The sequence below is a fragment of the Scyliorhinus torazame genome, chromosome 5 (assembly GCF_047496885.1).
Source record: "Scyliorhinus torazame isolate Kashiwa2021f chromosome 5, sScyTor2.1, whole genome shotgun sequence".
Taxonomy (NCBI): Eukaryota; Metazoa; Chordata; class Chondrichthyes; order Carcharhiniformes; family Scyliorhinidae; genus Scyliorhinus; species Scyliorhinus torazame.
In genome coordinates this window covers 90,534,780-90,606,868 of record NC_092711.1, presented here as the reverse complement: position 1 = coordinate 90,606,868, position 72,089 = coordinate 90,534,780, and the positions used below count along the sequence as shown (strand labels likewise).

At 47.9% G+C, this 72,089-nt stretch overlaps 1 gene segment (V, D, J or C); it reads left to right on the top strand.

The window, feature by feature from the left end:
- Nucleotides 1-32,967: 32,967 nt before the first annotated feature.
- On the top strand, nucleotides 32,968-65,830 carry LOC140418908 (Ig heavy chain C region-like). The segment is given in 5 exon segments: nucleotides 32,968-33,030; nucleotides 61,731-62,030; nucleotides 62,230-62,541; nucleotides 63,393-63,701; nucleotides 65,393-65,830. Coding segments are annotated over 5 exon segments (1,356 nt in total).
- The last annotated feature ends 6,259 nt before the right edge of the window (nucleotides 65,831-72,089 follow it).

Below are 72,089 nucleotides of genomic sequence, written 5' to 3'. Positions count from 1 at the left end.
CCGGCTCCAGTGTATCAATAACAGAGACTGCCGGGCCCGGGGTCAGACTGGGGTCTGGTATAATAATAATCACAGAGACCGGCTCCAGTGTATCAATAACAGGGACTGCCGAGCCCGGGGTCAGACTGGGGTCTGGTATAATAATAATCACAGAGCCTGGCTCCAGTGTATCAATAACAGAAACTGCCGGGCCCGGGGTCAGACTGGGGTCAGGTATAATAATAATCACAGAGACCGGCTCCAGTGTATCAATAACAGAAACGGCCGGGCCCGGGGTCAGATTGAGGTCTGGTATAATAATAATCACAGAGACCGGCTCCAGTGTATCAATAACAGAGACTGCCGGGCCCGGGGTCAGACTGGGGTCTGGTATAATAATAATCACAGAGACCGGCTCCAGTGTATCAATAACAGAGACTGCCGGGCCCGGGGTCAGACTGCGGTCAGGTATAATAATAATCACAGAGACCGGCTCCAGTGGATCAATAACAGAGACTGTGGGCCCGGGGTCAGACTGGGGTCAGGTATAATAATAATCACAGAGACCGGCTCCAGTGTATCAATAACAGAGACTGCCGGGCTCGGGGTCAGACTGGGGTCTGGTATAATAATAAGCACAGAGACCGGCTCCAGTGTATCAATAACAGAGACTGCCGGGCCCGGGGTCAGACTGGGGTCAGGTATAATAATAATCACAGAGACCGGCTCCAGTGTATCAATAACAGAGACTGGGGGCCCGGGGTCAGACTGGGGTCAGGTATAATAATAATCGCAGAGACCGGCTCCAGTGTATCAATAACAGAGACTGCCGGGCCCGGGGTCAGACTGGGGTCAGGTATAATAATAATCACAGAGACCGGCTCCAGTGGATCAATAACAGAGACTGCCGGGCCCGGGGTCAGACTGGGGTCAGGTATAATAATAATCACACTGACCGGCTCCAGTGTATCAATAACAGAAACGGCCGGGCCCGGGGTCAGATTGGGGTCTGGTATAATAATAATCACAGAGACCGGCTCCAGTGTATCAATAACAGAGACTGCCGGGCCCGGGGTCAGACTGGGGTCTGGTATAATAATAATCACAGAGACCGGCTCCAGTGTATCAATAACAGAGACTGCGGGGCCCGGGGTCAGACTGAGGTCAGGTTTTCATAATAATCACAGAGACCGGCTCCAGTGTCTCAATGACAGAGACTGCCGGTCCCGGGGTCAGACTGGGGTCAGGTATAATAATAATCACAGAGACCAGCTCCAGTGGATCAATAACAGAGACTGCCGGGCCCGGGGCCAGACTGCGGTCGGGTATAATAATAATCACAGAGACCGGCTCCAGTGTATCAATAACAGAGACTGGGGGCCCGGGGTCAGACTGGGGTCAGGTATAATAATAATCACAGAGACCGGCTCCAGTGTATCAATAACAGAGACTGCCGGGCCCGGGGTCAGACTGGGGTCAGGTATAATAATAATCACAGAGACCGGCTCCAGTGTCTCAATGACAGAGACTGGGGGCCCGTGGTCAGACTGGGGTCAGGTATAATAATAATCACAGAGACCGGCTCCAGTGTATCAATAACAGAGACTGCCGGGCCCAGGGTCAGACTGGGGTATGGTATAATAATAATCACAGAGACCGGCTCCAGTGTATCAATAACAGAGACTGCCGGGCCCGGGATCAGACTGGGGTCAGGTATAATAATAATCACAGAGACCGGCTCCAGTGTATCAATAACAGAGACTGCCGGGCCCGGGGTCAGACTGGGGTCAGGTATAATAATAATCACAGAGACCGGCTCCAGTGGATCAATAACAGAGACTGCCGGTCCCGGGGTCAGACTGGGGTCTGGTATAATAATAATCACAGAGACCGGCTCCAGTGGATCAATAACAGAGACTGCCGGGCCCGGGGTCAGACTGGGGTCTGGTATAATAATAAGCACAGTGATCGGCTCCAGTGTATCAATAACAGAGACTGCCGGGCCCGGGGTCAGACTGGGGTCTGGTATAATAATAATCACAGAGACCGGCTCCAGTGTATCAATAACAGAGACTGCCGGGCCCGGGCTCAGACTGGGGTCTGGTATAATAATAATCACAGAGACCGGCTCCAGTGTATCAATAACAGAGACTGCCGGGCCCGGGGTCAGACTGGGGTCTGGTATAATAATAATCACAGACACCGGCTCCAGTGTATCAATAACAGAGACTGCCGGGCCCGGGGTCAGACTGGGGTCTGGTATAATAATAATCACAGAGACCGGCTCCAGTGGATCAATAACAGAGACTGCCGGGCCCGGGGTCAGACTGGGGTCAGGTATAATAATAATCACAGAGACCGGCTCCAGTGGATCAATAACAGAGACTGCCGGGCCCGGGGTCAGACTGGGGTCTGGTATAATAATAATCACAGAGACCGGCTCCAGTGTATCAATAACAGAGACTGCCGGGCCCGGGGTCAGACTGGGGTCAGGTATAATAATAATCACAGCGACCGGCTCCAGTGTGTCAATAACAGAGACTGCCGGGCCCGGGGTCAGACTGGGGTCAGGTATAATAATAATCACAGAGACCGGCTCCAGTGGATCAATAACAGAGACTGCCGGGCCCGGGGTCAGACTGGGGTCAGGTATAATAATAATCACAGAGACCGGCTCCAGTGTATCAATAACAGAGACTGCCGGGCCCGGGATCAGACTGGGGTCAGGTATAATAATAATCACAGAGACCGGCTCCAGTGTATCAATAACAGAGACTGCCGGGCTCGGGGTCAGACTGGGGTCTGGTATAATAATAATCACAGAGACCGGCTCCAGTGTCTCAATGACAGAGACTGGGGGCCCGGGGTCAGACTGGGGTCAGGTATAATAATAATCACAGAGACCGGCTCCAGTGTCTCAATGACAGAGGCTGGGGGCCCGGGGTCAGACTGGGGTCAGGTATAATAATAATCACAGAGACCGGCTCCAGTGGATCAATAACAGAGACTGCCGGGCCCGGGGTCAGACTGGGGTCAGGTATAATAATAATCACAGAGACCGGCTCCAGTGGATCAATAACAGAGACTGCCGGGCCCGGGGTCAGACTGGGGTCAGGTATAATAATAATCACAGAGACCGGCTCCAGTGTATCAATAACAGAGACTGCCGGGCCCGGGATCAGACTGGGGTCAGGTATAATAATAATCACAGAGACCGGCTCCAGTGTATCAATAACAGAGACTGCCGGGCTCGGGGTCAGACTGGGGTCTGGTATAATAATAATCACAGAGACCGGCTCCAGTGTCTCAATGACAGAGACTGGGGGCCCGGGGTCAGACTGGGGTCAGGTATAATAATAATCACAGAGACCGGCTCCAGTGTCTCAATGACAGAGACTGGGGGCCCGGGGTCAGACTGGGGTCAGGTATAATAATAATCACAGAGACCGGCTCCAGTGGATCAATAACAGAGACTGCCGGGCCCGGGGTCAGACTGGGGTCAGGTATAATAATAATCACAGAGACCGGCTCCAGTGTCTCAATGACAGAGACTGGGGGCCCGGGGTCAGACTGGGGTCAGGTATAATAATAATCACAGAGACCGGCTCCAGTGTATCAATAACAGAGACTGCCGGGCCCAGGGTCAGACTGGGGTCAGGTATAATAATAATCACAGAGACCGGCTCCAGTGTATCAATAACAGAGACTGCCGGGCCCGGGGTCAGACTGGGGTCAGGTATAATAATAATCACAGAGACCGGCTCCAGTGTATCAATGAACAGAGACTGCCGGGCCCGGGGTCAGACTGGGGTCTGGTATAATAATAATCACAGAGACCGGCTCCGGTGTATCAATAACAGAGACTGCCGGGCCTGGGGTCAGACTGGGGTCAGGTATAATAATAATCACAGAGACCGGCTCCAGTGTATCAATAACAGAGACTGCCGGGCCCGGGGTCAGACTGGGGTCAGGTATATTAATAATCACAGAGACCGGCTCCGGTGTATCAATAACAGAGACTGCCGGGCCTGGGGTCAGACTGGGGTCAGGTATAATAATAATCACAGAGACCGGCTCCAGTGTATCAATAACAGAGACTGCCGGTCCCGGGGTCAGACTGGGGTCTGGTATAATAATAATCACAGAGACCGGCTCCAGTGTATCAGTAACAGAGACTGCCGGGCCCGGGGTCAGACTGGCAGTTTTAAAGGAAAATGCATGTTAGCATTCATGTTGAGTGGGCTAGGAAACAAGGGCAGGGATGCACTTCTGATGTATAAGGCTCGGGACACATCCCATTTGGAATATTGTGAGCAGTTTTAGTCCCCGTATCTAAGGAAGGATAGTAAGAAGTTTTACAACACCAGGCTAAAGTCCAACAGGTTTGTTTCGATGTCACTAGCTTTCAGAGCGCTGCTCCTTCCTCACCTGAACACAAGAGTAAATTCGTAATTCTGACCAAAACAGAGATTTCCATTAATATCATAGAATTTACAGTGCAGAAGGAGGCCATCCGGCCCATCGAGTCTGCACCAGCTCTTGGAAAGAGCACCCGACCCAAGGTCAACACCTCCACCCTATCCCCATAACCCAGTAACCCCACCCAACACTAAGGGCAATTTTGGACACTAAGGGCAATTTATCATGGCAAATCCACCTAACCTGCACATCTTTGGACTGTGGGAGGAAACCGGAGCACCTGGAGGAAACCCACGCAGACACAGGGAGGATGTGCAGACTCCGCGCAGACAGTGACCCAAGCCGGAATCGAACCTGGGACCCTGGAACTGTGAAGTAATTGTACTATCCACAATGCAACCGTGCTGCCCACGGTTAACGTTTGGAAATTGCAGTGCACCGGTGTTCCCATGTAGACATGTCCCTCAAGCCCAGTTCATTACTGGGACGTTGGTAAAATATTCAACTCAATATTGCCCACATGATAGCAGAGCAAACACCAATGCCATACAACTAATTAACAAGAATTAACATAATCTCCAAATCAACAATGATTCTATTGTACAAACAAGCAAATATATACAATAATTTTAATATCTAGACAGACAACAGGAACATGGTCTGGTGTAATATGAACAGAGACAGGTCCTGCTGTGATGGAAAGAGACAAATTCGTGTGGAATATAAAAGAGGCCGAACTTAATGTAATATCATCCAATGTATGGTTTTAGCGTTGTATTAATTGAGTGCAGCACAAACAGAACAGTGTAGCATAGACAAGGACAGGGTTTACTTAAATATAAATAAAGACAGGGTCTCATTCAACACGAGAATAAACAGATTTGATGTAATACAGTGCATAGAAAATAGAGCAGGAGTGGACCATTCGGCCCTTCGAACCTGCTCCGCTATTCATTCTGATCAGGCCTGATCATCCATCTCAGTAACCTGTTCCCACTTTCCCCCATATCATTTGGTCCCTTCAGAATTTTGATCCCCAAGAGCTTTATCGAACTTCCTCTTGAAAACATACGATACTTTGGACATAACCTCGTTCTCTGGTAGAGGATACCACAGATTCACGACTCCCAGGGTGAAGATATTGCTCCTCATCTCAGTTCTAAATGGTTTACCCCGTATCCTGAGACTATGACCCCTGGTTCTAGCTTCCACCCCCCCCCCCCCCCCCCCCGCAATCGGGAACATACTTTCTGCATCCGCCCTGTCTAATCCTGTTACAATTTGATAGCTTTATAATCAGAGGGGGAAATTAATATATCAGAAAATAGTATCTGCTGATTTCTGACCCTCCTGCCAGTGAACGACGTTTCTTCCTAATTAATCAAACAAAATCCTTCAGAATTTTGTACGTCTTTACCACGCCTGCCCAGAAACTGTGAGGTTCTTAAGAAAACAATCCCAGCTTCCAACCTCTCTGACCGTGCAGCTGATGCAGTGGGAAGATCAAGTTGTATATATTTTTCTGACTTGCTTGTGTTCAGATGCTATTTTTGGAATTATTGACATTTTATATGGAGCCAGTGGAATTCCCATTCACCATTACCATCGTGTCAGAATAATACACAAGACTAATAAAGGACCAGCCTCTGAAAATTAAATTAAAGAGTTTGAACTTTAGATACACTAAGCAATATTTCAGAATGTAATGTCAAAAGCAAACCATGATAGGTTAACAGTGTTCTTTTAGTAGAATCAATATCACCTCTCACAACAGGTACTTGAGCCCATGATCCAGACAAACAAAGAACAAAGAACAAAGAAATGTACAGCACAGGAACAGGCCCTTCGGCCCTCCAAGCCCGCGCCGACCATACTGCCCGACTAAACTACAATCTTCTACACTTCCTGGGTCAAATGAAAATCGCTTCTTGTCACAAGTAGGCTTCAATTAAGTTACTGAGAAAAGCCCCTAGTCGCCACATTCCGGCGCCTGTTCGGGGAAGCTGGTACGGGAATTGAACCGTGCTACCGGCCTGCCTTGGTCTGCTTTCAAAGCCAGTGATTTAGCCCTGTGCTAAACAGCCCCTATCTGTGATCCGATGCAGGAGCGTTTTATGTTCAGTTGCTCCATCTTTTGGATGTGATGATATCACAATCTTAGTGGTGTTTCGCAACATTATTACTAGACTGGTAATCTGGAGACCTGAGCTATTACTCCAGAGGCAGGAGTACAAATTCCACCAGGATATACTGCAATGATTTGAGCAGTTTTGGACTCCTTACCTAAGGATAGATATTTTGGAGGCAGTGCAGAGAAGGTTCATTAGGTTAATCTCGAATACGGATGGATTTTCATAGGCAGCTAGAATTTCACAGCACAGAAAGAGGTCGTTCGGCCCATCGTTACTGCGCCTGTCATCAAATAGAGGAGAATCCGGCCCTGGATGGTCTTGAAGCACAGACCTTTCGATTTACAGCCAAACACGTTGACCAATTGCACCAAAGAGACTCACATGAGTAAGTAGGTCCTTTGGAAGATGAGAAGGGAGATTTAATAATAGGAGACAGGGAAATGGCTGAGGAGCTGAACAGGTTTTTTGGGTCAGTCTTCACAGTGGAGGACACAACTAACATGCCAGTGACTGATGGAAATAAGGATATGATAGGTGAGGACCTTGAAATGATTGTAATCACTAAGGAGGCAGTATTGGGCAAGCTAATGGGGCTAAAGGTAGACAAGTCTCCTGTCCCTGATGGGATGAATCGCAGAGTGTTAAAAGAGATGGCTAGGGAAATTGTAAACGCACTAGTGATAATTTATCAAAATTCACTAGACTCTGGGGTGGTCCCAGAGGATTGGAAAGTAGCAAACGTGACACCACTGTTTAAAAAAGGAGGTCGGCAGAAAGCGGGTAATTATAGGCCAGTGAGCTTAACGTCGGTTGTAGGGAAAATGCTGGAATCTATCATTCAGGAGGAAATAGCGGGGCACCTGGAGGGAAATTGTCCCATTGGGCAGGCGCAGCATGGGTTCACAAAGGGTAGGTCGTGTCTGACTAATTTGTAGAATTTTTTGAGGCCGTTACCAGTGCAGTAGATCACGGGGAGCCAATGGATGTGGTATATCTGGATTTCCAGAAAGCTTTTGACAAGGTGCCACACAAAAGGTTGCTGCATAAACTAAAGATGCATGGCATTGAGGGTAAAGTGGCAGCATGGGTAGAGGATTGGTTAACTAACAGAAAGCAGAGAATGGGGATAAATGGGTGTTTCTCTGGTTAGCAACCTGTAACTAGTGGGGTCCCTCAAGGATCAGTGTTGGGCCTGCAGTTGTTCACAATTTACATAGACGATTTGGAGTTGGGAACCAAGTGCAATGTGTCAAAGTTTGCAGACGACACTAAGATGAGTGGTAAAGCAAAAAGTGCAGAAGATACCAGAAGTCTGCAGAAGGATTTGGATAGGTTAGGTGAATGGGCTAGGGTCTGGCAGATGGAATTCAATGTTGCCAAGTGTGAGGCTATCCATTTTGGGAGGAATAACAGCAGAATGGATTATTATTTAAACGGTAAGATGTTAAAACATGCTGCTGTGCAGAGGGACCTGGGTGTGCTGGTGCACGAGTCGCAAAATGTTGGTGTGCAGGTGCAACAGGTGATTAAGAAGGCTAATCGAGTTTTGTCTTTCATTGCGAGAGGGATGGAGTTCAAGACTATGGAGGTTATGCGGCAATTGTCTAGGGTGTTGGTGAGTGCGCATCTGGAGTATTGTGTTCAGTTTTGGTCTCCTTAGCTGAGAAAGGACATATTGGCACTGGAGGGAGTGCAGAGGAGATTCACTAGGTTGATCCCAGAGTTGAGGGGATTAGATTATGACGAGAGGTTGAGTAGACTGGGACTGTACTCACTGGAGTTTAGAAGGAGGCGGGGGGATCTTATTGAGACATATAAAATTATGAAGGGAATAGATAGGATAGACGCGGGCAGATTGTTTCCACTGGTCGGGGAAAGCAGAACTAGGGGGCATGGCCTCAAAATAAGGGGCGGTAGATTTAGGACGGAGTGTAGGAGGAACTTCTTCACCCAAAGGGTTGTGAATCTCTGGAATTCCTTGCCCAATGAAGCAGTTGAGGCTCCTTCTTTAAACGTTTTTAAGAAAAAGATAGATGCCTTTCTAAAGAATAAAGGGATTCGGGGATATGGTGTACGGGCCGGAGAGTGGAGCTGAGTCCAGAAAGATCAGCCATGATCTCATTAAATGGCGGAGCAGGCTCGAGGGGCCAGATGGCCTACTCCTGTTCCTAATTCTTATGTTCTTATGTTCTTATGTAAGGCCTACACGCATTGGAGTTTAGAAGAATGAGAGGCGAACTTACTGAGATATTTGGTATTCTCAGGGCGCTTGACAGTGTGGATGCTAGAGGTTGTTTCTGCTTGTGGGTGAGTCTAGGGCCATAGGGCACAATCTCAGAGTAAGGTGTCACTCATTTCAGACGAGGATGAAGAGGAATTTATTCTCTCTGAGGGGAGTGATTCTATGGAATTCTTTCCACAGAGAGTTGGAGAGGCCGGGTCAATAAATATGTTCAAGGCTGAGACAGTCAGATTTTTCATCAGTAAGGTAATCAAGGGTTATGCGGATAAGGCGGAAACGTGGAGTTGAGGATTTTATCAGATCAGCCACGATCTCATTGAATGCCTGGTCACATTCCATGGGCCGAAAGGCCAACTGAACATATAACATACAGTGCAGAAGGAGACCATTCGGCCCATCGAGTCTGCACCGACCCATATTAAGCCCTCACTTCCACCCTATCCCCGTAACCCAATAACCCCTCCTAAACTTTTTTGGACACTACGGACAATTTAGCATGGCCAATCCACCTAACCTGCACGTCTTTGGACTGTAGGAGGAAACCGGAGCACCCGGAGTAAATCCACGCAGACACGGGGAGAACGTGCAAACTCCGCACAGACAGTGACCCAGAGGGGAATCAGACCTGGGACCCTGGCGCTGTGAAGCCACAATGCAATCCACGTGTGCTACCGTGATTTCCCTACTGCTGCTCCTCCCTCTTATGGTTTTATGGCACCTGGGGGAACTTTCAATTAAATAAATTAATAAATCAGAAATAAAAATCGACGCGTCATTCATAATGCTCATGAAGTTATCGAAATTTCCCAAAGCTCAGCTGGTTCACCAACATCCTTCAGGAGAAGAAATGTTCGCTCCTTACCATGTCTGGCCTATATCTGACTAGTTCAGCAGTGATGTGGTTGACGCTTATCTACCTCTGGTATTGCCGAACAAACAAGTCAGCCGAAGAGAAGCTGCTACATAAACTCAAATGTGAATTCAACCGTCCAATGTGCCCCTTATCTAAAAAGTGGTTCACATCCGGCTTCTCAGGATGGACAGTTAATGCTGACTTTGCCAGTGAGGGTCATAGGCCGAGAATGAATGTTAAAAACTGTGTAAAGTGCTGCAGATTCCGGAAATCTCAAACAAAAACAACAAAAAAGGCTGCTCAGCAGGTCAGTGAGCATCAGCAGAGAGAGAAACAGATTCACATTTCAGGTGGACCACCTCATTGACATAATTCTAAAGAGTAGAGCTGGTTTTCCCAGTATCCTCGACCAATGTCCGTTCTTGAACATAAATCGCAGATTAGCTGGTCACTTATCACATCTCAGTATGTGGGCACTTGCTGTGCACACATTCCCTGCTCCGTTTACAACATTACAGCAGTGATTAAATTCAGCAAAATATATCAGTGAGTTTTAAGGGCGTTGGGATGTCCTGAGGTCGGGTAAAGGGTTTTACAAAAGCAAGCTCTTTCCAAATGTTAACATTTTAAAACGCAAGTTGTAATATGTTGAAAGATCTGAGATTACTGTGACTATCGGTCACTCCTCTGCCTGATGTTTTAATTTATCTAGTTTAAATCGGTTACTATTTCAATCAAATTAATATTCAGTGGAATATCAGCCTGGTTAAAGAGGCTTCATTAATTGAGGCATCAGAACTTTCAGAATGAATACTTAATTTAAATGTAGTTTTTATTTCAATTAAGTAGTATCTGTTCTAATGGAAGTTTCTATATATTTTAACCAACCGTCAATATTCTTAAAATAAACCGCTATTTGGAGTTGAAACTAATCAATGTGACTGTGTTTATCTCGTTTTGCTGTCATGGACATTTCATTGTGACCAGTGAGGTGTTTATGTAAATAAACACAGAAATAGAAGTCCCAGATTAGATTGTGGACTGACAAAAACATAACAACTATTTCCCCACCGACACAGCACAGAAATAGAGGCAAAGATGTAAATAGATCAACGGATTCCAGTCGTGATTGTTTTTGGATATTTGTTTCTTCATCAGTTATATGAGAAAAATACCATGATGAACTCCATGTTCAGAATTCGTAAAGATTCCCTCCAATCTCGAAATATATTGACATGCGAAATGTGTTCGTAGAGTTTTCCTGTATCTGATATCTGTGCCTTTCTCCTAACTGGTTCTGTCTCATGTCTCTCCACAATGGGCCATTGCCTTTAATCGACATCATGAAGTCATATTCTCTCAGCCCAATCTCACCCCATTGGCTTCCAACAAAATGGATCGAATCCAATGAATTGGAATACATAGAGGGGGTTTACCCTAAAGTGTGGTTGGAGCATTCAATTACCTTGTCGTGTTTAATGAGAACTGTAGAGACATATTTACCCTGTATCTAACCTGAGCTGCACAGAGTGGTGAGCATTTGATGTGGCAGTGCCGAAGGATCTTTCCCTATATCTAACCAGGCTGACAGAGATAGATAGTTTCTTTATTAATAATGGGATCAGGGGTTATGGCGAGAAGGCAGGAGATAGGCGATCAGAAACATAACAGTCATGATTGAATCCGGAGCACACTCGATTGGCCGAATGGTCGAATTCTGCTCCTGTGTCTTATGGTTTTATGGTAGGAAGACCATCTCTGGACAATCTTACAACAGATAGGTGCTTCATTGCCATCGCAGATATGGTGGGTGAAGGGCATCTTTCAGTATTGTAAACCGCTAACTCTCCATGACTCTATGACAAGGTCTAAAACGATTGTCAATCATACAGGGTGGAGATTAACCTAAACTAATCCAATAATATTTTTGTCACAAGTAAGGTGACATTAACATTGCAATGAAGTTTCTGTGAAGAAATCCTAGTCGCCACATTCCGGCACCTGTTTGGGTACACAGACGGAGAATTCAGAATGCCCAAATTACCGAACAGCATATCTTTCGGGACTTGTGGGGGGAAACCGGGGCGCCCGATGGAATCCCACGCAGACACGGGGAGAACGTACACAGTTGGGACTCTGGCGCTGTGAAGCAACAGTGCGACTGCGATTGGATCTAGTGCAGTGATTACTGATGCAAGGTCTAGACTAGCATAAACCGAGAAAGGTTCTGGTGCAGAAATCACTGATACAAAGGTTGATTACCCTTAAATGATATAGGATACAGAGCAGTGATTATTGATTCAGTGTCTGGAATATTATAAACTGAGGTAGGGTCTATTGCAGTCATTCCTGATGTAGGGTCTATTGCAGTCATTCCTGATGTAGGGTCTGGATTAATATATGTGTAAAGAATAATTAGGTCAGATGATTAAAATCTTGGTCGACGAGGCAGGTTATATGGGATGATTTTATTAAGGGAATTGAGGTAAAGAGGAGTACGGAATGCATAGCAGAGATTAGGGCCGAGATGCATGAAGACATCGCAAAGTGAAACAATTAATTCTGAAGATAACATTACGCTGTGATCGATTACAGTTGCAAAACTTAAGAAGAATATTTAAATAAACACCTACACGAACGGTCAATACCTTTTTGCAGAGAATTCACTTGCTCTTCTTAGCCAGATGAGAGTTCTATGATTGGGTGGACATTTATACTGTGGGTGCCAATCTGGGGATTCTGTGAGAGCACTGATCTGTCTAACATTGCCAGTGTATCAGATGATTGGTGAATGTAAAACGAGGCAGAAAAATAATCCACGCCATAAAACAACTTTCCAATGGATAGAGTGTAACACAAGAGTAAATTCATCATTTTGAACAAAACAGAGATTTCCATTACCTTTTGGAAAGTGCTGTGCACCGGTGTTCGCATGTAGACCTGTCCGTCAAGCCCAGTTCATTACTGGGACGTTGGTAAAATATTAAACTCAATATTACCCACATGATAACAGAGCAAGTACAAATTTCATAGAACTACTTATACGTATTAACAAAAATGAATATAATCTCCAAATCAACAATGATTGTACTCGTACAAACATGCAAATATATACAATCATTCGTTATACCGAGACAGGCAACAGGAACATGGTCCGATAAAATATCAATAGAGTTAGGCCCTAGTATGATGTAAAGAGACAAATTCCTGTGGAACATAAAAGAGGCGGAACTTAATGTAATATAATCCTATGCATGGTCTAATGTAGTATTAAATGCGTGTAACAGAAACAGAACAGTGCAGTATAGACAGGGACAGGGTTTACTTTAATTTAAATAAAGACAGGGTCTCATTCGGCTTGAGAACGGATTTGATGTAATATAGTGACATAAAAAATAGAGCAGGAGTAGCCCATTCTGCCCTTCGAGCCTGCTCCGCTTTTCCCCGTTTCATTTGGTCCCTTTAGAGCTTTGATCCCCAAGAGCTATGTCTAACTGTTTCTTTAAAACATGCAATACTTTCGACTCAACTTCGTTCTGTGGTCGAGAATTCCACAGGCTCACGGCTCCCTGGGTGAAGGTATTGTTCCTCATCACAATCCTAAATGGTTTATTTCGTATTATTAGATGGTGACCCCTCGTTCTAGCTTCCCCCACCATCGGGACCATCCTTTCTGTATCTGCCCTGTCTGGTCCTGTTGCAATTTGATCGGCTTATAATTAGAGGGGGGGGGGAAATTAATTAATATCTAATTAATCAGTGTCCTCTTTTTCTGACCCTCCTGCCAGTGAATCAAGTTTCTTCCTAATTAATCAAACAGAACAATTCTTAATTTTGAACATTTTTACCAGGCCTTGCCATAACCTGCTCGGTTAAAGGAAAACAGTCCCAGCTTCCAACCGCTCTGATCGTGCAGCTCATGCAGTGGGAAGATCAAATTGTACTTATGTTTCTGCCTTGCTCTATTTTTGGAATAACTGATATTTTGTATGGAGCCAATGGAATCCGATTCACCATTCGCATCGTGTCAGCATAAGACCCAAGACTAATAAAAGACCAGCCTCTGAAAATTAAATTGACCCATGTAAGACTGGACCCTGAGTTTGAACTTTAGATTCCCCGAGCAATATTTCAGAATGTCAAAAAGCAAACCATGATAGGTTAACAGTCTTGTCTCAGTAGAATCAATATCACCTCCCACAACAGCTACCTGAGCACAGGATCCAGACCTGTGATCCAATGCAGGAGTGTTTAATGTTCAATTGTTCCACCTTTTAGATGTGATGATATTACAGTCTTTGTGATAGTCTCGCAATATTATTACAAAACTGGTAATCTGGAGGTCTGAACTAATACTCCAGACACAGGAGTACAAATTCCACCAGGGCATATTGTAATGTTGTGAACAGTTTTGGTCTCCTTATATAAGGATAGATATTTTGGAGGCAGTCCAGAGAAGGTTCTTCAGGTTAATCCCGAGTATGGAGGGATTTTCAAAGCTAGGTAGCATTTCACAGCACAGAAAGAGGCCTTTCGGCCCATCGTTACTCTACCTGTCAGCAGAAAAAGAAGAATCTGGCCTTCAATCACAGGCCTTTCGGTGAACAGCCAAACACGCTGACCAATTGCACCTCAGAGACTGACATGGGCAGAGCTTAAGTCGGTTAGGCCGACACGCATTGGAGTTTAGAAGAATGAGTGGTGAACTTTCTGAGATATATAGTGTTCTTAAGGGGCTTGACAGTGGAGATGCTAGGGGTTGTTTCGGTTTGTGGGAGAGTCTAGGGCCATAGGCCACAATCTCAGAGTAAGGTGTCGCTAATTTCAGACGAGGATGAAGAGGAATTTCTTCTCTCAGAGGGTAGCGATTCTGTGGAATGCTTTGCCGTAGAGAGTTGGCCTGATCAATAAATATGTTCAAGGCTGAGACAGGCAGATTTTTCATCAGTAAGGCAATCAATGGTTACGGGGATGAGGCGGCAAAGTGGAGTTGTGGATTGAAAAAAATATATCTCTTTATTAAAGTTTTTTAACACACTTTTTCTCCCTAACAAACAATAACAATAAGCATTCCATAGAATCACTACCCACTGAGAGAAGAAATTCCTCCTCATCCTCGTCTGAAATGACCGGCACCTTACCCCGGTAACAAAAGAGCAAGAAATCACGCGGAGCAAGATATACAGGACAAGATGATATATTTACATAGCTTTGTACACTGGCTCTCTCGCGTACGTGCCAGTTTCCCCAACCCTTCATGTTAACTCTTGCTCGTCCACCCTCCCAGGCAGTCCCCCCTTCCCCCCCTCCCCCCCCCCCCCCCAGGCAGCTACCCCCCCCTCCCCCTCCCCAGGTTGCTGCTGCTGCTGACCGACCTTCCTCTAACGCTCCACGAAATAGTCTAGGAACGGTTGCCACCGCCTGTAGAACCGCTGCGCAGACTCTCTCAAGGCGAACTTAATTCTATCCAACTTTATGAACCCAGCCATATCATTTATCCAGGCCTCCACGCTGGGGGGCTTCGCCTCCTTCCACATTAGCAAGATCCTTCGTCGGGCTAATGGGGATGCAAAGGCCAGAATGCCGGCCTCTTTCACCTCCTGCACTCCCGGTTCGTCCACTACTCCAAATAGTGCTAGCCCCCAGCTTGGCTTGACCCCGATTTCGCCACCTGAGATATTGCTGCTGCCACTCCTCTCCAGAACCAATCCAGTGCCGGACATGACCAAAACATATGGACATGGTTCGCCAGGCTCCCCGAGCACCTTCCACATCTGTCCTCTACCCCAAAGAACCTGCTCAACCTCGCCCCTGTCATGTGAGCTCTGTGAACCACCTTAAATTGTATCAGGCTGAGCCTGGCACACAAGGAGGAGGAATTAACCCTACCTAGGGCATCAGCCCACAAACCTTCCTAGATCTCTTCCCCCAACTCCTCCTCCCATTTACCCTTCAACTCTTCTACCAGCGCTTCCCCCTTTTCTTTCATCTCCTGGTGTATTGCCGACACCTTGCCCTCCCCAACCCATACACCCAAGATCACGCTGTCTTGAATTTCTTGTGCCGGGAGCAATGGGAACTCCCTCAACTGTCGCCTCACAAAAGCCCTCACCTGCATATATCTAAAGGCGTTTCCCGGAGGTAACTCAACCTTCTCCTCCAGTGCCCCTAGACTCGCAAACGTCCCGTCAATGAACATGTCCCCCATTCTTCTGATCCCCGCCTGATGCCAGCTCTCGAACCCCCCGTCCATCTTCCCCGGGACAAACCGGTGGTTACACCTGATCGGGGACCACACCGATGCTCCCAATGCACCCCTGTGCCGTCTCCACTGGCCCCAGATCCTTAGTGTTGCCGCCACCATCGGGCTCGTGGTATACTTTGACGGTGAGAGTGGCAGTGGTGCCGTCACCAACGCCCCCAGGCTCGTTCCTTTACAGGACGCCATCTCCATCCTCTTCCATGCCGTCCCCTCTCCCTCCATAACCCACTTGCGGATCATCACCACATTTGCTGCCCAGTAGTAGCTCCCCAGGTTTGGCAGCGCCAACCCTCCTCGGTCCCTACTGCATTCCAGGAACCCTCTCCTTACCCTTGGGGTCTTGTTCGCCCACACAAACCCCATAATACTCCTACCTACTCTCTTAAAAAAGGCCTCAGTGATCACGATGGGAAGGCACTGAAACACAAACAGAAACCTCGGAAGGACCACCATTTTGACCGACTGCACCCTACCCGCCAGCGAAAGCGGTAAAATGTCCCATCTTTTGAAGTCTTCCTCCATTTGCTCCACCAGCCTCGTCAGATTCAGTTTAGGTAGGGCCCCCCAACTCCTGGCTATCTGGATCCCCAGATACCGAAAACTCCCCTCTGCTCTCCTCAGCTGTAGGTCCCCTATCCCTCTTTCTTGGTCCCCCGCCTGTGATACAAAGAACTCACTCTTCCCTTCATTGAGCTTACAGCCCAAAAAGTCCCCAAACTCCCTTAGAGTCTGCCTGACCTCCAACATCCCCTCCATTGGATCCGCCACGTACAGCGACAGGTCATCCGCATATAGCAAGACCCGATGCTCGTCTCCACCTCGGACCACCCCCCTCCATTTATTAGACTCCCTCAATAACATGGCCAATGGTTTGATCGCCAATGCGAACAACAGAGGGGACAGGGGGCACCCCTGCCTCGTCCGTCGGTACAGTTGAAAGTACTCCGACCTCCGCCGGTTCGTCACGACACTCGCCACCGAGGCTCTGTAAAGGAGCTTAACCCAACTGATAAACCCTCCCCCGAACCCAAAGCTATGCAGCACCTCCCAGAGGTACTCCCACTCTACTCGGTCAAAGGCCTTCTCTGCGTCCATAACTACCACTATCTCCGCCTCTCCCTCCACCGATGGCATCATCATCACGTTTAAGAGCCACCGCACGTTACTGTTTAATTGTCTGCCCTTTACGAATCCCGTCTGGTCTTCATGGATCACCCCCGGGACACAGTCTTCGATCTTCGTGGCCAGCACTTTTGCCAGCAACTTTGCATCCACATTAAGGAGCGAGATCGGCCTGTACGATCCACATTGCTGTGGGTCCTTGTCCCGCTTTAGGATCAAAGAAATTGTCGCTTCCGACATTGTCGGAGGCAGTGTCCCCTCCTCTCTTGCCTCATTAAAGGTCCTCACTAATAGCGGGGCCAACAGGTCTACGTACTTCCTGAAGAACTCCACCGGGAACCCGTCCGGTCCCGGGGCCTTCCCCGCCTGCTCAGCTCCTCCAACCCAAATCGGCCTCCCCAAACCCTTGCTCAGCTCCTCCAACCCAATAGGTGCCCCCAAACCAGCCACCTCTTGCTCCTCCACACTCGGGAATCTCAGCCAGTCTAGGAATCGTCTCGTCCCCTCTTCCCCCGCTGGGGGCTGGGATCTGTACAGCTCTTCATAGAAGGCCTTAAATACCTCGTTTATTTTCGTCGCACTCCGAACCGTGGCACCCCTTCCATCTCTGACTCGCCCTATTTCCCTCGCTGCCATCCTCTTACAGAGCTGGTGTGCCAGCATCCGACTAGCCTTTTCCCCATACTCGTAGGTCGCCCCCTGCGTTTCCTCCACTGTGCCTCTGCCTTCCCTGTGGTCAACAGGTCAAACTCCGTCTGGAGCCGTCGTCTTTCCCCAAGTAATCTTTCCTCCGGGGCCTCTGCGTATCTCTTGTCCACTCTCAAAATCTCCCCCACTAACCTCTCCCTTTCCATGCCCTCTGTCTTCTCCCTATGGGCCCTAATGGAGATTAGCTCTCCCCTGATCACCGCCTTCAACGCCTCCCATACCACCCCCACCCGCACCTCCCCATTGTCGTTGGCCTCCAAGTACCTTTCGATACACCCCCTCACCTTCCCACACACCACCTCGTCCGCCAGCAGTCCCACATCCAGCCGCCACAGCGGGCGTTGGTCCCTCTCCTCTCCCAGCTCCAGTTCCACCCAGTGCGGGGCATGGTCCGAAACGGCTATGGCCGAATACTCCGTCCCCTCCACCCTCGGGATGAGCGCCCTGCCCAGAACAAAAAAATCTATCCGGTAGTAGGCTTTGTGTACATGGGAGAAGAAAGAAAATTCCCTGGCCTGTGGCCTTGCAAACCGCCATGGGCCCACTCCCCCCATCTGATCCATAAACCCCCTAAGTACCTTGGCCGCCGCCGGCCTCTTTCCAGTCCTTGATTTGGAGCGGTCCAGTGCTGGATCCAACACTGTATTGAAGTCCCCTCCCATTATCAGGCCTCCTATCTCCAGGTCTGGAATGCGCCCCAACATGCGCTTCATGAATCCTGCATCATCCCAGTTCGGGGCGTATACATTTACCAACACCACCCACGTCCCTTGCAGCCTACTGCTCACCATTACATATCGCCCTCCATTGTCGGCTACAATAGTCTTGGCCTCAAATGACACCCGCTTTCCCACCAATATTGCCACCCCTCTATTCTTCGAGCCCAGTCCCGAGTGGAATACCTGTCCTACCCATCCCTTTCTTGGCCTGAACTGGTCCGCCACCTTCAGGTGTGTCTCTTGGAGCATGGCCACGTCTGCCTTCAGTCCCTTTAAGTGCGCAAACACTCGAGCCCTCTTCACCGGCCCATTCAGGCCCCTTACATTCCACGTTATCAGCCGGATTGGAGTGGCTCTCACATTCCCCCCCCCCGCCCCCCCCCCACCCCTCCCGCCCCCTCCCCCCCCCCCCCTGCCGACTAGCCATCTCCTTTTCCGGGCCAGTCCCGTGTGACGCCTCCCTCGCCCTCCAGTCCCCCAGACGGGGAACCCCCGGCCCGACCACCTCTTCTGTGTCCCATTCCCTTTCGGCCAGTGCAGCAGCAACCCTTCCCCCCCCTTCCCCCCTTCCCCTCGCTCCCGCTAGACCCCTGTCTAGCTTTTTTGCTCCCCCCATGTCACTCCCGTAAGTCAGCTGACACCTGCTGACCCCGGCTTCCCCCGCCATCCCATTGACCTCCCCGTGTGGGACTCCCCCAATCTATCTGCGTTCCTTCATTCCCCTTCCCGCCTTTCTTCCTGCGCGTGGGAAAAACCCCTCGCTTTCCACAGCCCACTCCGCCCCCTCTGGCGCAGATCCTGTCGCGGCCTTGTCTCTCTCCCCCAGGCCATGTAACAATCCTGCGTGTGGTTGACCCCCTATATACACCAACCATCACACATCAAACCTCAAACATTCCCCCCACCCTCACAAACCCTCAGTTAGAGTCCAACTTTACGGTTTGAATAAAGGTCCACGCCTGTTCAGGCGTTTCGAAGTAATAGTGTTGGTCCTTGTATGTGACCCACAGTCGCGCTGGCTGCAGCATTCCGAATTTCACTCCTTTTTGGTGCAGCACCGCTTTGGCCCGGTTGAAACCCGCTCTCCGCTTTGCAACCTCCGTGCTCCAGTCCGGGTATATTCGGATCTCTGCATTGTCCCACTTACTGCTTCGCTCCTTCTTGGCCCATTTCAGGACCCACTCTCTGTCCGTGAACCGGTGAAACCTCACCACCATCGCCCTTGGTGGCTCATTTGCCTGGAGCTTCCTCGCCAGCACCTGGTGTGCCCCGTCCAACTCCAGCAGCCTCGAAGGGGCCTCCTTGCCCATCATCACCCCGAGCATCGTGCTCGCATATGCCCCGGCATCGGCCCCCTCCAATCCTTCAGGGAGACCCAGGATCCGCAGATTCTTTCTCCTCGACCTGTTCTCCAGGTCTTCGAGTCTTCCCGCCCACCTCTTGTGTCGCGCCTCATGCTGCTCCACTCTCACCGCCAGGCCCAAGAGCTCGTCCTCGTTCTGACTGACTCTTTTCTCTACCTCCTGGATCTTAAAATCGTGGGCCTTCTGGGTGATCCCGAGTCCTTCAATTGCCGAAAGCATAGGCGCCAGCATCTCCTTGCGCATCTCCTCGCGCTGCTCCTTGAAGCAGCGCTTGATGAACTCCTGCAGCTCCCCTTTGTCTCTGGCCGCCGCCATTTTGTTTTCTTTCCCTCGCTTCTCCCGCTGCTCCAGTGCCGATTTTTTGGCCTTTACACTTCTGGTCCCTTTCATGGAAGTTAGAGGCGGACCTCTCTCTTCCCTTCCCCACGGGTTGACGTCAAAAAAAGTTCCATTGGGGCTCCTCTAGCGAGCCCGAAAGTCCGTGGTAGCGGGAGCTGCCGAATCGTGTGGCTTAGCTCCGCATAGCTGCAACCGGAAGCAGTTGTGGATTTTATCAGATCAGCCACGATCTCATTGAATGGCAGATCATATTCCATCAGCTGAATGGCCAACATCTGCTCCTCCCTCTTATAGTTTTATGGTAGCTGGGGGAAATAGCAATTGAATGAATTAATAAATCAGAAATAAAAATCATCCTGTCATTCATAATACTCATGAAGCTATCGAAATTTCGCCAAGTCCAGCAGATTCACCAATGTCCTTCAGGAGAAGAAAGCTTCCCTCCTTAATCTGTCTGTCCTATATGTAACTCTCGTTCAACAATGATGGGTTGACTATTAACTATCTCTGATATTGCCGAGCAAGCAAGTCAGTTGATGGGACGATGCTCCAGAAAGTCAAATGTGAATTAAACCGCCCGAAGTGCACCTTATCAAAAAGGTGGTTCACATCCGGCTCCTCAGGATGGACAGTTAATGCTGACTGCGTCACTGATGGCCTTATGGCGAAAATAAATCCAAAACTGTTCAAAGTGCTGCAGATTCTGGAAATCTAAAACTAAAACAACAAAAAAGGCTGCTCAGCAAGTCAGTGAGCATCAGCAGAGAGAGAAACAGATTCACATTTCAGGTGGATTACCTCATTGACATAATTCTAAAGAGCAGAGCTGCTTTTCCCAGTATGCTAGACCAATTTCCGTTCTTCAACTAAAATCACAGATTAGCTGGTCACTTATCACATCTCAGTTTGTGGGAGCTTGCTGTGCACAAATTCCCTGCTCTGTTTCCAACATTACAGCAGTGACTAAATTCAGCAAAAATATATCAGTGAGTTGTAAGGGCGTTGGGATGACCTGGTAAAGCGTTTTACAAAAGCAAGCTCTTTCCAAATGTTTACATTTTAAACTGCAAGTTATAACATGTCGAATGATCTGAGATTAATGTGACAATAGATCACTCCTCTGCCTTACGTTTTAATTTAAATACTTTAAACTGGTTAATATTTCAATCAAAGTAACATTCAGTGGAAAAGTAGCTGGTTAAAGGTGCTTTATTAATTGAGGCTTCATAACTTTCAGAATGAATACTTAATTTAAATCTATTTTTCTTTCAATTAAGTAACATCTGTTCTAATGGAAGTTTCTATTCACTTTAACCAACTGTCAATATTCTTAAAATAAACCACTATTTGGAGTTGAAACTAATCAATACGTGAATATGTTTATCTCGTTTTGCTGAAATGCACACTTAATTGTGACCAGTGAGGTGTTTAGGTAAATAAACACAGAAATAGATATCCCAGTTTAGATTGTGGACTGAGAAAAACAAAACAAATATTTCCCCACCAACACAACACTGAAATAGAGGCAAGGATGCAAATAGATCAACGGATTCCAGTAATGCTTGTTTTTCCACATTTTGTATTCATCAGTTATATGAGAAAAATTTCATGATGATATCCATGTTCAGAATTAGGAAAGATTCCCTCTAATCTCTAAATATAAGGACCTGTGAAATGTGTTTGTAGAGTTTTTCTGTATCCTATCTCTTTCTCTGCCTTTCTGATAACTCTCCACGATGGGTCATTGTGCTTAATCGACAACATGAAGTCAACATGTGGCCAATACATTCTCTCAGCCCAATCGCACCCCATTGGTTTCCAACTAAATGGATTGAATCCAATGAATTGGAATACGTAGAGTGAGTTTAACTCTAAAATGTGGTTGGAGCATTCAATGATCTTGGAGTGTTTAATGAGAACTGTAGGACAATTTTACCCTATCTGGGCTGGGCCTGGTGGCGAGGATTTGATGTGGCAGGGCCGGAGAATCTTTCCTTGTACTTCACCAAGCTGCCGTGACCTTGGAGCATTTGTTTACCCAGGGTGGAGCCAGCTTTACTTGCATGTAACCTGCACTAAACCTGCCCTGTGAGTGTTTGTTATGAATGTGCACAGGGAGATTTACTCCGTATCTGAACTCTGCTGGACCTGACCTGGGTGAGTTTGATGGAAGAATGCAGAGGTTTCTTTACCCCGTAACTAACCCCACTGTCAACCTGGCTTGGGGATCTCGGAAGGAAGAGTGCAGAAGAGCTTTTACCTGGTATAGAACCCTTGATTTCCAGGCCTTTAATGTGTCTAAGCGAGTTATGTAGAGGGAATTTCATTCCACATAATAATAATCGCTTATTGTCACAAGTAGGCTTCAACTAAGTTACTGTGAAAAGCCTCAAGTCGCCACATTCCACCGCCTGTTGAGAGAGGCCAGTATGGTAATCGAACCCGCACTGCTGGCATTGGTCTGCATTGCAAACCAGCTATTTAGCCCGCTGTGCTAAACCAGCCCCTCATGCAATCTGCAACTGCTCTGGGAATGTTTGATGGGGACAGTATGATTGAAGAAGTCCTGGCGACATCTTGCCTCCAACCAATGATGCAACTGTCCTGCGAGTGTTTGAAGGGTCAGTAGGCCCTGCCTCTGTATTGTACCAGGCCGTGAACCCACCTCTGTTTATATTATACTACCTCATACCCGTGTCAGTTGATATTCAATAAGGATCTGTTTCTGATTGTTCATATTAAACTAGGCCACCAATTAGAGGACATGCCTTGATCAATAAGGAGTTCAGGGGTTATTGGAAGAAGGCAGGAGAATGGGGATTTGGAACATATCGGCCAGGATTTAATGGCGGAGCAGTCTTGATGGGTCGAAAGGCCTAATTCTGCTCCTATATCTTATGGACACATGGAACCTGTTTGTCTCTGTTTACATTAACCTAGAACCTGACTCTGTTTCTATTAATTTAAACCTGTCTCTGTATTAAATTAGACACAGCCTCAGTTCTGCATTGGGCCATATCTCTGTTCATATTACATTGGGCCCGGCCTCAGTATTTGCTGCGGTAAACCATGCACAATAATGTCGAAAGTGGCTGGGGTGGAAATTGTGAAGATAAAGAAAAACTGAGGTAACAGTAATAATGTAAAATTCTTCAGCGAGCAATGCTGATCTATGCCCAGATAAACGTTGCCATCTGTCTTGTCAGCACCCTAGTTGTGTGCACATACAACCGCAGATCTCCCTGATCTTCTTGCAGCCATTTCAAATTGTGCAACTTAACTTCTATTGCCTGGGCCTAGTGCAATAAACTAAGGGAATGGACCAGTTGTAATTGTGCAACATAAGCAAAGGACCATTAGATAAATAACTGAGTACTTAATGTTACAGCAACATTCATTCTCTTCACAACGGCCACACAGTAGCTGCAGTGTGTAACATCGACGGGATGCACTGCAACAACTCGCCAAGAATTCTTCAACAGCACCTTCCATACCCGAGACCTCCGAGAATCACAAGGGCAGCAAGCACATGGGAACACAATGCTCTGCATCCTCCTACACATACAGCTCTCTGGGGCAGAAATTGGTCTTGGGCATTGGCAAAGAAGAAATTCCAACTGAAATCTAATTCCGCTAACTGCACTGAAAATGAATATCAAATGTTGCATCGCACACACTGTAGACACTATACATCCCGTTTCAGGCTGTTGCCATATACTGATTTCTTGTCCAAAATATGTATTTAATATATTATATTTCCATCTCAAAGACATGTGGAATAATGTGCCCATAGTTAAAAACAGAGGCATCATCTGGTGCATTAATAAAAGTGAGCAGGTCTCGGAAAAAATAGGCAGATTCAGGATCAAATATAAAATCCCTATAGGGCAGAAGGTCACTCGGTCCATAGCATCTGCACCTACCTATGAAAGATCACCCTCCCCATCCCCTGCCCTTGCACCATGACCTGCGCAATGTAGAATGGCCAATAAACTTAACCGACTCATCTTTGGACTATGGGAGGAAACCGGAGCACCCGGAGGAAAGCCACTCAGACACAGGGAGAAAGTGCAATCTCGGCACGATAGTCAAGAATTGAACCCTGGAGCTATGAGGCAGCAGTGCTAACCTCTGTGCCACCATGCTGCCGGCACCATAAGCAGAGACTGGGTCTAGTGCAATCTAAACTGAGTTCTGGTCTAGCGGAGTGTCGACTGATACAAATTGAGACATAAACAATGCAGCAATAAGAAGGATATTGTACAATACAAGAATAACAGGCAGGGCCTATTGTTATATAAACAGGGACATGGGCAGGTGTAGCATTAACTAAGGCAGGATTGACTTTATTAGAATCTAACTATCTAGTAGAGTAATAACTGAGACAGAACCACATGTGATGCAAACAGAATGTTGTTCCAGTTTACGATGCACAGATAAACGTTCTGATGCAATAACGATTGTGACGCATTTCTTGCCAGATTAACCTAGACATGGGTCAGTGCGTCATAATTTATGATTTGTAATATAAACAGGGTGTGGGCTGGTATATTAACAACTGATATTCAGCCGAGTGCAGGAAAACTGAGACAGAGCCTGTTGCAATATGATAGAGACACGGCCGAGTGTAATGTAAACAGAGGCGGGGGCTGGGTGAATGTAAGCTGAGAGATATGTTTAAAATGATTTAATAGGATCTTGGCGTCACCAGTAACGTCAACATTTGATGCCAATTCCTAATTGCCCTTGAGAATGAGGTGCTGAGCCCTCTTATTGAACCATTGCATTCCATCCTCAGCAAGTGCACCCACAGAGCTGATAGGAAAGGATTCCAGGATTTTGACCAGTGACAGTGAAGGAACAGAAACATAGTTCCCATCAAGATGGTTCCCATCAAAAAAAAAAAAGAAAAAATTCTATGGTGTGTGGCTTGGCGGGGAACTTGCAAGGCCTGCTGTTGCCATGCATCAGTCGGGCCTGGTCCTTTTAGATGGCTGGGTTTGTGGGTTTGGAAGGTGCTATAGAAGGAGGCAGTTGCTGCAGTAGATCCTTGAATATCGTTCACGCTGCTAGAATTGTACACCCGTGATTCACGGAGTGAATGTTTAAGCTGGTCGATGGGGTGTTGTCGAGATGGCTGCTTTGTCCTGGATGGCGTCGCGATTCTCTCGTGTTGCTTGAGGGGCACATGTGAGACAAATGGAGGACATTCAGTTAAACTCCCGACTTCTGCCTTACGATGATGGATCTGGGTTAGGAAGTCAGGAGGTGAAATACTCACCGCAGAATTTCCAGCCACTGAGCTGCTCTTGTAGCCATATTATTTAAAAGAGTCTTCCAATTCAGTTATTAATCAATGATAATCCAGAGGATGTTGATAGTGGGGGATTCAATCACGGTAGTGTCATTTAAAATCCAGGGGAGATGGTTAGAATCTCCCTTTTTGGGATGGTCATTGCCTGACACTTGTCAGCCCAAGCCTGAATGTTGTCCAAGTCTTGCTGTATATGAAGACAGACTGCTTCAGTATTAGAGGAGTCGAATATGGTGCAGAACATTTAGTAATCATCAGCGAACATCCCACTTCTGACCTTATGATGAATTGAGAAGCTAGGGCCGGGAACATTATGCTATGGAGACTATATGTGACAGGGTGATCCTTGACACTTCTCATGAAGTTGCTGATGATCGAATGCGGACTGACAGGGAAATAATTAGCCGGGTTGGATTTTTCATGCCTTTTGTGGACAGGTCATGTTTGGCAATGTTACACATTGTTGGGTGCATGCCAGTGCTGTACCTGTACTGGAGGAACTTATCTGGGGCGCAGCCAGTTCTGGAGCACAAACCTTCAATATTGCTGCTGGAATGTTGCCAGGGATAATGCATTTGCAGCGCCGTCTGCCATTTCTTGATATCGTGTGGAGTGAATCAAATTTCCTGAAGACTGACACCCATGATGATGCAGACCACCGGAAGAGGCCGAGGTGGATCATCCTCTCGGCACCTCTGGCAGAAACTTTCAGTCTTGCTTTTTGCTCTGACCTGCTGGGGTCCCCCATCATTGAAGAGGGGGATTTTATTGAGGCTCCTATGCTGGCTTTTTGTTTATTTATTCAATAATATTCAGGACTGGATGTGGCAAAACTGCAGAGATAGATCCTGTATATTGAAAATAGGATCACATTGATTGTGTGATATAAACATTGACAAGTACTGGTGCAGTATTAATTTAAACAGACTGTTGTGTATTATAAACAAAGACAGAGTCTAGTCTGACAAAAATACAGATGAAGTCCAATTTAAAATTAGCAGAGACAGCAGTAATTATTGAGGCAATGTCTGCTTCATGTAATGCAAGGCATCTCGATTTAAATTCCATCTGCTGGCCAAAATTTGCAATTTCAGTTACTGTGAAAATGTCGCTGTCAGGTATAATCTATGATGTTGATGTATCCATAATCCATTTCCACAAATGTAATATCACATCGCCTTCTGCGGGAGGTGCCAACATTTAAAGTGTAACTAATTGCAGGTGTCGCTGACTGATTCTCCCACATTGAGATCAGCACCAGAGCAAAGCGGCTCAATTCCTGGTCAGGCATTTTTGTTCATCTTTGTTAAATAGAGAAATGTTGACCTGGGCGCTGGATGGAGTCTATGGGAAATGTAACATTCATCTGACAAACATAGTGTTGGGGAGAGTTTATTGATTCATTATACCACCTGGAAAATGGTTGGGGTCATTGTCTCCGAAGCTTCCCAGGAAGTTAACATGGGATTTTAATTTTAAAGGGGAAATGTGGGTGTGCGTGTAAGACAGAGAGAATGCGTGTGTGAGAGACTGTGTGTGTGTGTGTGTGTGTGTATTTGTGTGAAACACATGTTGCGTACAACTAAATTTCACAAAGGCCACGGCATACTTCTATTTCCAACAGATACACAGCAAATAGTTCCACAAATGTTGCACCTGAAGCTCCCAATTGTCGTTCTGGGTTGTCATTTTCTCGGTTTGTGTCTAGTTCAAAGCTGCTAAATCCACTGGTCCTGGTGGTTCACACCAGCCCGCCGCAGGTGTCGCCATTATTTTCAGTTTGCAGCTGGTGACTCCCAATTGTGATGATCAATGTTTAGGTTTAGGGACATTATGTCACACTTGGAAGAATCATTGAAGCGGAATATCGGGCTTCCCACTGGGTGCGTAGCTCCGGCTACTTCGCAAAGTGGAAATTCCTTGGTCGTGTGACCATGTCACATTTAGGGACCATACTGGAAATGTGCAAACCACCTATTTTTAATTGTCTTGGAGAGACTTGGAAGCTCTGTCTTTGAGAGAACTGCTGCATTTCTGATTTTGTCCCGCCAGTAAATACCTATCATGCATTGCGGACAACAAAGATTAAACTGGCTGAGCTATTTTTCTTGACAGCTGTAAGTCGTTGTTTCACAGTCATACAACAAGGTTCTGCGAGCTCGGGCCTTATAAACCATCAGCTTGTTCCAAAGGGTCAGCTTGATGTTATTCCATGGACATTCAATGAGTAAAACAAAGGTTGGATCTGCTTTCCCCATGACAGCATCACATTCTACTTCAAGGCAGCCTCTCAGCGCGGAAATTCGGCAGCAGAAATTGCTCGCCTGCTCTTATTTTGCGTGACCATTGGCGAAAGTGCAACACCTTGTCCCAAGACCACGGTTTTCCTCATACTACTCATTGGTAAGGAAGAACAAGTTACAGGCACCGGAGACATAGTTTCTGTAGATGATGTTTTGTTTGGATGATTCCGCGTAGAGGAATTCTCTGTTGAGGATGTATTGTGATTATGTCTCCGTTTTGATGACTGGAAGATTGTAGAGGTTGCAGCCTGGCCTAGTGTGCAAGTGGACTTCATCCATATCTTCAGGGAAGACGAAGATCAGCAGGATGCTGTCCAATAAAGTTGGGTGTGGGACACGGTCCTCTTTCATTCAATTATTCACTTAGAATCTGTCGGAAGTGGAATCATCAATCTGTACAGTGTTTTGCCAGGGAAAGAGTGAATGAAACAGTGGAGCTTTAGCAGACAGCCAAATGTCTCCAAATCGTATAGTCCCTGCTCTGCTGTCGAAAGTTTATTAAGATTGATGAAAGTAAGGTGAAGAGGTAGACGTGTGGCAGAGGGAGCAGATCATGTCCAGAGTAAATCTTGCGACATGAATTCCGCGCCTTGCTTCCAGCTACATCCGGCCTGTAAGCAGGTGAAGTGTTTAAAGTGTGAAACTAGCAGAGGCCTTCCCAGTGCTGCTATGAGTGAGATATGTCAATAGTTGCTGCAGTTTCCTCTGTCCACTTTGCTTTCAGATATTGGTTATGATTTTGCATCATGAATCTCCTGTGGGATGGGTTATATTTTCCAGCAGAGAAGGAGAAGGCCATAAATGTTCAGAAACATAGTAATTATATTCACAGTTTTTCATTTATTTATGAACATAAATAATTAGATTCACCAACTACCATCGTTTCACAAAGATTACAACAGTTTTAAATTAAGTTATACGGTGTGGGCGTCGCAGGCTCGCCATGATTTATTGTCCATCGCTAATTACCCTTCACAAAGGGCGGTGAACTGCGTGTTTGAACCTCTGCCGTCACTCTGGTGCAGGCACACCGACGATGCTGTTAGGGAGGGAGTTCTAGTCATTTGAACCAGCGACAGCGAAGATTCGGCGATATATTTCCAAGTCAGGGTAGTCAGTGATTTGGAGCGGAATTTCCAGGTGGTGATGGTAGAAATGAAAATGTCTGTACCTAATGTGACGTTATTGCACCTTTCAATCCCGATTTGTTATTACACTGTTTTGGAAAGTAATTCAAAGTCTGCAGCTGTCCACTGAGTTTCGCGGTATTTCTGTTTTCACATTAATATATTTTTAGTCTGGTGTCTTCATTAATTTGGGTGAGGACATCTTGAGTGACTTATTGTACATGAAATGACCACATGTTCCAAATATTACCGTCCCTCCTCAACGTAATCATGTTCCTGCTTTCTGTCATTGAGATGAAGATTCACCATCAGCAGAGAAGAACACCAGCACCACAGGAGTATCTCCAGTTTCCTCCTAGTAACGTCCAGCTGGTCTGTTCCCAATAGTCTGGGGATGGAATTCACACAGAAAATCTTCAGCCACCGATTGTGTCATTCTGACGCAATTTATAAAGGACCAGCTTTAATTTGTGAAGTCATCAAGCGCAAAACTGAGAATGTAGAACAGCATCTTTCAGGACCATCTATCCATCCATCCATCAACCCCATTCACTGATTCCTCAATCAACATATTCAGGCATTCAACCAACATCCATCCCTACATCAAAGCAGTAATCCTTTTATCTTTTGGGTGGGTGATGGGGGAGTATTAATGCCATTGAACCAATAATGCAAAGGCTCAGGCTAATTCTGTGGGAACTCGCGAACAAATCCTACCATGGCCGGTGGGGGAATTTGAGTTCAATTAATAAATCTGGAATATAGACTGACTGTGTCCATGGAATCCCCTCTGCTTCACCAATGAAGGAACTGTGACATCCCTCCCTGGTCTCACCTACATGTGGCTCCAGTCAGACAGCAACATGTCTGACCCTTCAGTTCCTTCTGAGCTGCCCCAGCAAACCACTCAGTTCAACAGCAATTAGGGACAGGGAATACATGGTGGTCTGGCCAGTGAGTCCCACATTCCATGGAAGCATGTAGGAAAAAAGACAGAATATCCATGTTGATCTGTTACAAATGGGCCCCTGTCTGATAGTCTAATTGTATTTCTATCCATCATCACAATGTTATGAGATGTGGGAGAGATCTCCAGCCGGCTGTTGTTGCTAAGAGGGACAAGAAAAGCTGGATAACTCTCCTTTCCTGAGATGGGAACAGTTCAGATAGGTTCGCAATTTAAAACGTAAAATGATCTCCAGTACTGTTGCTGGGTAGATTTGTTTATAAATAGTCCTCATTGACAATGTTAAGAGTTTGAAGTTGGCTTGCAGCCAAACGGTCAGTACTGAGGAAACAGATCTCTGAAAAAAAATCCAGATGCTTCCTGCAAACAACTTTGAACATTCGAGCCTCCCTGCTGCAAGCGGCTGGATTGCTGCCAAATACTGTGTGGGGTAGATTAGCCTGAATATGAATGGATAAAATGGGATTTATCCATTTAAACAATAAATGTTTCAGTCGCACATGAAGTAAACGTTTTAAATGGTGATCCATCGAAATAAATATATTCAGTGAATGCTGTGATCACGCTGAGGTTAGACGCGATCGGAACATTGTAAACTGACCAGATGCTATTTAATTTATATTAGTTCGGAGTAAAGGTCACTGTAGTTATTGAAGTCCGTTTGTTAAGAACCTAATGAAGTGAGAGTGAGTGGTGTTGATGGACCCAATCCACAAGCCCAATAAGACGAGGTACTTAAATAAAATCATAAAACTGCCTTGAACCCGCCTGGATTCCTGGAATATTCTCGGAGTAGTTCACTTCATATAAACGGAGGCGTCTCTTATACCTGATTAACACCGTGTTCGGTACAGTTTAATCTGTGCTGATTTCCATTATTTAACAGTCCCTCTCATTGCTGCCAATGAGTGGAGAAATGATCAGTTCATGACCTGCTTCAGTGGAAGATAAAACATTTATTCTTGTTATATTGTGTAATATTCCGCAAAATCCTGATATCCTGTGTTCCCAACATAGCGAATGTTAGACAGCCGGTCGTCAGTGAAATTAGCGGCATTGATTTGGATGCTGAAGGATAACTTTGCTGATCGCCCTGTCCGTTCTGATTCATTCTGTCAAATGTTAATGTCAATTTTATGTTTGCAAGCGGGTTTCTTTTACCGCTAATGTTCACAGGACTGTCTGAGGCTCAGGGGCAGTTCCAGAAATGTAAGGAGAGTCATTGTGTAATGTTAGAGCCTTGTCTGCAGACCCGCAATGCTCAGTGATAGCCATCCGCACTGCAAATGGAATCACCTTGTTCATTCCCGCATTCCGACATAAACCGTCACCAATTCCTCTGATAAATGATACATTTTTACAAATGGAATAGAGACCCGGAGTGTTGCAAATCAGACTGACATACAACCTATTCCCTGACAAAATAATTAGTCTTTTTAAGCTCATCTCAATATATTGGAGTAGAAATAAAGGGACTGAATTTGCAATGGAATAGTTCTTTTCTTAACAGATGAGCAAACGTAATTTCGCAATGGGGACATTATAAAGAATCAATTCAGACAAACAAATATCCCGATACAGATAAATGTCTATTTAATAATAACCTATAGTAAATCTCCGGGCCCATTCTGTAGGGGGGGGGGGGTGGAAGGTGGGACGTGGATCCAGTCGCCGCCTCCACCAGGGAATCAACAGGCGGCGCCTGGAAACCCGCCCCTTCTGCCGGGTATTTAAATGCCGCTCACTGGGACCCGAATCCAACAGTCCGGGAGCTGGTTTGTTCACTGAGTTCCTGACACAACCATTTCCCCCAAATGACCAGAAGGATGAGGTGGGCCATTTCTCTCAGTTTGTTGCTGACTTTCTTATCCCGTGAGTAGTTTTTATTGTCCAAGTCTCTCACTGTTACTGTCTCAGTGTTAGTCTCCCTCTGGAATGTTCCAGAGTCACCAATCATTTCACCAGCATTAATCCTCGGGCTTTTTGATATATTTTTACAGGTGTCCAGTCGGAGGTTGTGTTGACTCAGCCGGAGGCAGAGAGCGGGCGTCCCGGAGGCTCCCTGAGGCTGACCTGTAAAACCAGCGGCTTCGATCTTGGCAGCAAGAGCATTTACTGGGTCCGCCAGGTTCCCAGGCAGGGGCTGGAGTGGCTGCTTCAGTACTATAGTTCATCCAGCAACAACTACGCTCCAGCAATTAAAGATCGATTTACTGCGTCCAAAGACACTTCAAACAACATCTTCTCTTTGGCCATGACGAGCCTGAAGACAGAAGACACCGCCATCTATTACTGCGCAAGAGGGTCACAGCGAGAGGAACCAGGGCTGGACCCGCACAAGAACAGCTCGAGGGGGAATTCAGCAACTTGCACCTTAACCTGAAGGTCAGTACTTGATCCAAATGTAATATTGATGTCAGTGATCAGAGTCAAAACACAAGCTGCCTCTTACATAACTGACACAGGGAAAATTAAATAGTGAAACCGAACAAACCAATCGATCTGAAAATATTAGCTTTTGTCTGTTGATGTTTACTGTTAACAATTTCAGTAATTACAGGCCTGGATATACTCATCGTTGTATTATTTCTGATACTTGGAGAAAGTCTATGTACATTGCGTTTTATGAACTGCTGTCTAAATTGTAAATTCGATCAGATGTAATCGTCTATTTGAAGTGAATATTGAGCGGCAGGACTGAACAGGGAGTGAGTGCAGTTTTTGTGCGGGTGTCTGTCACTGTGACTACACCAGCGGGTCACAGTGCTGTCCAAAGCGACATCCTCATACAAAAACCTCAGTGAAAGAGTTTGCTCAAATTGGTGATCAGGGCCACAGCAGGATTGTCAACGTAAATGAGGCTTAAATAAAACACAATATTAGTTTGTAAAAAGGTATAAAAATCTTCCACTTTATCATTGTTGACCGACACGCTAAATGTGCCCAGAGGGTTTATAAGTGTTCCGATCCTCTTTATAAATGTAATGACCAGGACAAGCTGAAATAACTCACAGATTCGCTCTTGGAAGAGACAGAGTTAGTTTTTGAGTGAACAGTGAAATTAAATCTCTGTATTTTACAGTTAACAGTCTGCCGCAGTATTTGACACGCTGTGTCTCACTGTGATAACTGGAAGTATGAGCGACTGGGGACAAGGCACCATGGTGACGGTGACTGCAGGTAAGAACCATTCCATTATTTATGAACTGTTTTATTTCAGACTTTGTTTTATTGTTTTCTATTTTAACAATTCAGTTGTTCAGTGAAATCTGAGTTTGATGGATTCTGTATTGTGATTTTGTTGCAATGTTTCATGTGATTCTGCTGAAAAGGGTTATAGAATTACTCTGTCTCTTGACAAAAGGTTCTGCTGAGGGATTCAGTCCCTGGGTGTTGTGATTTGATGTTTATTTGCTGAGGATACTGTGTGGCCCGGTTACTTTAAATATCTAGTGTCTGTTAAACAGTTTGGCGTTTCTGAAATGTTTAATCTCGGTGACATCTGGTGGCTGTGCCTTTTACCTGCACATGTGTTAGAAATCGGACCCAACATTCACAAACTATGCTATAGTTTCTGTGTTAATTTATTGAACACTTTCTGCTTATCCACAATGCTGATGGTATTCTTCCATATTTCTGTTTGGTTTAATTTTTCATTCATTTGATGAAAAGCCGACTTGGTGAATTCTAAATTGAGATTTTATTGAAATGTTGTTTGTTTTTGTTGGAAGTGTTTCTTAATGGAGCTACTTCTCCATAAAATGAGTTCAGCCCCTCGATGATGTGATTTCGTGTTTTTCTGCTGAGTAGATGGTGTCTGGGTGACTGAATGAGTAACATTTGTGAAACTGTGCTGGCGTTTCTATATTCTTTATACTCGGTGATACTGAGCGGTTCCATGTTTTGTGATTGAATGAAAGCAAGACGTTTGACGCACGAGTGTAGGTAGAAAACAGTCAGGATTTCAGAATGGTTCTTAAAACGTGATAATTACATTTTAACTAAACCACGGTTTAAGACGCTCTTTCCGAACATAATTTGTGACTGCAGAAAAGCCAAGCTGTGATTGTAATGTTTCATCTCAGCGACATCTCTTGGTTGCAGCTTTTACCATCTACTGCAAACATTAAGTGTTTAAATATGTTTGAAATATGTTTGAAACGTGGTCAAATATGAATAAAATGGGGTAAAATGTTAATATTATTCTGGACAGACCCCCACCTCCACACTATACTTGCTGTTCTTCCATACTTCTATTTAGTTTGATAATTCATATATTTGGTGGCGAACTGGTTTGCTGGATTCTATATTCAGATGTTTTAGAAATGTTAGGTTCCTGCTGAGGGGATTGTGTGCCTGGGTGACTTTGAATATGTACAATTTGTGAAGTGGTTTGTTGTTTCTGCATTGTTCCTGCATCATTTCTGCATTGTTTCTGCATTGTTTCTACATTGTTTCTGCATTGTTTCTGCATTGTTCCTGCATTGTTTCTACATTGTTTCTACATTGTTTCTACATTGTTCCTGCATTGTTTCTGCATTGTTTCTACATTGTTTCTGCATTGTTTCTGCATTGTTTCTGCATTGTTCCTGCATTGTTCCTGCATTGTTTCTGCATTGTTCCTGCATTGTTTCTGCATTGTTTAAACTCGGTGACGTTGAGCGGTTACACGTTTTCTGGTTAAATGCAAAAAGTTTACGTGTTTGAAACTGCTTAAAACACAACTGTTAGGGGAAAAGAGGCAGTCTTCGAAAATAAAGAAAGGAATTAAAGATGTAATAGACATTTTAAAATTTTACCTGATAATTACTGATTAAAATAAACCGTGGTTTCATTCAGAACTCAATTCGTTACTGTAATCTGAAATTATTTAATTAAAACGTTTTCAAATTGGTGAGTAAATTAATATAATTTATCTAATTGAAATACAACCCCGTATTAATCCAAGATGTTTTCATATTAGTATCATTAATCACCTTCCACAATTCTGCTGTGCTCTGCACACCATTAGCATCACCGGAAAAGTTTCCAGGCTGGAAATAGTTTGTGATTATGCCTGAAACTGTTTTAATAATAACATACCGATTGTACAGCAGTGCTCAGTTGCACAAGGGATTTTAAAATTATTTTTTATTTCTCTGATTACGTTTGCAGTTACTTAATTCTGAGTTTAATATTGCAGTTTGGCAATTTATGTATCCGGTTATTAGATTCTTTCTGTGCAGCAGCAACAATATTATTTCTTTAACGTCATTTGCAGTTTGATAGTCAGATATGTGTCTCTCATCTAATCATAAAGAGTTTTCTCCGAGGTGGAAGTCGCTGACAGTGCAGGAATTGTTCTTCTGATTTTATCTAAATTGTAGGAATGTTCAGACTGCACAGGGCTGGAGATTGACAAGTAAAAGCTTGAAATTCAAAGAGATTAATTTAATTACAAAAGGAGAATATTAGCTTTGCAATAATAATAACATCCTGTCTCGCAGAGCTGTGCTGTACACAATGTAACATTATAGAAATAAAACAAATTATACAATAGAATAACAGATTATATCTGAGCCTCAAGCTTATTTCTTATTAAATCGTAAATCGAACAAGAACATTTCTACATCATTTTCTCACAATGTTTCAGGGCTGTGGCGGATCTGACTGAATTGTTTTCATTATTTTCTGCACTGATTACTTTGGATCTCCTTTTCTTAAGCAATATTTTCAATAATAAAGTTAATCGAATTGTTAGAATGATTAAATCTCGGAAACATTTTTATTGATCACAAACTACCAAGGACTTTATTGTTATATATATTGTTTCGAGTTACAACAGTTTATCAATTCGGGAATACCGCTTTAACAAACAGATGAGATATTACACATGCCTGAATTATTCCATCCGATAATTTGAAGATTAATATTTAATTAAATCCAAATTATTTATCAAATTTCAGGCAGGAGCAGGTTTTGAATTACAGAGAACCATGTTTTATTATTTATATTATAGAGTACAAATCAGCTGACAGGTCAACTAATTGACAATTGGCAATAACTTGCAATGCGACATTAGTACTAACTAATTCAACATAAATTAACTGCTACAATTGAGTAGCATATTGCCGTGTGATATCAAAGCTATTGGAGAATGTTTAATTGTACTGAAAATAATTTAGAAAACAATACATTTATTTGCTCCGGTTGATGAGGTGGCCCGCCTCCATTGTTTTGTTGATTGTATTTAATTAAGACATTGGATCAAATCAGGTAATCAGTTTCCAATGTGAATGTTTCCTGGTTTGTTTATTTCTTATCAAACACTGGATCTCTGTCACAGACATGAAACTCCCCTCAATCTGTTATATTTAATGTGTTCATTCTCAGTGAAAATACATTCTGCCCAGTTCAGACAGGAGAAATAGCTGAAAGGCGAAAGGAGTTTGAAATTAATATCAGTTTAATTTCAAAGAGGTTATTAATTTCATTTGTCGTAAGTTGACCATTTATCAATTAGAATCAAGCAGTTTGAATGATTCGTTCCCCTGTGTTTCAGAGTGAAATTTGACACACTAGGTAGGCTCTCATCCGCACACTGTTTCTCCCTCACACACTCCCTCTCTCCCAGAAACCTGGACTATTCCTCAAACACACAGACACTCTCTCTCACAGAGACTCTCACATACACAATAGCTCTTCAAAAATACACAGTCTCTCTCACACACACACTCGGTCACACGCACACTGCCTCACACACTCATTCTCTTACATACTCTCTGTCTCCAACTTTCTCTCTCTCCAACTCTCCCTCACACACCAACAGACTGTCACGCGCTCTCTCTCATACACAGGCACATTATCACTCACTCTCTCACACACACTCTCTCTTACACGTTTTACCAATCTCACTCACATACACAATCATTCACAGACACACACTCTCACACATATGCACTCTCGCACACATTATCTCTTGCACACACGCTCGTTCACACACATGCCCTGTCACACACATCTCTCCAACAAAAAAACGCTCTCTCACATACAGGCTCTCTCACATATCCGTTCTCTCACACATACACTCTCTCTGACATGCATGGTCTCTCGCAGGCATGCTCTCTCATGCTCTCTCACACACATGCTCTCACACACACGCTCTCTCACACACATGCTCTCTCACTCACACATGCTCTCTTGTACGCCTGCTCGCTCACACATATATCCTCTCTTGCATACATGCTCTCTCATACACATGCGCTCTGATACTCACACTCTCTCGCACACACTCTCTCACTCACTTGCTCACTTACACTCATGCTCGTTTACACACATGCTCTCTCACGCACATGCTTTCTCACACATTTGCTCTGTTGCACACATGCTCTCACACCTATGTACTCTCCCACACATGCTTTCTCACACACACGCTCTCAATCACATATCTCTCACACTCACGCTCTCTTGCACACACGCTCCCTGACACACATGCCCTCTCACTCTCATGCTCTCTCATACACTTGCTCTCTCACATACACACTCTCTCACACACACACACTCTCTCATTCTCTCTTGCACACACGCTCTCTCACACACCTCATGCTCTCTCTCGTACTCATGATTTCTCGCACACATGCTCTCTCACACATGCTGCCTCGCAGTCATGCGCTCTCACACACATGTTCTTTTGCACACATGCTGTCTCATGCACACGTTCTCTCCAACACACATGCTCTCTCACACATATGCTCTCTTACACACATGCTCTCTCACACATATTGTCTGTTACACACTCACACACATGCGCTCTCACACACATGATCTCTCACACACATGCTCTCTCACATACATGCTGTCTCACTCACATGCCTTGGTGCATACATGCTCTCTCACACACATGCTCTCTTGTGAAAGCACTCTTTCACAACATGCTCTCTCATACACACAATTTTGCACATGCAGTCTCTCTCCTGTGCACACTATATTGCTGCCTCACACACACAGATATCCTCTCGCTCGCACAGATACACACAATCGCGCTCTCACACACAGATACTCTCTCACACACAGATATTCCCTCACACACAGATACTCTCTCGCACACACACACTCACGCGTGTACTCTCTCTCTCTCCCACTCTCTTGATCTATCTCTCACAGAATCACACGCATGCATACAGACACATACATAGACACAGACACATGCTCTCAGACACATACCCACATTCTCCCTCACACGCACACTCACACAGACACGCACACACTTTCAGATACACAGGTGAGAGCGACTGAACTAACATCAATAATAATAATCATTATTATTGTCACAAGTAGGCTTACATTAACACTGCAATGAAGTTACTGTGAAAAGCCCCCAGTCACCACACTCTGGCGCCTGTTCGGGTACACAGAGGGAGAATTTGGAATATCCAAACCACCTAACAGGTCGATTTTCGGGACTTGTGGGAGGAAACCGGATCACTCGGATAAAACCCACGCAGACTCCCGGGAGAATGTGCAGACTCTGCACAGGCAATGACCCAAGTGGGAATCGATCCCGGGTCCCTGGTGCTGTGAAGCAACAGGGTTAATCACTGTGCTGCCGTGCCGCCAAATCAAGGCAGCATTGAAACGTGTGACCTCAAGCAGCCCAACCAAAGAATGAATGGATGGGAATCGGGGGAAGAATCTCCGCTGGTTGGAGTCACAACTAGCACCAAGGTGGATGGATTCCATTGCTGGAGGCCAATCAGCTCAGTTCCAGGACATCACTGCGAGACTTCTTCAGGGCAGTGTCCCAGGCCCAGCCATCTTCAGCTTGTTCATCAATGACCTTCTTTCCATCATCAGGTCTGAACAGGGGTTGTTGGCAGATGATTGCACCATGCTCAGCACAATTTGCAACTGTGCAGTCACTGAATAAACCTGTAAATAAAGCAACATGGAGGCTCTATGCGGTTCTGGCTGACAAGTGGTAAGTAACAGTCAAGTCACCCAATTGAAGGCAATGTCCACCTCCAGTAAGAACTGATCTAACCACCGCCCCTTGACATTCACTGGCATTACCATCATTGAATCCCCACTAACAACCTCCTGGGGATTAACATGGACCAGAAATTGGTCTGGGCGAGTCATATAAATTTTGAGGCCAGAAGAACAGATCAAAGCTGAAAAACCCATCTTCTGACTCCCCAAAGCCTGTCTACTATCTAAAGATCCGCTGCAGAAGCTCATCGTGTCTCCGTGGGCAGCATTTTCCAAACCGATGACAGCAGCCATTTGGACAAGGACAATAGACACATGGGAACATCACCAACTGAAGTTCCCCTCCTCGCTATTCGCCATCATGACTGTAAAATATATCACCGTTCCTGCCCTGCCGCTGGTTCAAAATCATGTATCGGACTCGGGGAAACACCACATGGACTGCAATGGTTAAAGAAGGAAGCTCAGCACCTTCTCAAAGTCAATGAGGGATGGGAAATAAATGCTGGCCGAGCCAGAGACGCCTACATCACAAGAATGAATAAACACAACACACTCTCTCTGACACAATATGACAAGACGTTTACGGGCACAAAAATCCCATTTGCAAAATGAAAATCCGTTAAGTCGCAGGAATGTTCATTGTCCCAGTTCTAAATTGTTTTGTGGAAAATGAAATTACATCGGCATTAAAGCAGCTGCCCAGTGATCTACACTGCTGTCTGACTGTACACAGCCGGTGTTACTGAAAGTATTAAAGCAGCTGTCCAGTGATCTACAGTGCTGTCTGACTGTACACATCCGGTGTTACTGAAAGTATTAAAGCAGCTGTCCAGTGATCTACACTGCTGTCTGACTGTACACAGCCGGTGTTACTGAAAGTATTAAAGCAGCTGCCCAGTGATCTACACTGCTGTCTGACTGTACACAGCCGGTGTTACTGAAAGTATTAAAGCAGCTGTCCAGTGATCTACACTGCTGTCTGACTGTACACAGCCGGTGTTACTGAAAGTATTAATGCAGCTGCCCAGTGATCTACACTGCTGTCTGACTGTACACAGCCGGTGTTACTGAAAGTATTAAAGCAGCTGCCCAGTGATCTACACTGCTGTCTGACTGTACACAGCCCATGTTACTGAAAGTATTAAAGCAGCTGCCCAGTGATCTACACTGCTGTCTGACTGTACACAGCCCATGTTACTGAAAGTATTAAAGCAGCTGCCCAGTGATCTACACTGCTGTCTGACTGTACACAGCCCGTGTTACTGAAAGTATTAAAGCAGCTGCCCAGTGATCTACACTGCTGTCTGACTGTACACAGCCCGTGTTACTGAAAGTATTAAAGCAGCTGTCCATTGATCTACACTGCTGTCTGACTGTACACAGCCGGTGTTACTGAAAGTATTAAAGCAGCTGCCCAGTGATCCACACTGCTGTCTGACTGTACACAGCCGGTGTTACTGAAAGTATTAAAGCAGCTGCCCAGTGATCTACACTGCTGTCTGACTGTACACAGCCCGTGTTACTGAAAGTATTAAAGCAGCTGCCCAGTGATCTACACTGCTGTCTGACTGTACACAGCCCGTGTTACTGAAAGTATTAAAGCAGCTGTCCAGTGATCTACAGTGCTGTCTGACTGTACACATCCGGTGTTACTGAAAGTATTAAAGCAGCTGTCCAGTGATCTACACTGCTGTCTGACTGTACACAGCCGGTGTTACTGAAAGTATTAAAGCAGCTGCCCAGTGATCTACACTGCTGTCTGACTGTACACAGCCGGTGTTACTGAAAGTATTAAAGCAGCTGTCCAGTGATCTACACTGCTGTCTGACTGTACACAGCCGGTGTTACTGAAAGTATTAATGCAGCTGCCCAGTGATCTACACTGCTGTCTGACTGTACACAGCCGGTGTTACTGAAAGTATTAAAGCAGCTGCCCAGTGATCTACACTGCTGTCTGACTGTACACAGCCCATGTTACTGAAAGTATTAAAGCAGCTGCCCAGTGATCTACACTGCTGTCTGACTGTACACAGCCCATGTTACTGAAAGTATTAAAGCAGCTGCCCAGTGATCTACACTGCTGTCTGACTGTACACAGCCCGTGTTACTGAAAGTATTAAAGCAGCTGCCCAGTGATCTACACTGCTGTCTGACTGTACACAGCCCGTGTTACTGAAAGTATTAAAGCAGCTGTCCATTGATCTACACTGCTGTCTGACTGTACACAGCCGGTGTTACTGAAAGTATTAAAGCAGCTGCCCAGTGATCCACACTGCTGTCTGACTGTACACAGCCGGTGTTACTGAAAGTATTAAAGCAGCTGCCCAGTGATCTACACTGCTGTCTGACTGTACACAGCCCGTGTTACTGAAAGTATTAAAGCAGCTGCCCAGTGATCTACACTGCTGTCTGACTGTACACAGCCCGTGTTACTGAAAGTATTAAAGCAGCTGCCCAGTGATCTACACTGCTGTCTGACTGTACACAGCCCGTGTTACTGAAAGTATTAAAGCAGCTGCCCAGTGATCTACACTGCTGTCTGACTGTACACAGCCGGTGTTACTGAAAGTATTAAAGCAACTGCCCAGTGAGCTACACTGCTGTCTGACTGTACACAGCCGGTGTTACTGAAAGTATGAAAGCAGCTGCCCAGTGATGTACACTGCTGTCTGACTGTACACAGCCGGTGTTACTGAAAGTATGAAAGCAGCTGCCCAGTGATCTACACTGCTGTCTGACTGTACACAGCCGGTGTTACTGAAAGTATTAAAGCAGCTGCCCAGTGATCTACACTGCTGTCTGACTGTACACAGCCGGTGTTACTGAAAGTATTAAAGCAGCTGCCCAGTGATCTACACTGCTGTCTGACTGTACACAGCCCATGTTACTGAAAGTATTAAAGCAGCTGCCCAGTGATCTACACTGCTGTCTGACTGGACACAGCCGGTGTTACTGAAAGTATTAAAGCAACTGCCCAGTGAGCTACACTGCTGTCTGACTGTACACAGCCGGTGTTACTGAAAGTATGAAAGCAGCTGCCCAGTGATGGACACTGCTGTCTGACTGTACACAGCCGGTGTTACTGAAAGTATGAAAGCAGCTGCCCAGTGATCTACACTGCTGTCTGACTGTACACAGCCGGTGTTACTGAAAGCTGATCAATGTGGAGAATCAGGACAGGATCGATGGAGAGGAAGAGGAGGAGGTGGGGGTGGTGGACCCGAATGGAGGATCCCGCAGCTCGGCTGTGGACAACTGGCAACAGAAAGCTGAGCCTGAGCGGAAAATCAGCCAGAGAAATATCGTCCTAATGGGCGGGGAGCACTTGGGAATGATCACTCCCCCACACTCACTCACTCTCACTCACTCAGTCTTACTCACTCACACACACCCTGTTTCACACACCCTCACTCACTCACCTACCCTCACTTACTCGCCCTCCCTGAATATCTCTCACCCACCCACCCTCGCTCACACTCACTCACCCTCTTTCCGCAACCCGCACTCACTCACTCTAACTCTTCAACCCTCAATCAGACACCTTCGCTCACACACACTCACTCACGCATTCTCACACACAGACCCTCATACACCCTCACTCACACCATCACTCACACCCTCACTCATACACACACCCTCATACACCCTCACTCACACACCCTCGTACACACACTCACACACACCCTCACTCACACACCCTCACTCACACACCCTCACTCACACACCCTCACTCACACAGCCTCACTCAATCACACACCCTCACTCACACACACTCACTCGCACACCCTCATACACCCTCACTCACACAGCCTCACTCACACAGCTCACTCACACACCCTCACTCACACACTCTCACTCACACACACCCTCACTCACACACCCTCACTCACAAACCCTCACTCACATACCCTCACTCACACAGCTCTCTCACACACAGACCCTCATACACCCTCACTCACACCCTCACTCACACACAGTCACACACACCCTCACTCACACACCCTCACCCACACACCCTCACTCACACACCCTCACTCACACACCCTCACTCACGCACCCTCACTCACTCACACAGCCTCACTCACTCACACACCCTCACTCACTCACACACCGTCACTCACATACCCTCACTCACACAGCTCACTCACACACCCTCACTCACACACCCTCACTCACACACCCTCACTCACATACCCTCACTCACACAGCTCACTCACACACCCTCCCTCACACAGCTCACTCACACACCCTCACTCATACACCCTCACTCACACACACCCTCACCCACACAGCTCACTCACACACCCTCACTCACACACCCTCACTCACACATCCTCACTCACACACACTCCCTCACACAGCTCACTCACACACCCTCACTCACACACTCTCACTCACACACCCTCACTCAGACAGCTCACTCACACACCCTCACTCACACACCCTCACTCACATACCCTCACTCACACAGCTCACTCACACACCCTCACTCACACATTCTCACTCACACACCCTCACACACACACCCTCTCTCACACACCCTCTCACACACACCCTCACTCACACACTCTCACTCACCTTTTTTCAGCACCGCGCACTCACCCACTCTAACTCATCAACCCTAAAACATACATTCTCACTCACTCACCCTCTATCAGCAAAGTGCAATCACCCACTCTAACACATCAACCCTCACTCACACACCGTCACTCACACACCCACACTCACACACCCTCACTCACACACCCTCTCTCACACACCCTCACTGACACACCCTCACTCACACACCCTCACTCACACACCCTCACTCACACACCCTCACTCACACTCTCACTAACACACCCACACTCGCACAGCCTCACTCACACACCCTCACTCACACACCCTCTCTCACACACCCTCACTCACACACCGTCACTCACACACCCTCACTCACACATCCTCACTCACTCACCCTCACTCACACACCCTCACTCACACAACCTCACTCACACACACCCACTCTCATAGATCTCACTCACACACCCTCACTCACTCACCCACACTCACACATCCTCACTCACACACTCACTCACACACCCTCACTCACACACCCTCACTCACACCCTCACTAACACCCTCACTCACTCACACACCCTCACTTACACACCCTCACTCACACACCCTCATTCACACACCCTCATTCACACACCCTCACTCACACACCCTCATTCACACACCCTCACTCACACACCCTCACTCACACACCCTCATTCACACACCCTCACTCACACAGACTCACTCACACACCCTCACTCACACACCCTCTCACACACACCCTCTCACACACCCTCTCACACACCCTCTCATTCACACACCCTCACTCACACACTCTCACTCACACACTCTCACTCACACACCCTCACTCACACACCCTCACTCACACACCCTCACTCACACACCCTCACACACCCTCACTCACACAGCTCACTCACACACCCTCACTCACACACCCTCACTCACACACACTCACACACACACCCTCACTCACACACCCTCACTCACACACCCTCACTCACACACCGTCACTCACACACCCTCACTCACACACCCTCACTCACACACCCTCACTCACACACCCTCACTCACACACCCTCACTCACACACCCTCACTCACACACACTCACTCACGCACCCTCACTCACGCACCCTCACTCACGCACCCTCACTCACGCACCTTCACTCACGCACCCTCACTCACACACCCTCACTCACACACCCTCACACACACACCCTCACTCACACACCCTCACTCACGCGCCTCACTCACACCCCCTCACTCACACAGCCTCACTCACACACCCTCACTCATACACCCTCACTCACACACCCTCACTCACACACCTTCACTCACTCACACACTCTCACTCACACACCCTCACTCACACACACTCACTCACATACCCTCACTCACTCACACACCCTCACTCACACACTCTCACTCACACACCCTCACTCACACACCCTCACTCACGCAACTCACTCACGCAACTCACTCACACACCCTCACTCACACACCCTCACTCATACACCCTCACTCACACACCCTCACTCACACACCCTCACTCACACACCCTCACTCACTCACACACCCTCACTCACACGCTCTCACTCACACACCCTCACTCACACACACACACTCACATACCCTCACTCACACACCCTCACTCACACAGCTCACTCACAAAGCTCACTCACACACCCTCACTCACACACCCTCACTCACACACCCTCACTCACACACCCTCACTCACACACCCTCACTCACACACCCTCACTCACTCACCCTCACTCACACACCCTCACTCACACAACCTCACTCACACACACCCACTCTCATAGATCTCACTCACACACCCTCACTCACTCACCCACACTCACACACCCTCACTCACACCCTCACTCACACACCCTCACTCACACACCCTCACTCACACACCCTCACTCACACACCCTCACTCATACACCCTCACACACACACCCTCACTCACACACCCTCACTCACACCCTCACTCACTCACACACCCTCACTCACACACACTCACTCACACACCCTCACTCACACACCCTCACTCACACACCCTCACTCACACAGCTCACTCACACACCCTCACTCACACACCCCCACTCACACACCCCCACTCACACACCCTCACTCACACACCCTCACTCACACACCCTCACTCACACACCCTCACTCACACACCCTCACTCACACACCCTCACTCACACACCCTCACTCACTCACACACACTCACACACCCTCACTCACAGACACTCACTCACTCACCCTCACTCACTCACCCTCACTCACACACCCTCACTCACACACCCTCACTCACACAACCTCACTCACACACAGCCACTCTCATAGATCTCACTCACACACCCTCACTCACTCACCCTCACTCACACACCCTCACTCACACACCCTCACTCACACACCCTCACTCACTCACACACCCTCACTCACACACCCTCAATCACACACCCTCATTCAGACACACTCATTCACACACCCTCACTCACACACCCTCATTCACACACCCTCACTCACACACCCTCACTCACACACCCTCACTCACACACCCTCACTCACACACCCTCACTCACACAGACTCACTCACACACCCTCTCACACACACCCTCTCACACACACCCTCATTCACACACCCTCTCACACACCCTCACTCACACACCCTCACTCACACACCCTCAGTCACACACTCTCACTCACACACTCTCACTCACACACCCTCACTCACACACCCTCACTCACACACCCTCACTCACACACCCTCACTCACACACCCTCACACACCCTCACTCACACAGCTCACTCACACACCCTCACTCACAAACCCTCACACACACACCCTCACACACACACCCTCACTCACACACCCTCACTCACACACCCTCACTCACACACCCTCACTCACACCCTCACTCACACACCCTCACTCACACACCCTCACTCACACACCCTCACTCACACACCCTCACTCACACACCCTCACTCACGCACCCCCACTCACGCACCCTCACTCACGCACCCTCACTCACGCACCCTCACTCACGCACCCTCACTCACACACCCACACTCACGCACCCTCACTCACACACCCTCACTCACACACCCTCACTCACACACCCACACTCACACAACTCACTCACACACCCTCACTCACACACCCTCACTCACACACCCTCACTCACACACCCTCTCTCACACACCCTCACTCACACACCCTCACTCACTCACACACTCTCACTCACACACCCTCACACACACACCCTCACTCACACACCCTCACTCACACACCCTCACTCACATAGCTCACTCACACACCCTCACTCACACACCCTCACTCACACACCCTCACTCACACACTCTCACTCACACACCCTCACTCACACACCCTCACTCACTCACCCACACTCACACACCCTCACTCACACACTCACTCACACACCCTCACTCACACACCCTCACTCACACCCTCACTCACTCACACACCCTCACTCACTCACACACCCTCACTCACACACCCTCATTCACACACCCTCATTCACACACCCTCATTCACACACCCTCACTCACACACCCTCATTCACACACCCTCATTCACACACCCTCACTCTCACACCCTCACTCACACACCCTCATTCACACACCCTCACTCACACACCCTCACACACACACCCTCACTCACACACCCTCACTCACACACCCTCACACACGCACCCTCACTCACACACCCTCACTCACGCACCCTCACTCACGCACCCTCACTCACGCACCCTCACTCACGCACCCTCACTCACGCACACTCACTCACACACCCTCACTCACACACTCACTCACACACCCTCACTCACACACCCTCACTCACACCCTCACTCACTCACACACCCTCACTCACTCACACACCCTCACTCACACACCCTCACTCACACACCCTCACACACGCACCCTCACTCACGCACCCTCACTCACGCACCCTCACTCACGCACCCTCACTCACACACCCTCACTCATACACCCTCACTCACACACCCTCACTCATACACCCTCACTCACACACCCTCACTCACACACCCTCACTCACACACCCTCACTCACTCACCCTCACTCACACACCCTCACTCACACACCCTCACTCACACACACCCACTCTCATAGATCTCACTCACACACCCTCACTCACTCACCCACACTCACACACCCTCACTCACACCCTCACTCACACACCCTCACTCACACACCCTCACTCACACCCTCACACACACACCCTCACTCACACACCCTCACTCACTCACACACCCTCACTCACACACCCTCACTCACACACCCTCATTCACACACCTTCATTCACACACCCTCACTCACACACCCTCATTCACACACCCTCACTCACACACCCTCACTCACACACCCTCATTCACACACCCTCACTCACACAGACTCACTCACACACCCTCACTCACACACCCTCACTCACACACCCTCACTCACACACCCTCTCACACACACCCTCTCACACACACCCTCATTCACACACCCTCACTCACACACCCTCTCACACACCCTCACTCACACACCCTCACTCACACACTCTCACTCACACACACTCACTCACACACCCTCACTCACACACCCTCACTCACACACCCTCACTCACACACCCTCACTCACACACCCTCACACACCCTCACTCACACAGCTCACTCACACACCCTCGCTCACACACCCTCACACACACACCCTCACTCACACACCCTCACTCACACACCGTCACTCACACACCCTCACTCACGCACCCTCACTCACTGACCCTCACTCACACACCCTCACTCACACACCCTCACTCACACACCCTCACTCACACACCCTCACTCACGCACCCTCACTCACGCACCCTCAATCACGCACCCTCACTCACACACCCTCACTCACACACCCTCACTCACACACCCTCACTCACACACCCTCACTCACACACCCTCACACACACACCCTCACTCACAACCCTCACTCACACAGCTCACTCACACACCCTCACTCACACACTCTCACTCACACACCCTCACTCACACACCCTCACTCACACACCCTTACTCACACACCCTCACTCACTCACACACCCTCACTCAAACACCCTCACCCACACACCCTCACTCACACACCCTCACTCACACACCCTCACACACACACCCTCACTCACGCACCCTCACTCACGCACCCTCACTCACGCACCCTCACTCACACACCCTCACTCATACACCCTCACTCACACACCCTCACTCACACACCCTCACTCACTCACACACCCTCACTCACACACTCTCACTCACACACACTCACTCACACACCCTCACTCACACACCCTCACTCACACAGCTCACTCACACACCCCCACTCACACACCCTCACTCACACACCCTCACTCACACACCCTCACTCACACACCCTCACTCACTCACACACACTCACACACACACACTCACACACCCTCACTCACACACCCTCACTCACACACCCTCACTCACTCACCCTCACTCACACACCCTCACTCACACACCCTCACTCACACACCCTCACTCACACACACCCACTCTCATAGATCTCACTCACACACCCTCACTCACTCACCCACACTCACACACCCTCACTCACACCCTCACTCACACACCCTCACTCACACACCCTCACTCACACCCTCACTCACACACCCTCACTCACACACCCTCACTCACTCACACACCCTCACTCACACACCCTCACTCACACACCCTCATTCACACACCTTCATTCACACACCCTCACTCACACACCCTCATTCACACACCCTCTCTCACACACCCTCACTCACACACCCTCATTCACACACCCTCACTCACACAGACTCACTCACACACCCTCACTCACACACCCTCACTCACACACCCTCACTCACACACCCTCTCACACACACCCTCTCACACACACCCTCATTCACACACCCTCACTCACACACCCTCTCACACACCCTCTCACACACCCTCACTCACACACCCTCACTCACACACTCTCACTCACACACTCTCACTCACACACCCTCACTCACACACCCTCACTCACACACCCTCACTCACACACCCTCACACACCCTCACTCACACAGCTCACTCACACACCCTCACTCACACAGCTCACTCACACACCCTCGCTCACACACCCTCACACACACACCCTCACTCACACACCCTCACTCACACACCGTCACTCACACACCCTCACTCACACACCCTCACTCACACACCCTCACTCACACACCCTCACTCACGCACCCTCACTCACGCACCCTCACTCACACACCCTCACTCACACACCCTCACTCACACACCCTCATTCACACACCCTCATTCACACACCCTCACTCACACACCCTCACACACACACCCTCACTCACAACCCTCACTCACACAGCACACTCACACACCCTCACTCACACCCTCACTCACACACCCTCACTCACACACCCTCACTCACACACCCTCACTCACACACCCTCACTCACACACCCTCACTCATTCACACACCCTCACTCACACACTCTCACTCACACACCCTCACTCACACACCCTCACTCACACACTCTCACTCACACGCTCTCACTCACACACCCTCACTCACACACCCTCACTCACACACTCACACTCACGCACCCTCACTCACACACCCTCACTCACACAGCTCACTCACACAGCTCACTCACACACCCTCACTCACACACCCCCACTCACACACCCTCACTCACACACCCTCACTCACACACCCTCACTCACACACCCTCACTCACACACCCTCACTCACTCACACACACTCACACACCCTCACTGACACACCCTCACTCACACACCCTCACTCACTCACCCTCACTCACACACACCCTCACTCACACAGCTCACTCACACACCCTCACTCACACACCCTCACTCACACACTCTCACTCACACACCCTCACTCACACACCCTCACTCACACACCCTCACTCACACACCCTCACTCACACACCCTCACTCACACACCCTCACTCACACACTCTCACTCACACACCCTAACTCACTCACACACCCTCACTCACTCACACACTCTCACTCACACACCCTCACTCACACACACTCACTCACACACCCTCACTCACACAGCTCACTCACACGCCCTCACTCACACCCTCACTCACACACTCTCACTCACACACCCTCACTCACACACCCTCACTCACACACCCTCACTCACACACCCTCATTCACACACCCTCACTCACACACCCTCACTCACATACCCTCACTCACACAGCTCACTCACACACTCTCACTCACTCACCCTCACTCACACACCCTCTCTCACACACCCTCACTCACACACCCTCACTCACACACCTTCACTCACAAACCCTCACTCACACACCCTCACTCACACACCCTCACCCACACACCCTCACTCAATCACCCTCACTCACACACCCTCACTCACACACCCTCACTCACACCCTCACTCACACACCCTCACTCACACACCCTCACTCACACACCCTCACTCACACACCCTCACTCACACACCCTCACTCACACACCCTCACCCACACACCCTCACTCACTCACCCTCACTCACACGCCCTCACTCACACGGCTCACTCACACACCCTCACTCACACACCCTCACTCACACACCCTCACTCACACACCCTCACTCACACACCCTCACTGACACACCCTCATACAGCCTCACTCACACAGCTCACTCACACACCCTCACTCACTCACATATCCTCACTCACATAACCTCACTCACACACCCTCACTCACACACCCTCACACACACACCCTCACTCACACAGCTCACTCACACACCCTCACTCACTCACACACCCTCACTCACACACCCTCACTCACACACCCTCACTCACACACCCTCACTCACACACACTCACTCACATACCCTCACTCACACACCCTCACTCACACAACCTCACTCACACAGCTCACTCACACACCCTCACTCACACAGCCTCACTCACACACCCTCACTCACACACCCTCACTCACACACCCTCACTCACACACCCTCTCACACAGCCTCACTCACACACCCTCACTCCCTCACCCTCACTCACACAGCTCACTCACACACCCTCACACTCACACCCTACTCACACATCCTCACTCGCACCCCCTCACTCACTCACACACCCTCACTCACACACCCTCACTCACACACCCTCACTCACACACCCTCACTCACACACCCTCACTCACTCACACACCCTCACTCACACACTCTCACTCACACACCCTCACTCACACACACTCACTCACACACCCTCACTCACACACCCTCACTCACACAGCGCACTCACACACCCTCACTCACACCCTCACTCACACACTCTCACTCACACACTCTCAGTCACACACCCTCACTCACACACCCTTACTCACACACCCTCACTCACACACCCTCACTCACACACCCTCACTCACACACCCTCACTCACATACCCTCACTCACACAGCTCACTCACACACTCTCACTCACTCACCCTCACTCACACACCCTCTCTCACACACCCTCACTCACACATCCTCACTCACACACCCTCACTCACACACCCTCACTCACCCACCCTCACTCACACACCCTCACTCATACACCCTCACTCACACACCCTCACTCACACACCCTCACCCACACACCCTCACTCAATCACCCTCACTCACACACCCTCACTCACACACCCTCACTCACACCCTCACTCACACACCCTCACTCACACACCCTCACTCACACCCTCACTCACACACTCTCACTCACACACCCTCACTCACACACCCTCACTCACACACCCTCACTCACACACCCTCATTCACACACCCTCACTCACACACCCTCACTCACATACCCTCACTCACACAGCTCACTCACACACTCTCACTCACTCACCCTCACTCACACACCCTCTCTCACACACCCTCACTCACACACCCTCACTCACACACCCTCACTCACACACCTTCACTCACACACCCTCACTCACACACCCTCACTCACACACCCTCACCCACACACCCTCACTCAATCACCCTCACTCACACACCCTCACTCACACACCCTCACTCACACACCCTCACTCACACCCTCACTCACACACCCTCACTCACACACCCTCACTCACACACCCTCACTCACACACCCTCACCCACACACCCTCACTCACTCACCCTCACTCACACGCCCTCACTCACACGCCCTCACTCACATACCCTCACTCACACACCCTCACTCACACACCCTCACTCACACACCCTCACACACACACCCTCACTGACACACCCTCATACAGCCTCACTCACACAGCTCACTCACACACCCTCACTCACTCACATATCCTCACTCACATAACCTCACTCACACACCCTCACTCACACACCCTCACACACACACCCTCACTCACACAGCTCACTCACACACCCTCACTCACTCACACACCCTCACTCACACACCCTCACTCACACACCCTCACTCACACACCCTCACTCACACACACTCACTCACATACCCTCACTCACACACCCTCACTCACACAACCTCACTCACACAGCTCACTCACACACCCTCACTCACACAGCCTCACTCACACACCCTCACTCACACACCCTCACTCACACACCCTCACTCACACACCCTCACTCACACACCCTCACTCACACACCCTCACTCACACACCCACACTCACACACCCTCACTCACACACCCTCACTCACACACCCTCACTCACACACCCTCACTCACACAGCCTCACTCACACACCCTCACTCCCTCACCCTCACTCACACAGCTCACTCACACACCCTCACACACACACCCTACTCACACATCCTCACTCGCACCCCCTCACTCACTCACACACCCTCACTCACACACCCTCACTCACACACCCTCACTCACACACCCTCACTCACACAGCCTCACTCACACACCCTCACTCACACACCCTCACTCACTCACACACCCTCACTCACACACTCTCACTCACACACCCTCACTCACACACACTCACTCACACACCCTCACGCACACACCCTCACTCACACAGCGCACTCACACACCCTCACTCACACCCTCACTCACACACTCTCACTCACACACTCTCACTCACACACCCTCACTCACACACCTTTACTCACACACCCTCACTCACACACCCTCACTCACACACCCTCACTCACACACCCTCACTCACACATCCTCACTCACATACCCTCACTCACACAGCTCACTCACACACTCTCACTCACTCACCCTCACTCACACACCCTCTCTCATACACCCTCACTCACACACCCTCACTCACACACCCTCACTCACACACCCTCACCCACACACCCTCACTCAATCACCCTCACTCACACACCCTCACTCACACACCCTCACTCACACACCCTCACTCACACACCCTCACCCACACACCCTCACTCAATCACCCTCACTCACACACCCTCACTCACACACCCTCACTCACACCCTCACTCACACACCCTCACTCACACACCCTCACTCACACACCCTCACTCACACACCCTCACTCACACACCCTCACCCACACACCCTCACTCACTCACCCTCACTCACACGCCCTCACTCACACAGCTCACTCACACACCCTCACTCACACACCCTCACTCACACACCCTGACTCACACACCCTCACTCACACACCCTCATACACCCTCACTCACACAGCTCACTCACACACCCTCACTCACTCACATACCCTCACTCACATACCCTCACTCTCACACCCTCACTCACACACCCTCACACACACACCCTCACTCACACAGCTCACTCACACACCCTCACTCACTCACACACCCTCACTCACACACCCTCACTCACACACCCTCACTCACACACCCTCACTCACACACCCTCACTCACATAACCTCACTCACACAGCTCACTCACACACCCTCACTCACACACCCTCACTCACACACCCTCACTCACTCACCCTCACTCACACACCCTCACTCACACACCCTCACTCACACACCCTCACTCACACACCCTCATTCACACACCCTCACTCACACACCCTCACTCACACACCCTCACTCACACACCCTCACTTACACACCCTCACTCACACACCCTCTCACACAGCCTCACTCACACACCCTCACTCCCTCACCCTCACTCACACAGCTCACTCACACACCCTCACACACACACCCTACTCACACATCCTCACTCACACCCCCTCACTCACTCACACACCCTCACTCACACACCCTCACTCACACACCCTCACTCACACACCCTCACTCACACACACCCTCACTCACACACACCCTCACACACACACACCCTCACTCACACACACCCTCACTCACACACACCCTCACTCACATACCCTCACTCACACACCCTCACTCACACACCCTCACTCACACACCCTCACTCACACACCCTCACTCACACACCCTCACTCACACACCCTCACTCACACACTCTCACTCACACACCCTCACTCACACACCCTCACTCACACACCCTCTCACACTCCCTCACTCACACACCCTCACTCACACACCCTCACTCACACACCCTCACTCACACACCCTCTCACACACCCTCACTCACTCACCCTCACTCACTCACCCTCACTCACTCACCCTCACTCACACACCCTCACTCTCACACCCTCACTCACACACTCTCACTCACACACACCCTCACTCACACACACCCTCACTCACACACTCTCACTCACCTTTTTTCAGCACCGCGCACTCACCAACTCTAACTCATCAAACCTAAATCACACATCCTCACTCACTCCCCCACTGTCAGCAAAGTGCATTCACCCACTCTAACACATCAACCTCACTCACATATGCTCACTCACCCTTTCGCACACACAAACTCACACACCCTCACTCACTCACACACCCTCACTCACTCACACACCCTCACTCACTCACCCACACTCACTCTCCTACCCTCACTCAGTCACTCACACACCCTCACTCACTCACCCACACTCACTTTCCTACCCTCACTCAGTCACTCACACACCCTCACTCACTCACCCACACTCACTCTCCTACCCTCACTCAGTTACTGACTCACCCACAGTCACTCTCCTACCCTCACTCAGTTAATCACTCACCCGCACTCACTCTCCTACCCTCACTCAGTTAGTCACTCACCCGCACTCACTCTCCTACCCTCACTCAGTTACTCACTCACCCACACTCACTCTCCTACCCTCACTCAGTTACTCACTCACCCGCACTCACTCTCCTCCCCTCACTCAGTTACTCACTCACCCACACAAACTCTCCTACCATCACTCAGTTACTCACTCACCCACACTCACTCTCCTACCCTCACTCAGTTACTCACTCACCCGCACTCATTCTCCTATCCTCACTCAGTTACTCACTGACCCACACTCACTCTCCTACCCTCACTCAGTTACTCACTCACCCACACTCACTCTCCTACCCTCACTCAGTTACTCACTGACCTGCACTCAGTCTCCTACCCTCACTCAGTTACTCACTCACCCACACTCATTCTCCTAACCTCACTCAGTTACTCATTCACCCACACTCACTCTCCTACCCTCACTCAGTTACTGACTCACCCACACTCACTCGCCTACCCTCACTCAGTTACTCACTCACCCACACTCACTCTCCTACCCTCACTCAGTTACTCACTCACCCGCACTCACTCTCCTACCCTCACTCAGTTACTCATCCGCACTCACTCTCCTTCCCTCACTCAGTTACTCACTCACCCGCACTCACTCTCCTACCCTCACTCAGTTACTCACTCACCCGCACTCACTCTCCTACCCTCACTCAGTTACTCACTCACCCACACTGACTCTCCTACCCTCACTCAGTTACTCACTCACCCACACTCACTCTCCTACCCTCACTCAGTTACTCACTCCCCCACACTCACTCTCCTACCCTCACTCAGTTACTCACTCACCCACACTCACTCTCCTACCCTCACTCAGTTACTCGCTCACCCGCACTCACTCTCCTACCCTCACTCAGTTACTCACTCACCTGCACTCACTCTCCTACCCTCACTCAGTTACTCACTCACCCGCACTCACTCTCCTACCCTCACTCAGTTACTCACTCTCCCGCACTCACTCTCCTACCCTCACTCAGTTACTCACTCACCCGCACTCACTCTTCTACCCTCACTCAGTTACTCACTCACCCGCACTCACTCTCCGACCCTCACTCAGTTACTGACTCACTCGCACACACTCTCCTACCCTCACTCAGTTACTCACTCACCCGCATTCACTCTCCTACCCTCACTCAGTTACTCACTCACCCGCACTCACTCTCCGACCCTCACTCACTTACTCACTCACCTGCACTCACTCTCCTACCCTCACTCAGTTACTCACTCACCCACACTCACTCTCCTACCCTCACTCAGTTACTCACTCACCCACACTCACTCTCATACCCTCATTCAGTTACTCACTCACCCACACTCACTCTCCTACCCTCACTCAGTTACTCAGTCACCCACACTCACTCTCCTCCCCTCACTCAGTTACGCACTCACCCGCACTCACCCTCCAACCCTCACTCAGTTACTCACTCACCCACACTCACTCTCCTAGCCTCACTCAGTTACTCACTCACCCACACTCACTCTCCTACCCTCACTCAGTTGCTCACTCACCCACACTCACTCTCCTACCCTCACTCAGTTACTCACTCACCCACACTCACTCTCCTCCCCTCACTCAGTTCCTCACTCACCCGCACTCACTCTCCTACCCACACTCAGTTACTCACTCACCCACACTCACTCTCCTACCCTCACTCAGTTACTCACTCACCCACACTCACTCTCCTACCGTCACTCAGTTACTCACCCACACTCACTCTCCTACTCTCACTCAGTTACTCACCCGCACTCACTCTCCTACCCTCACTCAGTTACTCACACAACTGCACTCACTCTCCTATCGTCACTCAGTTACTCACTCACCCACACTCACTCTCCTACCCTCACTCAGTTACTCACTCCCCCGCTCTCACTCTCCTAGCCTCACTCAGTTACTCACTCACCCACACTCACTCTCCTACCCTCACTCAGTTACTCACTCACCCGCACTCACTCTCCTATCCTCACTCAGTTACTCACTCACCCACACTCACTCTCCTATCGTCACTCAGTTACTCACTCACCCCCACTCACTCTCCTACCCTCACTAAGTTACTCACTCATCCACTCTCAATCACGGTCAGGATTTGGTAAGTGAGTGTCTGCAACGAGAGAGGAAGAGAGAATTGGAGCGTGGCGCCCCAATGTGGCTCCATGACACGGGAGTGGCGGGAGCCGCTGGAAAGCGCTGGATCTGGGAGAAAGACCAACGAGGCAGGGAACAGGCAGAGTTGGGGCGAAGCACAAAGATCCGGGGGAAACGGTAGAGATGCAGTGGAACGCACAGAAAGCCGTACAGAAGAACAGAGAGTTGGAAGAAATGGGAGAGAGCAAGGGATGTGCAGCGAGCCTTGGAAGGTGCAGAAAACCGGGGGAAGTGCAGAGAGCCGATGGAAGCCGTAGATATCCGGAGGAAAGTCCGTGGAGTGGACAATAAGTGATAAGAATCGGGGTGAGGGGCAGAGCGATGGCGAAAAGTGCAAAGAGCTAGCATAAAGCGCCAGGAACAGGGAAAAACCTCAAGGAACCGGGAAAAGTGCAGAGCACGTGAGCACAGAGAGCCGGAGGAAAGCGCAGAGTCGAGGGAAAGCGCAGAGATGCGAAGGAAAACAAAACAAACCATGAAAAATGGCATAAAGCTGACAGAAAGCGAAGGGAGCAGGCGAATGGTGCAGATACCAGCGGGAACCGCAGAGAGATGGGGAACGCACAGGGTGCGCGGGGCGGGGTGCGGGGGGATTGCAGACAGTCCGGTCTCAGTGACAGGCGGAATGCGGAGTTAACACCACAATCAGCACAGCCAGGAGCTTATTAAATGGGGGAGAAGACTCGACGGGCCGAATGGCCGCCTCCTGCTGTTAATGTGCATGATCCTAAAATTAGTGAAAGTTATTATTACTCAAATTTACAGTTTTATTGAAATTACGTGAGTGTGCATTCCGAAGGCAATTTTGAAGCAAAGCTTTGGGCGTGGTTGGCAGTGAGGTGGAGAGAGGAGGGGGCATCAGGCAGCTTGAAAACAGGGAATTTCCCAAACTGCAATGATAGAAATAAAGAGACAATTTCTTTATAATCCCTATTATTGTCACAAGTTGGCTTACATTAACACTGCAATAAAGTTACTGAGAAAACCCCCCAGTCGCCAAATTCTGGCGCCCGTTCGGGTACACTGAGAACTCAGAAAGTCCAATCCAGCTACCCAGCACATCTTTGGACTGTGGGAGGAAACCGGAGCACCCGGAGGAAACCCACGCAGACACGTGCCATCTCCGCACAGGCAGTGACCCAGCTGGGAATTGAAGCTGGGATCCAGGCGCTGTGAAGCAACAGTGCCAACACTGTGCCGACCATCACGAAGTGCTGTTAACTGTGAAATACACAGCTCAGTGAGCTGGATTGTGATGTACACAGCTCAGATAGCTGTATTGTGACGTACACAGCTCAGTTAGCTGGATTGTGACGTACACAGCTCAGTTAGCTGGATTGTGACATACACATCTCAGTTAGCTGGATTGTGACGTACACAGCTCAGTTAGCTGGATTGTGACGCACACAGCTCAGTTAGCTGGATTGTGACGTACACAGCTCAGTTAGCTGGATTGTGACGTACACAGCTCAGTGAGCTGGATTGTGACGTTCACAGCTCAGTTAGCTGCATTGTGATGTACACAGCTAAGTTAGCTGGATTGTGACGTACACAGCTCAGTTAGCTGGATTGTGACGTACACAGCTCAGTTAGCTGGATTGTGACGTACACAGCTCAGTGAGCTGGATTGTGACGTTCACAGCTCAGTTAGCTGGATTGTGACGTACACAGCTCAGTTAGCTGGATTGTGACATCGACAGCTCAGATAGCTGTATTGTGACGTACACAGCTCAGTTAGCTGGATTGTGACATCGACAGCTCAGATAGCTGGATTGTGACGTACACAGCTCAGTTAGCTGGATTGTGACGTACACAGCTCAGTGAGCTGGATTGTGACGTTCACAGCTCAGTTAGCTGCATTGTGATGTACACAGCTAAGTTAGCTGGATTGTGACGTACACAGCTCAGTTAGCTGGATTGTGATATCGACAGCTCAGATAGCTGGATTGTGACGTACACAGCTCAATTAGCTGGATTGTGACGTACACAGCTCAGATAGCTGCATTGTGATGTACACAGCTCAGTTAGCTGGATTGTGACGTCCACAGCTCAGTTAGCTGGATTGTGATGTACACAGCTCAGTGAGCTGGATTGTGACGTACACAGCTCAGTTAGCTGGATTGTGACATCGACAGCTCAGATAGCTGGATTGTGACGTACACAGCTCAGTTAGCTGGATTGTGACGTACACAGCTCAGTTAGCTGGATTGTGACGTACACAGCTCAGTGAGCTGGATTGTGACGTACACAGCTCAGTTAGCTGGATTGTGACGTACTCAGCTCAGATAGCTGCATTGTGATGTACACAGCTCAGTTAGCTGGATTGTGACGTACACAGCTCAGTTAGCTGGATTGTGACGTACACAGCTCAGTTAGCTGGATTGTGACGTACACAGCTCAGTGAGCTGGATTGTGACGTACACAGCTCAGATAGCTGCATTGTGATGTACACAGCTCAGTTAGCTGGATTGTGACGTACACAGCTCAGTTAGCTGGATTGTGACGTACACAGCTCAGTTAGCTGGATTGTGACGTACACAGCTCAGTTAGCTGGATTGTGACGTACACAGCTCAGTGAGCTGGATTGTGACGTTCACAGCTCAGTTAGCTGGATTGTGACGTACACAGCTCAGTTAGCTGGATTGTGACATCGACAGCTCAGATAGCTGGATTGTGACGTACACAGCTCAGTTAGCTGGATTGTGACATCGACAGCTCAGATAGCTGGATTGTGACGTACACAGCTCAGTTAGCTGGATTGTGACGTACACAGCTCAGATAGCTGGATTGTGACGTACACAGCTCAGATAGCTGCATTGTGATGTACACAGCTCAGTTAGCTGGATTGTGACGTCCACAGCTCAGTTAGCTGGATTGTGATGTACACAGCTCAGTTAGCTGGATTGTGACGTACACAGCTCAGTTAGCTGGATTGTGACATCGACAGCTCAGATAGCTGGATTGTGACGTACACAGCTCAGTGAGCTGGATTGTGATGTACACAGCTCAGATAGCTGCATTGTGATGTACACAGCTCAGTTAGCTGGATTGTGACGTACACAGCTCAGTTAGCTGGATCGTGACGCACACAGCTCAGTTAGCTGGATTGTGACGTACACAGCTCAGTTAGCTGGATTGTGACGTACACAGCTCAGTGAGCTGGATTGTGACGTTCACAGCTCAGTTAGCTGGATTGTGTCGTACACAGCTCAGTTAGCTGGATTGTGACATCGACAGCTCAGATAGCTGGATTGTGACGTACACAGCTCAGTTAGCTGGATTGTGACATCGACAGCTCAGTTAGCTGGATTGTGACGTACACAGCTCAGTTAGCTGGATTGTGACGTACACAGCTCAGATAGCTGCATTGTGATGTACACAGCTCAGTTAGCTGGATTGTGACGTCCACAGCTCAGTTAGCTGGATTGTGACGTACACAGCTCAGTTAGCTGGATGGCTGGTTTGTGATGAAGAGCGATCCTAACATCGTGAGTTGAATTGCTGCACCGGCTGAGGTTATTCATAAAGACCCCCATTCTCAACCTTGCCCCTCGCCTGAGGTGTGGTGACCCTCAGGTTAAATCACCACCAGTCAGCTCTCAGAAGGAAAGGGCAGTCTCCGGGACTGTGACGACATTTCTATTTTATTTTACATGGTGGCTGAAATAATGGGGGAAACTCTCTGCTCCTCTCCTTCAATCCAATGACAGTTACACCATTCAGGCGGCATCAAATGTTATTTTGTGTCTGTGTTAGAAACGGAGAAAGGGATGCGAGTTTCTAATGAGGGGGCAAAGAGATGGTGATTCTCAAATCATAGAACTAATAGACGCTGAAATATGGATGTAACAGTTAATGAGAAAATGTTAGGATAAATGTATCGTCACATTTTGATGTGCTTGGTAACTTATAGATCACAAATAACAGAGTCTAACTTGTTGAACGGGCCATTCTCTCCCAGCAACACCGTCTCCGCCCACTCTCTACAGCCTGGTCTCCTCCTGTCAGCAACACAACAGCGACAACTCCGTGACCTTCGGCTGTTTGGCGATGGACTACTCCCCAGAAATCACCAGCCTTACCTGGAAGAAAGATGGGCAGCTGATCACCACTGGAGTTAAGAAATACCCGTCAGTAAGAAACAAGAAGGGAACCTACACCCTGAGCAGCCAGTTAACCATCAACGAATCAGAGGGAGCATGCAGCAACATCAGCTGTGAGGTTCGACACAGCGGCTCAGACAAGACCATTGGAATGAAATGTAAGTGTTGTGGAATCTGTGAGAAACAGACGCTTTGATTGCTTTATTTACATCTTTGGTCATAACACATTTATGGTTCTCTGCATAGTTCTGATTCCTGTGAGAAATAGTGACCACAGAGAAACTGTTCAAATATAATTAGTCATGTTATTCGTTACAACATCTTCTTCAAGAAATGTCTAACTTGTGTTTCTTGAAGGCCCTCCACCTGTCAACACACCAAATGTTCTCCTCACCGTGAGTTCCAATGAAGAAATCTCAAGCAAGAAATTTGCAACCATGGTCTGTTCAATCAACGATTTCCAGCCAAAGTCAATGACGGTGAAGTGGCTGAAGAATGGACAACCCATGGGTTCAGGATTTGTCACCTCGCCCCCCTGTGAAGTGAACGGGAACTTCTCGGCGAGCAGTCGGCTGACAGTCTCCGCTGGGGAATGGTTCAGCAAAGCGGTCTATACCTGCCAGGTCACTCATCAAGGAGTCACCCAAAGTCAAAACATCACCGCGTCTGGTAAGAGACACAAACAGAGGAAACAATAAATCTGCACTCTGAAGTTAATCCAAATCAGGAATTTATTGAAGTTAGTACAAAGCACAGAACAACTTCTAATTTACTGCCATGTAGTTTGTGTTTCATTCTGATGTAAGAGCTGCATGAGGGTTGCTTATCATTCACGATTTTATGAATATAGAAATAAATGTATCCCTATAATTTGAAGTCATTTAGTGAGTGAGGTGAATGAATGAAATGAAAATCTCTTATTGTCACAAGTAGGCTTCAAATGAAGTTACTGTGAAAAGCCCCTAGTCGCCACATTCCGGCGCCTGTTCGGGGAGGCTGGTATGGGAATTGGACCCGCGCTGGTGGCTTGCCTTGGTCTGCTCTAAAAGCCAGCGATTTAGCCCTGTGCTAAACCAGCCCCTGGTGGACTTGATACCAGCTTTATCCTGAGACAGCTGATTATATTTGAGAGTCAGTGGGTGTCTCAAACACTTAACTGATAACAGCTCCGGGGGAAAGTGTTGGTAAGTTCATCCAACCTATTTATGGATCAGCCTCCAGTACTTCGTTCCTGAGATCAGGAATGGAATATTTGTATTGGGAATGCTGAAATACTGATTCGTTAGAATGATATCGGGGCTGACTGTATTTCACAATGAGAATAGTTTTCACAAACCAAACTGATTTTCCATTGCGTAAAGAAGATTAAAGGCGGTCTTTAGAGGTTGATGTTTCGAAGTTGATTATTTAGAGGTTGATGTTTCGAAGTTGATATATTCCCATTTAGAGTTCAGGCTGAATACTGCTGTCCTGATTCTGAAGACCAAACTTGGGTTGATTTCCACTTTTTTCATTCACAGATCCTTCCCTTTGCACTGATGCCTCAGTAACAATACTGCCACCACAAATAGAACAGGTCTTATTGGAGGCGACCGTAACCTTAACCTGCGTCATTTCAAATGCTCCTTATGGAGTCAACGTGTCCTGGAGTGAAGCGAAGAAGCCGCTGAAATCAGAGATTGCCGAGCAGCCTGGGGCAGATGCTGAGAGTCTGGTCAACAAATTAAACATCTCCACACAAGCCTGGCTGAGTGGGGCTGTGTTTGATTGTATGGCGAGCCATCAGGACCTGCCAACTCCTTTAAGAATTTCAATCCACAAAAAAATAGGTGAGCGGTGAGACTGAAGCAATAAGTGAGTCATTGTGTCTATTTCTAGTGTCAGTGCAGCGGTCAGTAGTTAGTATTCAGTATTTATGGTCCATTCTGATTGGTAATTCCACTAACTAAATACTCTGGGCGTTTAGAGTTTAAGGGGGAAATTGATATGCAGATGAATGAACAATGAAACCCAACAGTGATATTGGGTTTAGATGGAGCGAGACCATAGACCACAAGACTGAGGAACAGACGTAGACCATTGGGCCCATCAACACCGGTCCAGCCGGCAGTGAGGTCATGACTGATCTGATGTGATAACCTTCAATTCCTCTTTCCCGACTTATCCCTATATCTCTTGATGCGTTCACTGATTTAAAATATGTCTCCCTCAACCTTGAACACACTGAACAACCCAGAATCTACAGCCCCCTGCGTTAAATAATTCCACAGCTTCACTCCCCTCTGAGAGAGGAAATTCCACCTCATCTCTGTGTTAAATCGGTGAACCCTTACATTGTGATCCTGCGCTCTGGTCCTAGATGCTCCCACAAGGGAAAACAACCACTCAGCGTCTATCCTAAGGAGCTCCCTGAGAATCTTTCATGTCTCAATTAGGTCGCCTTCATTCCTCTAAACTCCAATAAGTACAACCCAGCCTACTTAACCTCTCCCCATAAGAAAATCCCTCCATACTCGCGATCAACCTCGTGAGCCTTCTCTGGACTGCCTTCAAAACCAATCTGCCTTCCTTAGATAAGGGCACCAAAACGATTCAAAGTATACCAGGTGTAGACTAACTAGTGCCTTGTATAGTTTTAGCCAGACTTCCCCATGTTTATATTCTATTCCCTTTGAAATAAATGTCAACATTCAATTTGTCTCCACATTACCTGCAGAACTTGCTTTGTGTGGTTTCTGCACGAGGACCCCCAATTCCCCCGTTACTTCAGCTTTCTCCATCTAAATAATATTCCGTTATGTTCCTCCTCTACCAAATGTATAACCTCACATTCTCTGTCCCTCTGTGGATTTTCTGTAATCCTCACCACTTGCCTTTCTACCAATTTTTTGTCATCTGCAAACGTGGGAATAGAACATTAATTTATTAAACACAGTTTTGAAATTCATGTATATTACTCCTCCTGGCTCCCCTCTCTCTCGCCTTCTCGTTATCACCTCAAATAAGGGCAATAAATTTGTCAGGCATGATTTCCCCTTCAAGAGGCCGCGCTGACTCTGTTGATTATATTGTGTATTTCTTAATGCTCAGCTATTGGATCCGTTATAATGGACTCGAACCGTTTCCCACTGACAGATGTTAAGGTCACTGGCCTATAGTTTCCTGTTTTTGACTCCCTCCCTTTTGAATAAGGGAGTTACATTGGCAGTTTCCCAATCCTCTAGGGATAAGGTGGGAGGAGCCTGGTGTGGAGCTTATACACCAGCACAGAACAGGTGGGCCGAATGGCCTGTTTCCCTGCTGTACACTTTCTGAAACTTTCGAATCCAATATCCATAAATTCTCAGGGTAAAGGCTTGTGTCCACCTCAGCTCCGAGCTGGGAAACCGGACAGATCCCAAACTGGGAAATGGAAACCTTTAAAATCCAACACAAAACACAATTCTCTCACATCTGACCTGCGGTTCCATTGCCTCCAGAATTCCCCATTTTATTTACATTTATTGTACATTTTCTGCAGATCCCAATCCGCGGGAACCGTCCGTCTCTGTCCTCCTGCCCTCGGCTGAAGACGTCTCCGCTCAGAGATTCGTCTCCCTCAGCTGCTTAGTGAGAGGTTTCTCCCCCCGAGAGATCTTCGTCAAGTGGACCGTCAATGACAAGCCGGTGAATCCCGGGAACTACAAGAACACCGAGGTGATGGCGGAGAACGGCAATAGCTCCTTCTTCATGTACAGCCTGTTATCCATTGCAGCGGAGGAGTGGGCCAGCGGCGCTTCTTACTCCTGTGTGGTGGGACATGAAGCCATCCCCTTGAAGATCATCAACAGAACGGTTGATAAATCCAGCGGTAAACCCAGTTTTGTGAACATTTCCCTCGCTCTGATGGACACCGTTAATTCATGTCAATGAGAATCTATCTATTGCATTTCGAACTAAAATAAAAATAATAAAGGTTTTTTCCTCTAATTGTGATTTAATTGCACAGCCGCTTAATTAATGGAGCTTCCACTTTGCTGATATTAGATCTGTTCAATGAGACCCGGATTTCTACAGGTCTCGGCCCCAAGTCTGATACAACCAGTGCTCCCATCTCAAATACACCCTGGGTTGGAGACTGAGTAAAACTCATTGATTCCAGGATTCAACAAAATATTGACTTTCCTCCCGCTGAGAAGAAATCTGTCAATTTCCCATTTCAGACAAACAAACCCATCACATTTAAATCTCGGTGTTCCTGCTTCTCCCATTATCCATCCGTTTAAAGATGATGTCAGATACAAGTTGCTGCATCAACCCCAGTGGGAACTGAATTGAGGGTCACACAGAAACATGGACCAACAATCCCCCATCAAAGAGAGGGGAAAGGGAAATTGTTACTCCACTGTACCCCACTTCCCCAACAGAGAGAGGGGAGGGGAATTAGTTAACTCACTGTCTCCCACTTCCCCAACGAAGAGAGGGGAGGGGCATTAGTTAATCCTTGTACCCCCACTTCCCCAATAAAGAGCGAGGGGGAGGGGTATTAGTTAACCTACTGTCACCCACTTCCCCAACGAAGAGAGGGGAGGGGCATTAGTTAATCCACCGTTCCCCCACTTCCCCAACAAAGAGAAGGTGGGGGCTTTAGGTAACACACTGTACTCCCACTTCCCCAACAAAGAGAATGTGGGGGCAAAGAACAAAGAACAAAGAAATGTACAGCACAGGAACAGGCCCTTCGGCCCTCCAAGCCCGTGCCGACCATGCTGCCCGACTAAACTACAATCTTCTACACTTCCTGGGTCCGTATCCTTCTATTCCCACCCTATTCATATATTTGTCAAGATGCCCCTTAAATGTCCCTATCGTCCCTGCTTCCACTACCTCCTCCGGTAGCGAGTTCCAGGCACGCACTACCCTCTGCGTAAAAAACTTGCCTCGTACATCTACTCTAAACCTTGTTCCTCTCACCTTAAACCTATGCCCCCTAGTAATTAGAACATAGAACATAGAACAATACAGCGCAGTACAGGCCCTTCGGCCCACGATGTTGCACCGAAACAAAAGCCATCTAACCTACACGATACCATTATCATCCATATGTTTATCCAATAAACTTTTAAATGCCATCAATGTTGGCGAGTTCACTACTGTAGCAGGTAGGGCATTCCACGGCCTCACTACTCTTTGCGTAAAGAACCTACCCCTGACCTCTGTCCTATATCTATTACCCCTCAGTTTAAGGCTATGTCCCCTCGTGCTAGCCATTTCCATCCGCGGGAGAAGGCTCTCACTGTCCACCCTATCTATCCCTCTGATCATTTTGTATGCCTCTATTAAGTCTCCTCTTAACCTTCTTCTCTCCAACGAAAACAACCTCAAGTCCATCAGCCTTTCCTCATAAGATTTTCCCTCCATACCAGGCAACATCCTGGTAAATCTCCTCTGCACCCGTTCCAAAGCCTCCACGTCCTTCCTATAATGCGGTGACCAGAACTGTACGCAATACTCCAAATGCGGCCGTACCAGAGTTCTGTACAGCTGCAACATGACCTCCTGACTCCGGAACTCAATCCCTCTACCAATAAAGGCCAACACTCCATAGGCCTTCTTCACCACCCTATCAACCTGGGTGGCAACTTTCAGGGATCTATGTACATGGACACCTAGATCCCTCTGCTCATCCACACTTTCAAGGACTTTTCCATTAGCCAAATATTCCACATTCCTGTTTTTCCTTCCAAAGTGAATCACCTCACACGTCTCTACATTAAACTCCATTTGCCACCTCTCAGCCCAGCACTGCAGCTTATCTATATCCCTCTGTAACCTGCTACTTCCTTCCACACTATCGACAACACCGCCGACTTTAGTATCGTCTGCAAATTTACTCACCCACCCTTCTGCGCCTTCCTCTAGGTCATTGATAAAAATGACAAACAGCAACGGCCCCAGAACAGATCCTTGTGGTACTCCACTTGTGACAGAACTCCATTCTGAACATTTCCCATCAACCACCACCCTCTGTCTTCTTTCAGCTAGCCAATTTCTGATCCACATCTCTAAATCACCCTCAATCCCCAGCCTCCGTATTTTCTGCAATAGCCTACCGTGGGGAACCTTATCAAACGCTTTGCTGAAATCCATATACACCACATCAACTGCTCTACCCTCGTCTACCTGTTCAGTCACCTTCTCAAAGAACTCGTAAAGGTTTGTGAGGCATGACCTACCCTTCACAAAGCCATGCTGACTATCCCTGATCATATTATTCCTATCTAGATGATTATAAATCTTGTCTCTTATAATCCCCTCCAAGACTTTACCCACTACAGACGTGAGGCTCACCGGTCTATAGTTGCCGTGGTTGTCTCTGCTCCCCTTTTTGAACAAAGGGACCACATTTGCTATCCTCCAGTCCTCTGGCACTATTCCTGTATCCAATGATGACATAAAAATCAAAGCCAATGGTCCAGCAATCTCTTCCCTGGCCTCCCAGAGAATCCTAGGATAAATCCCATCAGGTCCCGGGGACTTATCTATTTTCAGCCTGTCCAGAATTGCCAACACCTCTTCCCTACGTACCTCAATGTCATCTAATCTATTTACCTGGAGCTCAGCATTCTCCTCCACAACATTATCTTTTTCCTGAGTGAATACTGACGAAAAATATTCACTTAGTATCTCGCCTATCTCTTCAGACTCTACACACAACTTCCCATCCCTGTCCTTGACTGGTCCTACTCTGTCCCTAGTCATTCGCTTATTCCTGACATACCTATAGAAAGCTTTTGGGTTTTCCTTGATCCTTCCTGCCAAATACTTCTCATGTCCCCTCCTTGCTCGTCTTAGCTCTCTCTTTAGATCCTTCCTCGCTACCTTGTAACTATCCATCGCCCCAACTGAAACTTCACACCTCATCTTCACATAGGCCTCCTTCTTCCTCTTAACAAGAGATTCCACTTCTTTGGTAAACCACGGTTCCCTCGCTCGGCACCTTCCTCCCTGCCTGACCGGTACATACTTATCAAGAACACGCAGTAGCTGATCCTTGAACAAGCTCCACTTATCCAGTGTGTCCAAAACTTGCAGCCTACTTCTCCACCTTATCCCCCCCCCCAAGTCACGTCTAATGGCATCATAATTTCCCTTCCCCCAGCTATAACTCTTGCCCTGCGGTGTATACTTATCCCTTTCCATCCTTAACGTAAACGTCACCGAATTGTGGTCACTGTCCCCAAAGTGCTCACCTACCTCCAAATCCAACACCTGGCCTGGTTCATTACCCAAAACCAAATCCAATGTGGCCTCGCCTCTTGTTGGCCTGTCAACAAACTGTGTCAGGAAACCCTCCTGCACACACTTTACAAAAAACGACCCATCTAATGTACTCGAACTATATCTTTTCCAGTCAATATTTGGAAAGTTAAAGTCTCCCATAATAACTACCCTATTACTTTCGCTCTTATCCAGGATCATCCTCGCCATCCTTTCCTCTACATCCCTAGAACTATTTGGAGGCCTATAGAAAACTCCCAACAGGGTGACCTCTCCTTTCCTGTTTCTAACCTCAGCCCATACTACCTCGGAAGATGAGTCCCCATCTAGCATCCTCTCCGCCACCGTAATACTGCTCTTGACTAGCAGCGCCACACCTCCCCCTCTTTTGCCTCCTTCTCTGAGCTTACTAAAACACCTAAACCCCGGAACCTGCAACATCCATTCCTGTCCCTGCTCTATCCATGTCTCCGAAATGGCCACAACATCGAAGTCCCAGGTACCAACCCATGCTGCCAGTTCCCCTACCTTATTTCGTATACTCCTGGCATTGAAGTAGACACACTTCAAACCACCTACCTGAACACTGGCCCCCTCCTGCGACGTCAAATCTGAGCTCCTGACCTCTATACTCTCATTCTCCCTTACCCTAAAACTACAATCCAGGTTCCCATGCCCCCTCTACCCTGGGGAAAAGCCTCTGACTATCCACTCTGTCTATGCCCCTCATAATTTTGTATACCTCTATCAGGTCTCCCCTCAACCTCCTTCGTTCCAGTGAGAACAAACCGAGTTTATTCAACCGCTCCTCATAGCTAATGCCCTCCATACCAGGCAACATTCTGGTAAATCTATTCTGCACCCTCTCTAAAGCCTCCACATCCTTCTGGTAGTGTGGCGACCAGAATTGAACACTATACTCCAAGTGTGGCCTAACTAGGGTTCTATACAGCTGCAACATGACTTGCCAATTCTTATACTCAATGCCCCGGCCAATGAAGGCAAGCATGCCGTCTGCCTTCTTGACTACCTTCTCCACCTGTGTTGCCCCTTTCAATGACCTGTGGACCTGTACACCTAAATCTCTTTGCAAAATGAAGTTACTGTGAAAAGCCCCTAGTCACCACATTCCGGCACCTGTTCAGGGAGGCTGGTACAGGAATTGAACCCGCGCTGCTGGCCTGCCTTGGTCTGCTTTAAATGCCAGCTATTTAGCCCAGTGTGCTAAACCAGCCCCTGAATTAGTTAACACACTGTACTCCCACTTCCCCAACAAAGAGAAGGTGGGGGCTGAGTTAATCCACTGTACACCCGTTTCCAACAATGATTGGAGCGGCATTATTTAATCCACTTTACCCACACTTCCCCAGCAAAGAGGCAATACTAACTCATTTTACCTCCACTTTCTCGACCAAAAGAGAGGAAGGTGATGAGTGAATTATCTGTCTTTCCACCTCCAGCAGGGAGAACCCAAAGGCAATTTGCTGAGCTGACCAGAGAGAGGGAGATTATTAACTCAATATCCTCCCAGTCCCCAAGCAGGGAGTTTGAAAGGAAACGGTTCTCTAGACTAAGAACTCAGTTATTGACATTACAAGACGTCATGGAGCTTACTGGCTGAAGGGTTTCAAAGACCATCATGATCAAGATGTTCTTAAAATATCTATTTTTGCAACAGAATTCCTTCAGCACCCTTGTTCCTCTTATCCGTCTGCTAAAACTGATTCCCCATAATCTAAATCCAGACTGGTGATTGAATTCTCTCTGGGGTTTCACTGTTCTCTCCTGAGGCACCGCCTTGTATTTTTGCATTAGGTCACCTGATGTCAGCTTGCAACTCACAGAAAACACATTTATAAGCAGAAAGTTCAACATATTCTACATCGGTATCAATAATACCCACAACTAGCAAAGCTACAGGCAGCTGATACAAACACACAGACAGATAAAGACAGACTCCACACACACATGCACAGAGACCCACAAACGTACACACGCTCACACATAGACACAAACACACGCCTAGACACACACATAGAAACACATGCATAAACATACATCCAGGCACAACAAACCACACATATTTTGACACAAAAACACACGCAAACGTGCGCAAAAATTCACAGACATGCACATAAACACAAAAAAAGCACACGTTTAGACACGCACATACACACGTGCACATACACAAATCCACACACGAGCGGCTGCACAAATGTATACAAACAGACACATACAACCACATGTCCACACAGATACACAAACATATGAAACGAGACAAGCAGATTGACTGAAGAATATGAAACACAAATGCAACCAATAACATATACATTAGCAGAATTTCACGATGACTGAAAGATTTCCATTCAAACAGAGACAATAATCCACACTAACACACTTTTGGGCACACGTGGACACATATTAGCATACTCATACACATGCTAGCACAAACACACGTTAGTGCACATAGAGGCATCAATACACATCAATAGATAGTTATAAACAATCATCAACGCATAAATAGCACTGCTGCCTCACAGCACCATAAACCCGGGTTCAATTCCAGCCTCGGGTGATTGTCGGTGTGGAGTTTCCACGTTCTGCCGCGTCTATTCCTGTTTCCACTGCGTGCTCCAGTTACCTCCCACATTCTAAAGATGTGCAGGTTAGCTGGATTGGTCATGCTATATTACCCCTTAGTGCCCACAACGTTAGGTGGGGTTACGAGGTTCTGGAGATAGGGCAGGGGCATGCGTCCAGTTGGAGTGCTCTTTCGGAGGGTTGGTGCAGACTCAATGGGCCGAATAGCCTCGTTTGGCACAGTAGGGATTATATGATGATGATTCCATGATGAAATACACACATCAACAAACACACGCACACACAAATGCACTTATCCAGACACAAACATTAAGACACTGACATGCATGTTGAACGTATAAAGACACATTAACACT